Source organism: Castanea sativa, chromosome 11, assembly GCF_040712315.1.
Source record: "Castanea sativa cultivar Marrone di Chiusa Pesio chromosome 11, ASM4071231v1".
Lineage (NCBI taxonomy): Eukaryota > Viridiplantae > Streptophyta > Magnoliopsida > Fagales > Fagaceae > Castanea > Castanea sativa.
In genome coordinates this window covers 53,019,684-53,091,772 of record NC_134023.1, presented here as the reverse complement: position 1 = coordinate 53,091,772, position 72,089 = coordinate 53,019,684, and the positions used below count along the sequence as shown (strand labels likewise).

The 72,089-nt window shown below is 34.2% G+C and overlaps 1 protein-coding gene across 2 annotated transcripts; it reads right to left on the bottom strand.

Annotated features, from left to right (window-relative positions):
• Nucleotides 1–36,000: 36,000 nt before the first annotated feature.
• On the bottom strand, nucleotides 36,001–40,864 carry LOC142614853 (cytochrome c oxidase-assembly factor COX23, mitochondrial). 2 transcript variants are annotated; one of them, XM_075787498.1, is made up of 3 exons: nucleotides 40,562–40,864; nucleotides 37,574–37,650; nucleotides 36,001–36,583 (listed from the first exon to the last, which is right to left on the bottom strand). In XM_075787498.1, exons 1-3 carry the CDS (start codon nucleotides 40,650–40,652, stop codon nucleotides 36,446–36,448), a joined length of 306 nt encoding a protein of 101 aa, XP_075643613.1. In that variant the 5' UTR covers nucleotides 40,653–40,864; the 3' UTR covers nucleotides 36,001–36,445. The 2 variants fall into 2 exon arrangements, with proteins under 2 accessions (XP_075643613.1, XP_075643614.1); XM_075787499.1 differs by lacking the exon at nucleotides 36,001–36,583 and adding an exon at nucleotides 36,879–37,343 and having other exon boundaries at nucleotides 40,562–40,734.
• Between the last annotated feature and the right edge of the window lie 31,225 nt (nucleotides 40,865–72,089).

Here is a 72,089-nt window from a genome sequence, read left to right as displayed (position 1 = left end):
GAACAAAAATAAGGTAGAGAAAGACCTAAAATAAAGAAGTGGTGAAAAAAAAAAAAATCAATTAAAGAGGTAATAGAGGTATGAATTCGGATGGAATATGATATCAGAAAATTATACATGTGATTGATCCTAACTAGCTTGTAGAGGATCAATATAGCCCAATTCTATCATTCAGCCAAATAAATCTTTTTTTGATAGATACTTTAATATTTCAAACAAATGGTGTTTGCTCTATAATGATTGCTTTTTATCCTATCAATTTATTAGTGACTAATCTCACTAGGTGAGAATTCAGCCCTAAATCTCTTATCCAATAATAAAAAAACTTTACTAGTTAAGCTAATTGGAACCAATATTTAGCCAACTAATTTTTTTTTGATAGATACAATAATATTTTAAATATATGGTATTTGTTCTATGATGATTACTCTTTACCATTAAGCTAAAGTACCAATTGATTTTTGTTATAGGTAGGGATTGAACTCCAATTTCTTACTCGAAGGTAAGAGACTTTAGGAGTTGAGCTAATTAGAACCTGCATTCAACCACATATTTTTTTAATAGATAGATATAGGATTCATACCTATTTTGCCCGTTCCAAGATGATTGAATTAACTAGAACCCCGTATTAAATTAACTAGAACCCAACATTTGACAATAAGAGACTTTACCAATTGAATTAATTAGAGCCCCATATTTAGCCAAATAATTAAATATACAAATCAACATAAAAATAGTCTGTAGTATACTCAAAAACCACAAATTTTTTGAGACCTTAAGAAATCAAGAGTTTGGATCTTGGCAAGGTGAAATCAAAAATTTTTTTTCCTCAATTTTTTTTAGAATCTGTTTTATGGTTGTTTGTTTCGACATTAATGTTTTCTAGAAAGTGAGTAATTTTCTATAAAACTATTTCATTGTTTTTTATGTTTGGTAGCCAATGGCAGAGCCACATGTATGGTTGGAAGCCATGGCCCCTCCAAAATTTTTAATTTTTTAGTTTTTAAATATAGGTAAATTTTATAAATCTCTGAAGGTTATATGAAAAAAAAAAAGAAAAGGAGTTGGCTGCACCCAAAAAGAAAGCATTGATCAACTAATCTTGTAATCATTCCCCCCCCCCCCCCCCCCCCAAAAAAAAGTGTGAGTTTAGAGCTTATATACAATTGTAATATAATGAAATAATTAGATAGTAAATTTTGTGAATAAATAGTGAAACCCCTAATTTTTAGCTCAATTTCAAATCCTATTAATGCTTACAAATCTTTCAACAATGATAATATATGCAATTTGGTTGAAATTTTCTGTTCTCATGCAAAAAAAATGGGAAAAAGAATCAAATAAGTCTTCAATTGTAATATTATAATTTTGATTTGTCAAATATGGATGAAGTTTTGGAAAAAATTTATATATTAAAAAGGAAATTATGAATAATTTAGCTATAAAAATAATAGTTGATGAAGTTTATTATGTAATGTATTATTGTTGAGTATGATTTTGATGGAAGATACTATATTTGTTTTTTGTTTTTGTCCTATATATTTATATATTGTATAGCCAATTATACAACTTTTCTTTACTCATTAGAGTTTAAGAAGATTTTAAGTTTCTCTTTAAAAAAAAAAAAATCTTGTGTCTTGGTGTGTATCTATACATATTAAAGTTGATATATATATAAAACTCACATTACTATAAGAAAATTAACATTTAGATTTTCATACACATATATTATGTTGATTTTTTTTAGGTAGTGTATATATATGATTTGAGTTTATCTTGACACAATAGTTTGGCCCCCCAACTTAAATGGTAGCAACCTGAATAAGTTAGAAAATGATCTCCTAACATCTTTTAAAAACATCAATACACAAGATTTTTCACCAAAACAATTATTTCAACTTATATGGTGTCTACTCTATAATGATTGCTCTTATCATTAGGTTAAGACACCAATCAATTTTTTCTTTAGGTAGGTTTTGAACCCCTAATCTCTAATCGGAACCCACATATATACTTCTCTTCAAGTACAACAAGTTCTTTTAGTCACTTTAGCAATGACTATTACGAAGTCTACTAATTCCTTTCAACTATTTATGAAAGATGTCAATAACTATATTATCAGTCAAAAAATAAATTTAGATATTTATTTATTAAACGACAAGCAACTGTTTTGAGCCTCATTTATGCTTACTATCACACAATACTTAGTCAAGCTCGACTAACATTTCTGATATGTTTTCCAGAACCACCACAAGTGCAGTAGTGCTTTCAATCGCTGTTCTACTCAAAGTGAAATCCCAAAGTGGTTCCCCAAACTGAGTACTAGGTCGTCAATGACAATCTCTCTACCTCCAAATTTGTATAACGAACCTTACTGGATAGGATTTGCAATTTCTGCTGTTTTCTCTCACCTCACAAGAATCTGACAGCCACTCGTATGAAACAAGGTTCAGGATTTTCTCATATGGTCATTTGTCATTTGAAGACCGACTTGGGTTGCATGAATCCATTACTTTATTATGGCATTAGGGAAGAGCATGTATTTACTTCGTTACATCAACGGGAATTCCTTTGGGAATCAATCATATCACATCGGTTACTCTCTCCTGAATGGAGTCAATGCACTTGGGTTGAATTCTCATTTGTAAGTAATAGTTTGGATGTGTCGGCGGTGAAGTGTGCGGTCGATCTTGTATTCCGGGATAATTTGGAAAACTTTACACTTCCAATGGCACCATGCATCACCTCGGACAATAATCCTTTCACCTTGAATGAAAGATCGCCCTTTTATCTTCGTGATAAATCCAATGACAGTGATGGCTTGTACGAGGACCAGACTAATGGAACTTCTGGCCAATATTCTTACGGAGGTCAACACCCTCGCTATCAATTGTATCAAACTGCTGTGTCGGTAAGATTTCTATACTGTTTGAGCAAATAACATTTAACGTTTTTTTTTTTTTTTTGGAGCAACAATAACTTAAATTATTCCATTGAGATTGGGTTCCCACTTCAAAGCATTACTTGGCGATCTATATTAAATTTTTATATGACCAACTACCATATATTCCTTGAGATATGAAAAACAAAAATGGAAAGAATTGCTGTAACATCTTTATATATTACAAATTTTCTCACACAAATTTTATAGATTGATGTATCAATTTTTACCACCGCTTCCCCTTGGTGCAGTGATCACTCTACAAGTATAAATGCTTGTGGGGTGTGGGTGGCAAAGACCGGGATTTAAGCCTTCAGGAGAGAGCTTCATACACATATATACTTAGATTAGACTAGAGTAGAAATTCTATTTTGTAAATATAAAAAAAAGATGTATCAATTTTTAAAGAAAAAATGTTAAAGATTATTATAAATTTTATTACAAATAAGTTATAAATTAAAAATTTAAGTGACACAATGTGCATGATCAATGCCACCTTAATAATATAAATAATAAATTTTGAATTTCTTATTTATGATTATTATCACGTTAGTTTGAAGACTCTAGCGTTAGTCCTTCTTAAATATAACACAACAAAATAATTTTAAAAAATGTTTACTAAAATTATTGATATAACACCAATAACATTTATTATCACCATAGTTTTTAAAGATTTTGTTATACGTAAGTAATGCCTTTTTGGAATAAACAAATTTTACTATTTAAACTTTACAATCGGATGTGTTAACATTTAAATACAATACCAAAAAACTAGTTAAAAAATTTATTAATATCTTTAATTTGCTATCTGCAGTTGTATGAATTAGTTTGTACGAAACATTCCACCAAACAAAGCATTATAAAATATTATTTTCAACACTAAAGAAATTTGATCAGCTCTCTCTCTCTCTAATTGCACGCTGTATTTCTATTTTGCAGGACTTTTTTCCATCCACTCTGTATAATTGTTGTTTTCCTCCAAGTAAAATTCAAGACTGGTTCAGTAATCAGAATTATGGATGCTCAGCGACGATGGACCGCCCTCAAATTTGTACCACAATAATAATTGGAAGGGGCTCATTCTATATGCTTCTTTCTCAATTCAGGGGGATTCAAACTTCATCCTTGGCAATTTGAATTCTGGAAAATCTCACTCTCTATATTGTCATTGCCAAATGAGTATGAATAATGTTGATGATCAGACAATTGCTTTCTCCACCAGTAAAGAAGAAATCATGTGGCTACTTGAGCTAGGTGAATTCATTTGGATATCATACGTACCAGGGGAGCCATTTAAGAACATGTTGCAACACTGCAGCCGCATTGAGGCTTCATTTGTGAGTGATTGGCCAGGCGTGATAGTGCAGAAATGTGCGTTACAACTTTTGTACCAGCATGATCAAGTACAGTTTGAGCAAGAACTAAAACACTGCAACAACTTGATTTCAGAGAATCGGGAGCTTGTTCGTAAACAACAAGAGGATCAAAAGAAAAGAAATGAACAATACCATGCTGATGAAGGACTTCAAAGAAAAATCTTTTCTAATATTGACTTTGAAGTTAAATTATTTGCAAGAGTTATTGATCAATTGGAGACTGATGAAATTGAGACTAAACTTGGCCAAAGTGACTCGCTAGTAAGTCATCAACTATGATTATTTCCTTTGCCACAAAGATAATATATATATATATATATATATATATATATATCATCCCCCTTCTCTCTCACTCTCACTCATTAGACAATACATTTCACCTGATTGTTAAGGATATATGAAATTTGATGCTAACACGTGCTTCTGATTTTTTTATTATTAAATGATCAGCACATTAAGATATTTCACCCAAACAAATATTGAAAGGACCGATTTTTACCCTAAATTAATTGTTTAGCGGTTTAGTAGATTAATTACCAATTAATTCAGATATGTGATCACTATTGCTAGATTATAAACCACAAAATAGCCAGCACTAGCATTCAAACTGTTCCATCATCTTCTACCTTGAGTTCTCAACCCCATCCAGAATAAGAAGTTTTCCTCAATTTTAGAGGTGAAGATACTTGAATAATTTTACTATCTATATTATACCTTGAAAGATTACAAGATATATTATCACCTTTAAGGACAATGAAGAGGTTTAGATGGGAGAGCCCATTTCAAAGGAACTCTTGGATGCAATTGAGAAATTGAGGATGGGAGGATGGCGATCATCATTTTCTTTGAAAAATTATCCATCTTCCATGTGCTTGGGAGAACTTGCATTGAATGCATCGAGGTAGTGATTAGAGTGTTGTCCATTTTCTACCACGTGGAACCTAGTGATGTGTGACATCAAGGGAAAACTTTGAAGAGGTCTTTGCTAAACATCAAGGGGCCATTTGGTATAGGAGTTTAAACACATGTTTTCAATTTTTAAACAACATTACACGCATTTTCATACACTTTTTTACCTACACATATTTTCAAAAGATACAAATAACATTATTAAAACAATGTTACCAAATGGCCCCCAAGTGTTGGGTTGTTTGGGATTTGGTTTTGGTGCTTGATCAAAGTTGTAACTCGACTTGACTTGGAAATGTTATGATTTTAAATGAGAGATTTTGTGAGACTTAATCCATGGAGTAGAGGCTTGACCCATTTTTGGCCAATTTTGGATCCATTGTTTGGGATATACACATGGTTGCTTCAAAATTAGGGTTTGATGTTTGAAAACTGTATTGTCACCTTTGTATTTTTTTCGTGATAATAGTTGCAACTTCATAGATGTAGATATATTGGTGAACCACGTAAATCTTTGTGTCGTATGATTGTTTCTTTGCACAAATTTTATCTCTATATTCACATATCACTGATTCTACGCATTAGTTTAAATTCCTAACATTATAAACGTTTCCAGGAGAACCAAGAGAAGGTGGACAAGTGGAGAGTTACTCCAAAAGAAGTGACAAAAATCTCTGGAGAGCATTTAGAGAAAAGGTAACCGTTCTGATCTTTTAATGAGAATCTTTTTTTTTGCTTGTTCTGGCCGCAATACGTAATTTTCCTTTTCAGTTTTAATTGTACGTATTAACAATTAAAATATATACTGTTTGTGCACATCATTGTTATGATGTGTTAAATTATTTTACCCATAATAAATATGTGCAATCGAGGAGAGAGAGAGAGAGAGGAATAATGTTTGTGAAAGGAGTGGAGCCACCTAGGGCTGAGCATAGGCCTTGCCAACCTGACCTGACCCGAAGGGTCTTGGGCGGGTTGGATGAATGCTTGGGTTGGGTTTGGGTTTGATATTCGAGTCTGTCTCGGGTTTGTGTCGGTCTTGGGTCCAACCCAACCCGACTGATCTTAAATTAAAAAAAAAAAAAAAAACTCTTCCGTAACTTTCAATGCCAAATGTTGTTATTTATTGCTTCTATTTAAATAGTAATGGTCTTTTCTTGCAATATTTCCAAATATAATTTTAGCATAATTTGGTTTATTGTAGCATAATTTCCTAAATGATACTAATAGTGAAAATACTTTCCATCCAAATGAAGGTTAGAATGATGATAAAATAATTGTACTTTACAAAAAATGAATAACTCTAACAATAATATTTTCCATAGTGAAAGTCAAATTGTTGTTTAAAAAAGTTTTTATTTCGGTCCTAATTATATTAAGGATCTTATTTATTATTGGAAAGTATATTTCCAAAGTAAGATATAGTGCTGATGTAAACAAAAATGGTAAGATATATTTTCTCATTCAATGAGAATTGGGTCAAGATGTACACAAGGAAAACAAATTGTAAAAGTTTGTTGCCTAATCAAGAAATCACAACCATTAAGCCTATATGACAATAACTAAATTATTGAATTTAATTTTTCACATTAATGTCAATCACTAAATTAGTAAAATAATTTTTTTTTAAATTGCCTAAACGCAGACATGCATTAACTTGATAAAGAAAAAGACATTAATATTTATTATCATAAAAAGTGGAGATCCTTCCAATATGGAAGTTTACAAATAATAATAAAACCATGACAACTTTTAAATGACAGGTCTGAGTAATAGAGTAAGTAATTTTTTCCCCATTAATAGCTCACTAAAGTGGTGACTATTTCAATGTTTCTTTAGGCCATTAACGGATTCACCTTCACACAATTTGGAAAAAAAAAGACCTAACCCAATACCCGATCACCCGATCCGACCATAGACCTGTAATTTTCAAGTTGGGTCAGGTTTCTTCCTAATAAACCTGATAGTAACCTGATTACTATCGGGTCAGGTTTCAGGTGGCAGTGAAACTAACCAGACCTGACCCAATCTCAGTCCTAGAGCCATCAATGGTGTTCATCCCACCCAAATTATTTTTCTTAAGAAAATGATTAAAACTATTATATTATTGGCTTTTTATTTTTTATTTTTAAATAGTTTCAACTTATGGTATTTGCTCTTAATGAGCGTTCTTTATCATTAGACTAAGATACCAATTAGTTTTTTGGTGTAGGTGGGGATCGAATTTTAGGTTTCCTTAAAGTTTTATGAGCTTCTTTCAAAAGAAGAAATGTGTTAAATATTTTTAGAAACTCTCTAAAAATCTAGAGGTTCCATACTTTAAGAATGCAAATGTGATATCATAAATAAGAACAAGAATATAATTATATCATATATACAATATAAATGTATAATTTTCTTTCATTTTAAAAGTAAAAAAGTTAAGAGTTTTAAAAAATCTTAGTTTTGTATGATAATTTTCTATTGAGCTTTATACATTTTTTTTTGCTTGGACAAAAATGATATCTAATTGAAATTCAAAATTGTAAAATTTAATTTATAACATAAATTATGTTATCGTTGTTGACATTGAAGATGAGGATGGTGGTGGTGGTGGTGGTGGTGGTAGTGGAGTGGGAGGGTAGGGATGATGAAGGTGAAGGGGAAAGTTTTTTTTTTTTTTTTTTTTTAATATTTTATTTTATTTTTAAAACTGGGTTGATGCCAATGATCTTAGTCAATAAATTATCATATGGCATAATACTATAATTAGATGGGAAGACCAATAGGTATTTTTGATGAGGTCTTCCGAGAGGATTGAATGATTTCTTTATATTCTATATACTAAGGTAGTTAAGCTATAAAAGTCAATAGTAGAATTAGAATAATTTTAACTTAGATAATGTTATCAATTATGACAACTCTTTGTTGTTATAGTGGTTATCTATACTACTATTTAAGGGGCTTTTCCTGTTTGGATTCTACATTTTGGATGCCTAAAGTACCCTCATCATATCCACTTACAAGTTTTCAACTAACGAGGATAAATATGTAAATTAAAACTCCTACACTTTAAAACTCACAAACTCATGTACGCTTTGCAGTTTCTATCTTACTTTCTATCTCTCATTCTTCTTCAAATTGAAGACATTTAGTTTAGTTCTACATCCTCTTTTCTTTTTCTTCAGATTCAGATTAAATACATTTATTGTCAGAGGCTCCAATAAATTTTCAGGTTTTATTTTTTGCAAGTTCCTCTTTATTTATTTATTTATTTATTTTTGGTTTATGATTGACTTTCTTTGAGCTCTACATTTTTTTTTTAATTATTTTTTTTATGTATCACGTTAACTTTTTTTTTTTTTTTTTAAAAATGTAATTTTGAAATGAATGATTCCTTTGTATAAATGATCAATTACTATTTCCTCACTTCTTCTTCTTTTTTCCTTCTTTGAATTTTTTTGTTCTTTTTAAGAATTTGTTTTTTACTGTCATTGTATATGTTTTTGGCATTAAAGTTTTTTAGTTTTTTTTACCATCATTGTATATGTTTTCAGTGTTAAATTTTTTTTATTTTGTTATTTATTTAAATAGTTGATGATGTGGTGATCAGATTTTAAAGTCCATGATAGAGTTAAATTCTAAAAAATCTTTATTTTCTATTTCCTCACCTTTTTTTTTTTCCTTCTACATATATATTTTTTTCTTTTTAAGAATTTTTTTTTTACCATCATTGTATATGTTTCACCAACTGTTTCATGATGTTTTGGAGACTGTTCAGTGTAGTCTTGCTGATGGGGATGCCGATGCCTTGGTCTTAAAGGTTTGATTTTTACTTCGTATTTTTTTTTCTTAGCTTTTCCTGTATGGCTTTGTTATTTTATGATGAATGTGTTGCAGCTTTAATAGGAGAAGAAACAAGTTCTGATTGTTTTTTTGTTTGATCTCTCTTGGATTGTTTATAGGAATAAGAATGAGATAATAGGGAACAATGTAGATAATAGCATTGTCTTTTTTCCTTCTTCGTATTTTTTTTTCTTTTTTAGATTTTTTTTTTTACCATCATTGTATATGTTTTTGGCGTTAAATTTTTTTTTATTTAGTTATTTATTTATATCTATATCTATATTATTAAAATAGGACCACTTTGCTGTTAACTTTTAAATTACTTTTTCAAAATAAAAATTATATATATTAGTTTTTATTTATTTATTATTTGTTTTGTTTTTTTATGTGATATGCGGCAGTTTTTTTTTTTTTTTAGGAAACAGTGGGTGGGTTTTTTTTTTTTTTTAAAGAAGGTGGGGTAGTTTTATTTTTTTTTTACAGAACTTGGGATAGGTGTTTTTTAATAGAAAACTGTAGGGTAGGTTTTTTTAGAAGGTGGGATGGTATTTTTTAGGAGAAAGTGGGGATTGTGAACAATTTTTATTTTTCCACTTTTTTGTTATTAATTTTTGTTGATTTACAATTTTAACCTTATTTTTTATTTTTTAGGAATAAGAATAAGTTAATTAAATTAGGGGTATTTTTGTAAGTTGAAAACACAATAACTAACTTTTTGAATCCTCTTAATATATAGAGAAATCTTCTTAATATATAGAGAAGATAAAATTTTTTTAAAAAAAAAACACAATTTTTTCTTACAAAATAGGACCACTAACAAAAAAAAAGCCTCATCGCACACGCGAAGCGCATGTGATGAGGCTAGTAAGCTTTTAATGAATTTTTTATGACTGCTAATAAATTATGAAAGTATTGTTTCTATCATATTTTATTAGTTTTTGAGAAAGTATAATTTTTATCACATGCACCTTCCTTTCTTGCCGAACTTTGGCATTTACATTTACCGTTCCTACCCCATTAACCCATCACTATGGTCGCGATGTCTTATGCCAATAATACATCACTAAGTACACTTCCTTTCAGCACCAGAAATTGGTCATCACTTTTATGTTCACATCTTTCACGATTCTTCTATGTATCACACATTTCATCAATATAAGAATACCATTTTTTTATATATTAACAATTGAAAATTAAACAGATAAAATAATCAACAATCATATTATACGTACTAAAAAAAAATTTCTTCCTTCAAACTTCTTTTGTTTAAAATTAATAAATCTACTTTATTGCCACATTTACTCTTATGTCCAATCCTAATTAATTATTCTTTCAAACCATTCCACCACATCAGTGAACTTCATGCCAAACTCCTTCAGTGCTCTTATGTCCAATCCGCTTGCTTTTGAGTTTGGACACCTCAGTCCCGTTGTGGTAGTAACATAGTGCACGAGTAACACACTTAGACTCTTCATTGCATATCTTGCAAAGGGTGTTAAGACAAAATATGTGGTGTAAGGCCCCAAATAAAGGAAAGCGTCTTTTGCCTAAAAAGCCAATCAGGTCTTTTAGCAGGTTGCTTGTAATTAACGGGTGACTGCTATTAATCATTTGAAGAAGCAAATTGGGAAAAGAAACAGTAATTAAGGTATTCAATAGTTGAAAACATAAAATGAGACTTTGCCACGTGTCAAAAAATAAGAACATGCCTTTTAGGTTACTTAAAAAAAAACCTGTGAAAAAAAGAAAAGGAAAAAAATTGGAGTATTCAAAGGAGCTTATAGTCTTTATATTATAAGTCTTGTTAATGTGAGTAACTATTTTTGGAAAGTTTTGATACCACCACTTTAATGTAAAAAATAAAAAGCTATCATACAAGTCAATTAATTTTTTCTTTCCTATAAAAAGTTTCTAAAAACGGTTAATTAACAAATACCCTTAAGGCATCTGATAACACTTAACATTTCTCATATTATAATTATGAAATTTATAGTGCGCATTTAAAACATGAAAAAAATTACTTATTGTTGACACATGGCCAAAATATTGACATGTACTAATAATTCTCTGCCATGTGACATTATTTTTCCATAATCTATATCTATATATTACTAAAAGCAAAAGCGTGACATTTATTGCTACTGAGCTTCTATTGTGCCACCTCATCGTCATGTCATTTGCCGCATAATTATTATTTATTCCTTTTATTACAAAAAATTATATATAAATAGATTATTGACTTTACATATTCATCTTTGTTGGTTTTAACATATATATATATATATATATATGTATATATATATATATTTTTAATTTCCAATTTTCCTATAATTTTTTTTACATTCACTTATTTTTTAAATATTTACACTTTCTTCCCTTACATTTTCATCTCCCTACTACCCTCTACTTTAATATTGCTATTCATGTTTCCCTTCATCTTTATTTATTTGTCTCTTCTTTTCCATTCCCTTACTATAAATTTGTCACTCTTTTCCATTCTTTGCATAGTTTTCTCTCACAAAAAGGTTCTCTTTCTCTCTCTCTCAATGTTTTGGTGGATTTTTATTTTTTTATTGCATCTCCGCTTTAGGCTGATAAAATTGTGTTTTTAAGAACTCTAATTTAGGTTGATACGATGTAGTTGTGTTTTAAATTATTATTATTATTATTATTATTATTATTATTTTGCTATTTGATTGTAAAATCTTATCCGATTACATTATAAAAAATTAAAGATAGTAGATAAAAATAAAATAGTATTCTGTTACATAGCATAATTTGGATAATTTAGTGTCTATTGTTATATCTTTTAATTTTTCTTATTTTTTTTATTCTCTTCTATTTTACTCAATATTGAAATTCAACCACATCTTCCTTATCATTAAATTATTTATATTTTCTGTCTTTTTGTTTTAAAAAATAAAATATGTAATATTTTACTTAAATTCAAATAAAAGAAAATTGTGCTCATCAAATTGTACTCATTTTTTTTTTTTAACATTTACACTTTCTCCAACATTTTTCATTCTCTTTACCTTTTCATCTCCCCAAACATTCTACCTTGATATCATTCTTCCTCTTTCCTTTTATCTTCCTTCATTTTGTTTCTTTTTGTTATCATCTTTTTAGTATAAATTTGTCATTCACTCTTCCATTCTTTACATAATATTCTCTCACAAAAAAAGTGGTTATTTCCCATTCTTTTTCCCTCAATTTTTTGGTGGATTTTTATTTTTATTTTTCTTGCATCTCTATTTTAGCTTGATAAAGTTCTGTATTATTTAGAACTCTATTTTGGTTGATGGGATTTAGTTTTGTATTTTAAGGCTTTTTTTTTTTAATTTATTTTTTTATAACTTTGATTGTCATATTGCATTATAAATAATTAAAAATAGTATATAAGAATGTACAATTATTATATTACATAGAATTATTTGGATAAGTTAGTGTTTATTGTTATGTATTTTATTTTTATTTTTTTTCTCATATAATTTTATTTAACATTTAAATTCGGTCACATCACCCATATATCATTCAATTATTTATATTTCCACTCCTTTTTTATTTTTAGAAATTAAAAATTTAATATTTTGCCTAAATTAAATTAATAAAATTGTTCACATTAAGTGGAGTAATGCTAGGGAAACACTTATTCTCACACCCAATGCATCAAAGGAAGAATGAAATACAAAACAAATCAAGTTAGAAACACTAAATTAAAAAAAAAAAAACTAATAATGCATATTTAATGTCATAGAATCATCATCAAATTTTGGAAAATGATAGGTTGCCAATGGAGAGAGAGAGAGAGAGAGATGGTATAGAAAAAAACCAATATAAAGTAATAAAGAGTAAATAAAGAAAAAAAACCAAACGTCAATTACTAATCGTTGATTGAAAAACAAAGAGGTTGTAAGGAGAAGTAAAAAATAAAATAGAGATTACCGTGTGGAGAACATTAAAAACTTTATAGTGTAGTAAAATAAACCGTTAAATTCACTTAAAAAATTAAACCGTTAAACATAAACCGTGCTAGAGCGATCTTTAATAGGCTGATGCTCTTTGGCCAAACTTGATCTAAGTTATTGCAATGTTCAAACAATTCCTAATGCTCTTGGGTGCTTGTCATCTTTAGAACCTTTAAATCTATGGGGAAATAATTTTGTTTACCTTCCTGAAAGTATCATTCAACTACCTAATCTGAGATATCTTTATATGGGTGGTTGCAGTCATCTTCGAATGTTGCCCAAGCTTCCATTAAATATTGTGTATATTGATGCAACAAAGTGTACCTCACTGGAAACATTATCGTTAAGACCAAAATACGATTGTTGGCCGAAATTTCATCTTCTTAATTGCGACAAATTGATCAAGAATCAAGGCTATGGTGACTTAGTTTCAACAATGGTAAGAGGCGATATCATTAATACCCAGGTTGGTCTCTCTCTCTCCCTCTCTATCACATGTGAAGTTCTAAGCATCATGAATTGTATGTTTCAGGGTCAGCAAGATGGTTACCATGTCATGCTTCTTGATAGTGAAATTCCGAAATGGTTTAACCACCAAAGTGTGGGGGCTTCACTGAATCTGCTAGTGCCCCCAGATTTCTTACGTAACAAATTGATGGGAATTGTTGTGTGCGCTGTTTTTGTATTCCACAAGCATCATCCACTTCACCAATTTCATATTCAAGATTATGGACATATGATACATAGGCATCGGCTTGGGTGTTTCGTTGGTGGATTTGAAATAGTGGGCTTAATTTTATCTGAGGAATTTGGTGAGATTGAATCATATCATCTGTGGGTGAGATATTTTCCCTCTACATACTTTGGAGCGGACTGGAAAGAATATTGAATCAAGTCGACGCTAACGGATTTGGCCAAATTGAAGTTAAATTTGAAGCCCAAGGTCCAGGGTTGGAGGTTACAAAATGCGGGGCCCATCTGGTATTCGAGCGAGACATTGAAGACCTAATAAACCAAACTAAGGCTGGGCCTAGCAGCTGCCTCCTCACTCCTTACAATGAGGATGGTTTTGAGGATTCAGAAAAAGATACCAAAATTAAGCGAGGCAGTGATGACTCTGATGGGGAAGGGGCTGGACCTAGTAGAGAAGCTACCTCTAATGACGAACCACCACACCTAAATCTAATTGAAAATTGGCTTGGGAATTCTGATTGTGAGGAAGAGGAATCTCAATGAAAGTTATAGCTTTTATGGAATCTGCACTGCCGATCAACTTTTTTTCTCTCTGATTTGTTGTAAGTCACCATCTTTTCTCCCTCATACGCGAGATTATTTGTATTTCTTTTTTCTTTTTGAAAATTCATTGCCAATTCTTTTAGTTTGGTAATTTATTTTCTCATTTTTGCTAGAAACGAAGAAGTATTTGGATTTTGTTGGAAAGGAGAAACTGTCACATTGCTAGCTGACGAAAAGGCATGTGGAACTGATTGTATGGTAGTCATTTTTGTTCAATTGTGTTGGATGGTATATTTGGAACTCTCTATTATTGCTCTCTTTCTCTCTCTCTCTCTCTCTCTACCATTTGGCTGCCAGATCCTTCTATCTCAACGTTTTCAGCACTTGCATGGTGCTAGTATTGTTCCCTTTTTAGTGGCACGGAAAGTGCTTGTTGAAATGCTTCATAGCGATTCATTTTTCCAAACTTCTGGTTGTTGTGGGCTTGTGTTCTAATTATTAGGGGCTTTGGGTTTTTGTTAGTGTGGTGCTGAAATCTGATTTTCTTTTCTTCTTCTTCTTCTTCTTTTTTTTTTTTTTGGATTTGATATGGTTTTTTTTTTTTGGATTTGATATGGACAGCAGTTATAATAATATGAGGTGCTTGCACCCAATGTAACAAGTGGCCTCAGCCCTCAGGTAGATGTTGTAGTTGGCTCAACAATCGATAAGCTGACTTTATAAACATTTCTTGTTGTGCTTAGGACACATATGGGTAGCTCTGTATTTTGGTGGAACCGTGGAAGGCCTTTTATAAAGATAGAAATTAATTTATAGTTTGGCATAAGAACATCATGGCCTAGGTACTAGTTGATATTGCTTTGTTTCTAATTCTTTTTTTTTTTTTTTTGATTTTCATTACACAACGCTAGTATTTATAGAGATAGAGAGTTGATGTGCACTATAGTTTCATATTTTGTCAAGCAATTTTTGGGTTTATTTTTATGATAATTAGTCGCAAACCCGTGCTATGCATGGGAAAGTTCAGAAATATCATTTTAATATATTATACATATTTGTTTTCTTTATTAAGTACTAATAAATAAAATGTGAATTAATTTCATATTAATCTTGATATAATATTATGTATGTTATCTCTAGAGGATATATGAACAAATAAATAAATATTAATAGTAACCTGAGGTTAAATCATAGGTTCATATAGCAAATTCAACGATAAAATTGCAATAATATAACAACAGAAACTCACATATAAATAGATACAAAAATAATTTGTTTATGCTTGTATGATGTTGTACTTGTTCAATCACACACACACACAAAAAACCACTACATAGTTGAACTTGATTTACTTGTCAAAAGAATAGGGCATGTAAAACTAAATTAATTAATTAAATTTTTTATTTTGGAAAACCACGAGAAAATCTTAAATGTCATGTTATAAAGTATACAATCCGTACCTGTTAATGAACAAAAATCATCTTGATTTCAAGATCCTAAGCAGAAGACGGCAAGAAATATTAAAACCTAGCTTTGAATGTATGCCCAAAGTACACATGAGGTAGCAGCACATATTGGGCCACAACTTATTTATGCTAGCCGCAAATCTAGGCAATATGTGGGAATATAAAAATATTATGTAATGGGTGTAAGATATAAAAAGTAACAATTACTTCTGATGATGCAAAGAAAATCAGTAGGCTGGATGCTCCGGACTTAAAAGGACTACTGGTTCTTTCTGCGGCCTGAAAAAAGAAAGAAAAGAGAATCAAAGGCGGCCGGGGCTGCCGGCTGAAAACCCTCCGATGGCAAAGTTAGTTTTTCTCTCCATATTATGAGTTCCAACTTTCTTGGTGTAAAAATGAACGTACCTTGGCCTTGTCCGAAATGTACCCTTTTATAGTGTTCTTACAAGCGGTTATTAAGATTGGAACCTCTCCTAGATTCGAGGAGAGGTAGGAATCAAGTGTAACTTGCATAACCGTTTGGGAGTTATGCTTCTGTTCCACAACGGATACCTGGCGGTTATGCGTGGGATAAGGGATTGTCATGTCATGCTCGGAGATTTTCCTAAGTGTAATAACCTCGTCCTGGGGTTCCTTGGATATGTACTGGTATGCGCAGGGGTTGTTTCGTCTAACAGACGAATTCTTTCAGGACGAGGTTATTAGCGTTCTGGACGAGAGCATCATTCTGGTGATGCTTACCTCGTCCAGAACTCTTCTTCCTTCGACGAGGTAATTCTGGGTAAGTTCCTGAGGGTGTTTACGATGGTGGCCGGGTTATGGACGACTTGGAGATAGGCTAAATCAGCACCCTATCAGTTGCCCCCTGTTCAAAGGTCGTCCAAAACGCTTTGGTTTCTGGACTCACTTCAATATATTATTCCACGTGTCTCAAGGTAAAGGGTACCCCAAATTATGCCACGCGTCATTATTTACTCGGATCAACTGCTGTGTCGATTTACGTTTTTGAGGAGGCTGCCACGTGGTTCTTCTTGATTGGACACTTCGTTTCAGGTTTTACTTTTCAACGCCTATAAATAGTGGTTTTCCTCTCATACCCTCTCCATTTCTCAAATTCTCTCGTTTGACATCTCTCGTCCATCACCTCGTCTAGGAGTATTCCAGCGTCTCTAGTTTCCTTCGTCTAGAACCAGGTATTTTCTCTACGCTCGTCTTTAGGCTTCCCTTATATTTCCACAATGTCCGAGATTTTTTCTTCGTCTAGCAATAGCGTTGATAGGGAGATAGACGAGTATCGCAATACAACCAGCTATAGCGGCTCTAGTAGTGATAGCAGTAGTAGCGATGGCCATACCACAGACGAGTATGTTTCTGGGGTTCCTGGGGTTCCCTTAGAAGTCCTCCAGGAGGAGTTTAGGACGAGAGTGTTGTCAGGGTCTAAGGCTGGCCCCTCTAGTGCCTCTTCGCCCATTAAGGGGGACGAGGTTGTTGAGACTGTTTATAGCTGTGCTGTAGGGACTCCGGCCAGAACGGACGAGAGAAAATTAGCATCCCTACGAAGCTGGTACCAAATTCCAGACGAGCTAAATCCCAGATTGGCCGTCCGTAATGAATGGTGTTGCCAACCTCATTTTGGTGTTGGGGTTTACGAAGCCTACCTTCTAGGGGGTCTTAGGCTTCCTCTCAATGCTTTCGCTAGGGAGTTACTTTCTAGTTTAGGTATAGGTCTGTGTCAACTAAATCCTAATGCATGGAGGCTAGTTGTTTCTATGCAAGTTTTGTGGAGAGAGGTTTTCAAAGGGGATCGTCCTCTTACCGTGGACGAGTTCCTTTTTTGCTATAAACCCTCTGAAATTAGTCAATCTCGTGGCTTTTATCAGTTCACGGCCAGGAGAAAAGACTGTAGGATAATAAAATCTTTGGTTACCTCAAATAGGAGTTGGAAGACGGAGTTCTTCTTCGTCTCAGGTCCTTGGGCAGAACGTCCTGCTGAGGTGGGCAGGGATTCATTTCCCCCATATACAGGAGAATTAGGGAACCTTCGTCCTGAAGGTATGCTCACCACTACTGTAGCATTACCTTTATTGTATATCTTTCTGAGCTAATATCCTCGTCCTTATTGCAGGTGTTAGAAGGCCTTCCTTGAGCAAATTCTATCTAGGACGCGTCTAGAAAGCTCGTCTTCATCCAGAGAGGGACTTCCACTCTTTGGTCACTTTGCATCGTCTTGCAACTTGGGGACTTGGCCCCGAGCCCTCTCCTGAAGCCTTAGCCCACGAAATTACAGTCCGTCGACGTGAGTTCTCGTCTTGCACTTCTTTTCCCTTTTTTTTTTGTTTTGTTTTGTTTTTACACTTATTATTATTATTATTTATTTTAGGGATGGCTACAATGAAGGAAAATAAAGGCAAGGGAGTCGCAGACGAGCGTCCTAAGCAAGACACCGAGACTAGGGCTCGTCCTGCTGCTGGCGACAAGAGGAGCCTGTCAAAGGCTATCAATCTTGAAAACCTCCCCAGTTAGAGGGTCAAGCACAGGAAGTCGTCTAAGTCTGGGGTCGTCTCTCCTGCTGTCCCCGTTCCTCCTCCTCAACCACCGTCCGTCCAGATCTTCGACGTGGAGTCGTCTGAGCCTGCTCCCACTCCACCGTCCAAGACCAGCGTTCCTGCCTCGTCCCAACCTCCCGTTGACGTTGTGCCCAACCTCCTCGAGAGTGAAGGTTTGGCTTGGGAGAGGTTCCAACAAGCAGTGTCTGACGAGGACGTGGCTGCATGCTACAACATGTCCTTAAAAGATTTTGAGCACTCGGGTGTCCACGATCTTTTCAAGGTAACTGATACAAATTTGTTCCCGTCATTAGCTTTTTATGCTTGTTACTTTGCTTGATACAAAAATTCTTATTTGTTTGTGCAGGCCATGTCCAAGTTTATAGCTGCGTCCAGGCAGGCTACTGAGCTGGACAGGATGAGGCTGCTGTTGGAGAGGAGGATCAAAGAGGTCAAGGATGAGTGCAAGAGCTGGGCTGAGACGGCTGCTGAGGCTAAGGACGCGGCCAAGGATTTGCTAAACCTCGTCGAGGAATTAAAGGCTGATGTAGTGGAAAAGGACTCTCGTCTTGACCACTTTCAGAAGAAGATCGACGAGCTAAGCAATTCCCTTGTGAGGGCTAAGGACGAGGCCGTGGAGGAATTTAGGGCTTTGAAGCAGTTTACGGACCTTCTGGACGCCAACTATGCGGCTGGATTTGAAGACTTTCGCATGGAGGCAAAATAAAGGTTTCCAGAAGTTGATTTCAGCCCCATCGTCCTTCAACTGGGAGGTGCTACCAGTTCTTTTCTTCAGACTAGCTCTGAAGATGTTAATGTTGAAGACGATGCCTCTACCAAGCCTGCTGAAGACGACCCTAATGCCTGATGCCTGTTGTTTGAAAATTTTCATCATTTGTTCAAGTGTTTTTTTTTCTCTCTTTTTTTTTTTTTAAATGTATAAAGAGTACATTTGTCTCGTCCTGAGTACTTTTGACGGCTTTATAAACAATGCCTTTCAAGGCTTAATTCTCAAGGGTTTTTGGACGGTGGTCGTTCACCCATTATTGTTTAATGAATGTTTATTTTCAGTTATCATTATTGTTGTTCCATGGACGAGTATGCGTATTATTTTCTTATTCAATTGCCTTTTAAGCAATGTTCCCAAGTGTTGGGTGATTGTTTACACGATGCCCTTATGGACGATTAGCTTAGGACGATCATGATCGTCTCGACCATATGCTCGTCGTTAGAACGCAGGTGTTAATGCCTACTTCCCTTCTTAGACGAGTAAGCCCTGGCTAAGGAAAACTTGGACAAGCATGCCTTAGCATTGTTGCTTTATCCTCATTCTTTTTTAAGGAAAGCTTGGACGAGCATGCCTTAGCATTTTTGCTTTATCCTCATTCTTTTTTAAGGAAAGTTTGGACGAGCATGCCTCAGCATTGTTGCTTTATCCTCATTCTTTTTTTAAGGAAAGTTGGGACGAGCATGCCTTAGCATTTTTGCTTTATCCTCATTCTTTTTTTTAAGGAAAGCTCGGACGAGCATGCCTTAGCATTTTTGCTTTATCCTCATTCTTTTTTTTTTAAGGAAAGCTCGGACGAGCATGCCTTAGCATTTTTGCTTTATCCTCGTCCGTAGGTATTATCAGGGAAACTGGCATTCAAGTATATAAGAAATCCAAACCATATTATTACATGAACATTGTTCACAAACTTGGCACATGCTTATAAGCTGGTGCCTTATTTAAGATACTTAGGTACATAGCATCGTCTTTCATAAGCTAGTCTGTAAGTAGTACAAAAGTTCGAGAACTAGTGCACTTTTATTCATAACACACCATAACAGTAGTAAAAGCAAAAGTAGATATAAACAAACGCGCAAATCACAACTGTAATTTTGCCAGACTTCCCCTCGTCCTTGCTTATCACTGATAGTACCTTCGCAGATGTTCCACGTTCCAAGGATGCTCTAACTTCCGCCCGTCCAGGGCTTCCAGGTAGTAGGACCCCTGCCTTTTGCAATTGATTACCCTGTAGGGTCCTTCCCAATTAGGTCCCAGTTTTCCATGAGCTGGGTTCCTGGTTGCCAAGGAGACCCTTTTGAGGACAAGGTCTCCCACACCGAACCGTCTGGGTTTTACCATGGCATCATGCTGTCTAGCCATGAGATTTTTGTACCTTGCCGTCCTTTGCTCCGCATCCATTCTTACCTCATCAATAAGATCGAGGTCAAGGCGAAGTTGTTCCCCGTTGTCTTTCTCCTGGTACTCCATCACTCGGTGACTTGCCATATGGACCTCCGCTGGTATGACGGCTTCACTCCCATAGGCTAGTTTAAAAGGGGTCTCTCCTGTCGGAGTTCGTGCAGTCGTCCTATAGGCCCAGAGAACACCTGGTAGCTCGTCTGGCCATATCCCTTTTGCCCCTTCAAGCCGAGTCTTGATGATTTTCAGCAGGGATTGGTTTGCTACTTCTGCTTGCCCATTTGCCTGTGGATGGGAGGGTGAAGAATAGTGATTCTTGATTCCAAAATGATTGCAGAAGTCCCTGAAGGATGCGTTGTCAAATTGACGTCCGTTGTCAGATACTAATACCCTGGGTACTCCGAACCTGCATAGGATATTCTTCCATACAAAATTCTTCACGTTCTACTGAGTGATTGCTGCAAGAGGCTCGGCTTCTACCCACTTGGTAAAGTAATCTATCCCTACCACCAAAAACTTCATTTGCCGGACTCCTATGGAAAAAGGGCCCAGGATATCCAGTCCCCACTGTGCGAAGGGCCATGGGGCTGTCATTGGGGTCTGATACTCTGACGGCTGTCTGGGCACATTGCTATAACGCTGACATTGGTCACATACCTTGACATAGGCTTTAGCGTCTGCCTGCATTGTTGGCCAATAGTAGCCGGCACGGACGATCTTATGGACAAGGGACCTTGCCCCTGAATGATTTCCACACGATCCTTCATGAACTTCCCTCAGAACATAGTTTGACTCGTCAGGAGCCAGGCATCTTAAGTAGGGTTGAGAAAAGCCTCGCTTGTACAACACCTCATTTATGATGACATACTTGGCCGACCTGACTCTTAACTTTCTCGCTTCATCCATGTCTTCTGGAAGCCTCCCATCTTTGAGATAGATTATTATCGGACTCATCCAATTTTCTCCTCCTCCTATCTGCTGTATGTCAGGGATGTCTATGCTCGGCATGTACTGGATGTCGTCGAACTCTTCTATGACTCCTGCCGAGGCGGCTTTTGCCAAGGCGTCTGCTTCAGCGTTCTCCTCCCTGGGAAGTTGAATAAAACTTATGGCTGAAAATTTCCGGGCAAGGCGTTTCACTTTGTTAAGGTACTTCTTCATTCGATCTTCTTTGACATCACACATCCCATTCACTTGGTTAATGACCAGTTGTGAGTCTCCTCTAATTGTTAACGACTCCGCCCCTAAGGACTTGGCCAATTCCAACCCCTTGAGTAGAGCCTCGTACTCAGCCTCGTTGTTGGTAGTTGGATACTGCAGACGGCCCGCATACTCCAGCTTGTCACCCTCAGGGGACTTCAGTACAATTCCAATCCCTCCTGCATACAGTGTGGACGATCCGTCTACATTAACCACCCACATTTCATTTCCTTCATCCTTGTTCAGGTCGTCCCGACTGGGGGTGAATTCCGCAATGAAATCTACCAATGCCTGCGCTTTTATCGCGCTCCTTGGAAGGTACCTGACATCAAACTCGCTGAGCTCAACAGCCCACTGTACCAGCCGTCCAACAGCTTCCAACTTGCTCATCGCCTTTTTTATGGGATGGTTTGTCAGGACGTTGATGAAATGTGCCTGAAAATAATGTCTTAGCTTCCTGGAAGCCGTGATTAGTGCGAAGGCTAGTTTCTCCATCATCGGGTATCGTCCTTCTGCCCCTCTCATCGCGTGGCTTGTGTAATAGACCGGCTTCTGGACTCTCCCCTCTTCTCTGACTAACGCTGAGATTACTGCGTGTGGGGACACCGCCAAGTACAAATACAACTCTTCCCCAGGTACAGACGGACTCAACAGTGGTGCCGTCATTAGATGCGTCTTCAAGTCTTGGAAGGCCTTCTGACACTCGTCCGTCCATTCAAAAGCCTTCCTAAGGACTTTAAAGAAAGGTAAACATTTGTCAGTAGCTTTCGATACAAACCTGTTGAGGGCGGCGACCCGTCTAGTAAGAGACTGGACTTCCTTGATATTTTTTGGTGGCTCCATGTTCAGTATCGCCTGGATTTTATCTGGATTCGCCTCAATTCCTCTGTGCGACACCATAAACCCCAAGAATTTACCCGATGAAACCCTGAAAGCACACTTGCTCGGATTTAATTTCATGTGGTACCGTCGCAATGTATCAAAAGTCTCTTGAAGGTTGTCCTGGCTTTTCACCAGCATGTCGTCCACATAAACCTCCACATTTCGCTCGATTTGAGGACGGAACATATGGTTAACCAGCCTTTGGTAGGTCGCCCCCGCATTCTTCAAACCGAAGGGCATAACCTTGTAGCAATACAACCCTTGGCTCGTGATGAATGAGGTTTTCTCCTGATCCGCTTCATTCATCTGAATCTGGTTATACCCTGAGAAAGCGTCCATGAAGCTAAGTATCCTGTGACCTGCCGTCGAGTCCACCAACTGGTCAATGCGCGGCAATGGATAGCTATCCTTGGGGCAAGCTTTGTTTAGATCAGTGAAGTCCACGCACATTCGCCATTTGCCATTGGCTTTCTTGACCATGACTACGTTCGCCAACCAGTCTGGGTAATGAACTTCTCGGATAAACTTCGCGGCGACCAACTTTTGTACCTCTTCCTTAATGGCATTGTCTCGCTTGGGAGCAAAAACTTTTCTCTTCTGACGCACTGGTTTCGAATAGGGACACACGTTCAGGCTATGGGTAATGACGCTCGGATCGATGCCAGGCATGTCCTCATGACTCCATGCAAAGACATCGAGGTTTTTCTTCAGAAACCGAATCAAAGCGTGCTTTGCCCCCTCTTCCATGCTCGCCCCAACTCTGGTAGACTTCTCGGGCTGGTTATCATCCAAAGGGACGTCCTCTAACGCTTCAGTGGGCTCAGCCACAACCTTCCTTCCGTCTATACTCATCGCCTGCATATGCTCGTCCATGGCCAGCATAGCTAAGTAGCATTCTCTGGCAGCCAGCTGGTCTCCTTGTACCTGGCCTACTCCGTGCTCGGTCGGGAATTTGATGGACAGGTGGTAGGTAGAGGTCACCGCTTTCCAGCTGTTCAATGTTGGCCTTCCAATAATCGCATTGTATGACGATGCACAATCAACAACAAGGAAATTCACCTTCTTGGTTATCTGCTGCGGGTATGTTCCGACGACCACTGGCAACGTGATGGTGCCCACAGGTTGCACCTTCATTCCTCCGAACCCTACCAACGGCGAGTTCACTGGTCGAAGCTGATCTCGTCCTAGTCTCATTTGCTGGAATGCGGGGTAGTAGAGAATGTCTGCAGAGCTACCATTGTCTATCAGTACCCTCCTGGTCGTGTAATCAGAGATGAGTAGGGTGATGACTATCGCGTCATCGTGTGGGTGGTGAATTCGTCCTGCCTCCTCGTCCGTGAAAGTAACAGCCTGTTGGTCTTCCTCCCTCGTCCTGGGAGGTCGTCCAGACTGTTGGATGTTCTGCACCACCTTCAGGTATGTCTTCCTTGACTTGGACGACTGCGCCGTCGAGCTTCCTCCTATAATTACCCTTATTTCTCCTAGTGGGGGGCGTGATGATTCTTCCACCTTGGCCTTCATTTTCTCATCTCTCTGGTCTCGTCCAAGGAAGTTCCTCAATTTTCCCTGTCTAATGAGATTTTCTATCTGCTGCTTCAAGTCAAAGCACTCGTCCGTATCATGCCCATGGTCCCTGTGAAAACGGCAGTACTTACTCCTATTACGCTTGTTGGGGTCTCCCTTCATTTTGTCCGGCCACTTCAAGGACGGATCATCCTTGATCTGCATAAGAACTTGCTCTAATGGCATAGTCAAGGGCGTGTATTGCTGATTCCTCGCGGAGGAACTGGCCTTCTTACCATCCTTATCTTTTCTCTCGTCTGCTCGAACTTTCTTTGGACGAGGTCCCTATTCCGGATAGCGATGGTGGCCCATTTTCGAGTGCTCTGCCCTCTTTCTTTTCTTGGCTATGATAGCGTCTTCAGCATTCATAAAATTCTGGGCTGAATGGACAAGCTCAGCCATAGTCTGTGGTTCCTGCTCGTAGAGCTTATGAATGAACAAGTCAGAATTGACCCCATTGTGGAAAGCGGCCAGCAATAGTTTGTCATCCATCTCGTCCACCGTTAAGGCTTCTCTGTTAAACCGGGTGATAAAAGACCGCAAACTCTCATTGTCCCCTTGCTTTATGGTCAGCAGGCTAGAGGAGGAACGCTTGTGACGCTGTCCTCCAATGAAGTTGTTGACAAACAGCTTACTCAGTTCTTCAAATGATCCCATTGAGTTTGGGGGAATCTTGCTGAACCACACTCGCGCTGGTCCCTTGAGTGTGGTGGGAAAAGCTCTGCACATGATCTCATTTGGGACCCCCTACAGGTGCATGGTCGTCTTGAAAGTTGCAATGTGATCGCAAGGATCGCGATTTCCATCGTACGAGTCTAGAGAAGGCATTTTGAACTTCGGGGGTAGAGGGTGACTGTTGATGGAAGCTGTGAAAGGGGAGTCCGTTCGGTGGACCATATCATCTACTGGGTTTGCTCGCCTCATATTTTCCCTCATTTCCTCCATGGCTTTTCTCATCTGGTCCATTTCTTTTTCCAAGTGCGGCACCCTTCTTGAAGCGGTACCCCTTGTTTGATCTTCGGACTCTACATTTTCCCCTCCTCCTTCCTGACTTGGGGCCCTTCCCTCCGTGTGTCCCTGGCGCTGCCTCCTGAGGTTGATCTCCTTATTCAACTCCTGGTTCTGATGTGTCAGTTCTGCCATAGCGGCAGCCATGGATTGTATGTGCTGAATAGAAGGCGGTTGCATTACAGGCACTGATCTGCGATCGCGAAGGGGATTGCTAGAGGCATCCCTACTCTCCTGATGGCCTGGGCTAGTAGCCCTTGATCTTGTTCGAACCATTCAGCCTTTTGTCTGGGATAGAATAACAGTTTCCCCACAGACGGCGCCAACTGATGATGCAAAGAAAATCAGTAGGCTGGATGCTCCGGACTTGAAAGGACTACTGGTTCTTTCTGCGGCCTGAAAAAAGAAAGAAAAGAGAATCAAAGGCGGCCGGGGCTGCCGGCCGAAAACCCTCCGATGGCAAAGTTAGTTTTTCTCTCCATATTATGAGTTCCAACTTTCTTGGTGTAAAAATGAACGTACCTTGGCCTTGTCTGAAACAGCCCTTTTATAGTGTTCTTACAAGCGGTTATTAAGATTGGAACCTCTCCTAGATTCGAGGAGAGGTAGGAATCAAGTGTAACTTGCATAACCGTTTGGGAGTTATGCTTCTGTTCCACAACGGATACCTGGCGGTTATGCGTGGGATAAGGGATTGTCATGTCATGCTCGGAGATTTTCCTAAGTGTAATAACCTCGTCCTGGGGGTCCTTGGATATGTACTGGTATGCGCAGGGGTTGTTTCGTCTAACAGACGAATTCTTTCAGGACGAGGTTATTAGCGTTCTGGACGAGAGCATCATTCTGGTGATGCTTACCTCGTCCAGAACTCTTCTTCCTTCGACGAGGTAATTCTGGGTAAGTTCCTGAGGGTGTTTACGATGGTGGTCAGGTTATGGACGACCTTTATGGACGACTTGGAGATAGGCTAAATCAGCACCCTATCAACTTCAAGTATTTTTTATTTTTTATTTCTACAAGTATTTTTTCATCTTTTTGATCTCCAAATATATCATTATATTATTTTTGTATTTGATTAATATTTTTTTAGGATGAATCATATTCTTCTAACTTTTGTTGTAATGTGTTATATTTGCCTAATATATTACTAAATTTTATAGGTTTCAAATTTATTATTCAAATTTCTCATGTTTTAATAGATAATGAGATTTTATCATAATAATTAAAACTCATCACAAAATTACAATGTTATCTTAACCAAAATTAAAATGAAAACAAAGGAATAAAAGATAGACTTTATAGTAATTTATTACTCAAACAATTGGTAGACATATTTAAATTCATAGCCATATAGATTGTGTTTTGATATAAACTCAAATTCTTATTTCCAAAAAAGAAATCTAAGGTTATGTTTAATAATAGTTTTTGTTTTCTATTTTTAAAAACTTGATTTTGGGAATATAAAGAAAAAACAATTTTCTTGTATTTTTGAAATCATAAACATGTTTGGTTAGTTGAAATTAAAAAAATAATTTTTTGAAGAAAAAAATAAAAAATACTAAAATATGTTGTTATTAGGATTTAAACTCTAATGCTAACTCATTAAATGTGACAAATTTATTAAATCAAATACATGTTTTCTTTGACTTTTGCAAACTAGAAATTGAAAATAGCATTTTGCGTGTTTTCAGTTTCCTTTACAAATTAAGTTTTGAGGATAGTTTTTGTTTTATGTCCATTTTGAGTTGCCAAACAAGTTTTTTAGTTTCTAAACTAGAAATTTATTTTTAAAAGCAGAAAATACAGGGAAAAACAGTTACCAAACATACCCTAAATACTAACCTAAAAATCAAAATTCAATCAAAGCTATAAAAGAAAAAGAAGAGACTTTGTGATGAGGAAAAAAACACAATACCAACACACATACTTAAAAAAGAAACCATCAACCTTAATTAGAGTTATAAAAAACAACAAAAACCCTATCAAAAGAGAGAGAGAGTACTCACAATTTTTGTGTGGGAAAAATATGGATTAAATGTGAGAAATGATACCAAATTTATACAAAATAAAATAGGAGAAGAAGAGTAAAAATATAAGAATGAGGAAATGATAAAAGAAGTGTAAAGGAAAAGTAGAGAGTAATGAGGAGATAAAGAGGCAAAGAGAAAGGGGAAAGATTAAAAGAAGTATAATAGTAGGTGTGGACTGAATGGGAGCAGAATAGGTTTTTTTTTTTTTGGAGAATAGGGAGAAGAAATGTTTTAAAAGAAAAAAGAAGAGGTAAAAAATAAGTGGATGATATGATCGCTGGTGTGGCTTAACAAAAACGTAGCAACGACATATGCTACTCTTCAACTTTTACATATATATAGATAGATGTGAATGAAGTAATTAAAAGGTGTGGTCTAGATGCTTAAATTTGGATTTCAATTTGGATTTAAAATCAATATATTCAAAGTGTCTTGATTTTAAATTTATAGATTTTAAATTTTTTTATTAGGATCCATTTTATGCTTAAGAGAATTTGAAATTCTAAATTTTCATATCTATTATTTGTATGCTCTATAAATTTAAATTTGAAATCTTCTCACTGTAAAACTGACCAAAACCCTCATAATCTCAAAAATGTCTAAGGTCTGTTTGGTTGAAGGGATGAAAAATTGAAAAAAATAAAAAATGAGAAGGGAATAGAAAACTGAGAAGATAGAAAAGATTTTAGTTTTTTCTTATGGTGTTTATTGGAATGATGGGAAAATAAAAGTATGGAAAACTCTATTATTTGATTGAGTAAAAAAGTGAGAAGATGAAAAAAGTTGTTTATATGTAAATTTATTCTTATGCCATTACATAATATAGTATATAAAAAAAAATTTATTTCTTCATAATCATTAAATAAAAAAATTACAATTATATAAAAAAAAAACACCTTAAATTATTAGTCTCATTTTCTTAAATTTAATCATTTATTTGTAATAGGAATGTAATTTTTGCATACTACAAGTACTTGGGCTCTTAATTAAAACAAACAAAAATAAAATAAAATAAAAACTCGTTGGGGCTCACAAAAATAGTATGCAATAAAAATAATAATAAAATAAAAAGTTGGGTGGGTCTCACAATGTCACCCATATTATTTATATATTATATATAAAACCGAAACCTCTGAAACTCTCATAATTTTCCACATCATCATTATTTTTAAAACATCAGCATTATAAAACAAAAATTCTGATTTTAATAACAATTTTTTCCCGATACTCCTTCTCCTTCCTTATAAAAACCCGATCAACTCTTTCTCCACCCATCTTCCTCTGAATCACAAGCGCAGCACAATCCAAAACCAAACCAAAACAGTAAACATGATTACAAACCCAAACCAAAAGTTTGTCCAAAAAAAAAAAAAACCAAAATAATCCCATCTCCCTCTTCGTCATCTTCCTCATTCCATAAATTTCTTCAAACACAGTAGAGGATCAATGTTTTAAATATCATTTTGTTCTAGTTGGAATTTTTTGTTCCGATATAGGTAACCCCACTATTCTATTCCGTTCTAAAATCCGGCCTGTACCGGTGTTTCGGTTGAAATTTCGTCATCCGAACAAAATATGAATTTTTGAGCTAAATGAAGAATGTGTTTTTACTAAGTAGCTTCTTTTGGATTTGATGGTGCAGACATTAGAAAAGAAAACCGATTTAAAAAAAAAAAAAAAGAAGTTGAGTGAAGAAGATGAGACAAAGGAGGAGTGTTATAGATTTGCAGATGCTTGAGTAGTCTGAGAAGAGGAATGAAAAGAGTTAAAAAAAAATGAGATCACATTTATGACACTTGGGAGGGGTAGAAAGGAAGTTTCTAGGAAGGTGCTTCCTTTACAATGCCATCACATGCCTTTTTATTCACAAAACTGTCATTGCATCATTTTATAAAAATATTTCTTTTAAATAAATAATCAGATAATCATTTTTAAAAATTTTAGCTTAACAATAACAGTAAATAAATTCCGACATAAAAAATAGTAAACAAATAACTTTATTTCAATATAGGAAAAAAAAAAAAAAACTTGATTTCAGCCCAAAAATAGTAGAAGTAATAACCATATTATTATTGTCTAAAGTCTAACTGAAATGCACAAAAAATTTGCATAGGTGATAGCTTAAACTCTTCATTCGTTGTTTTTTTTTAATAAGTAATAGCTTAAATTCTTCATTCATTATTGGAATTTTTTTTCATAATCAGTAGCTTTCCCGTGCATCGCTCGGGTTAGCGACTAGTTTTCATTATTCTCCTTCCCCCATATCCTTATAATCCCTCCCATGAAATCATTTCTCATTGAATCTTCTCTTATATAATTTTTTTTCTTCTTCGCTTTCCTCTTCTTCCTTCACTTTCACATTTCTTACCGTGGACTTGCATGTCAACCAATCTCCGATGCATTTAAAAAAATAAAAAATTCTTCTTACATGCTAACCGAAGTCCCAAGTATTTCCATTTTCTTTCTTTCTTTTTTCTTTTTTGGGTGAAAAGTTCAACCTTGATACTTCAATCAAGTTTTTTAAAATTATTTTCTATGTTGAATAATAGATGAGATGAAGTTGTTGTTAAGAGAAGAAACTGTGCAAAGCTATAGTTGAAGCACGATTATCTTTTTTTAAGTTAGATGTAGGTGATTGAGAGAAAACAAAGGGGTAGAAATAGTCATTTGCTAATTTTCTCCTGCGTTTTCTCTTCAAATCGGAGAGATTGTATTATGGTGAGCCCATGAAGAAAATACTTGTGACCACCAATTTCCCCCTTAGTTCTCTCCTCCCAACTAAATAAGGGATTTTGGTGTTTACTTTCCACTTTTCTTTCCACCATTTTCCATCTCTCACTTATCATCCCAACCAAACGTACCCTTAAAGTATAAAACCTTGAAAGTGATTAACATACTCTCAAAAACTCTATAAAACCAACTTTTTTAATTGTTGAAGAAGGGTGAAAAGTTATTCTAAAGAAAACTTTTTTTTTTTTTTTTTTTTTTTTTTTTTTTTTTTTTTTTTTTTTGCATTGTATGTGCCTTATGGTCATGGATGGAGCCACTATTGAAATTTGCCTAGCTCAACCAATCGAAGAAAAGCCTCGACCGATTGAGAAGCAATTCTGCAAAATTTTAAATAAGGCCCAACAGCCCGCAAAACGTTTAGAGTTTGAGTTCAGCACTGCTAGGTATAAAAATAAAACTCTAATACACGTTTTTCAAGTCTTGAAAGTTACTCTTATGAAATCTATGAGATTATGTACCTTCTAACTCTATCAAGTACCAACCAAAAATCAAATTCAAATTGCTAGCATCGATGGATTAAAGTTGTAGCCCATCCTTTAGCTATCGAGTGTATTGAAGATCAAGGCATGAACAGGTGGTTCATGTGAGAACAGATCCAAATCAAAGAAGTCTGTGGAGTTCAGAGCTAGATTGGATAATCTTAGTTAAGTTTACTACAAATGCTATATTCTTGACTATAAACTTCTATTTGATTAGTGGATTGTACTCTTGGGATCATTCCTCCCAGGTTTTTTACCTTTAAACGAGTTGTTTCATTGATTTTTCTGAGTCATCATAACATTGTGTTATTTACTTTTCTGTTGTGCATGATATGTTTGATATATGTTTAATCTAGATCTGATTAATTGACCTAATAACTTGGCTAATAAATTAGGTTAAACATATCGTGTTTTCTAGGAGTTTAAAACTTAACACACACACACACACACACATGGTCATTAATTTTAGCAATTTTGTTCTATGAAATTACATTTTGTCATCCCTTAAAAATATCATTGATTCTTTTAAAAGTATTGTTACAGTTACAAAATTCTTACAAATTGTTAAGGTATCAAATTTTTATTGGTTCACATTTAGGCCTGCCACTTACATTTGTTTTTTACTTTCTAATAACCACTCATTACATAAGCAATTTGTAAAAATGTTTGTAGCTCTAGCATTTTCCTCATTTTAAAGACCATAAAAAAATTTATAAATCTAAAATCTAAAATAAAATATACAAGCCCAAAATAATTAGCTCAACATTAAATATTTCCAATAATAAAACTAAAAAAAACTAAGCCTAATGAACCATATTCAAAACAAACAACCTAGTCCTTTAAAAAATTTTAACAAAATAATTTTGTTCTTACTTAGCAGAGCACACATCAAGGACCAAAAAAAAAAAAAAAACCCTCAACGCCTAATCAGTAGCAGAGTTAGAAGCCTAAGCTGCTGCACACAACTAGTAGCAAAGCCACCTTCATAACTTTAAATTATAGCTCCTTCCTTGCTTATAGTTAAAAGTTGAAAAAGTTACGTTTTTCCTTGCTCTAAAACACCCCCATATTGTTTTTTTCTTTTTCTTTTTCACTTTTTCTGTTCACAAACATTACTCGTTTCTCCCCCTTTATTTCCTTGTTTTTCTCCCTAGTGACAACATTGAAACTTGAAATAGTGTCAACCTTTCTCTTAATCTTGCAAAAATATATATTTAGTGATGTTTATCAAACTACATATAACTCATGCTTTTATGGTAATGAAGATGTGAACCTTTTAACATCCACATTTCTCAAAAACAAATATATATTGAAGTCGAATAAGAGTAAAAGATTCTCATTAATTAATTCGAAGGTCATAAGTGTTAGAGTTACCTATTATCTAAGGATTGTCCAGAGAGATTAGCCACGTATCTTAAAGCAGCTCTCCATTTCTGCAGAATCTGCTCCCTCTCTGGGTTCTCCTTGAAATCTTTTTTATGTTTAGCAAAGGCCTTTGCAAAACTCTTCTCTTCTGGTGCCGCACACGACTAGGATCCACAAGATAGAAAAAGGGCAGCACTCTCAACCCTCCCTCCATGCATTCAACAATTTCTGCAAGTTCTTGCAAGCACCATGTAGAAGATGCATAATTTTTGGACAAAATGATGACCGCTATCTACGAATTCTTGATTGAATCGAAGATTTCTGGCAAATGGGGCTCCCCCACTCAAGTTCTATATCATCCTTAAAGGTGATAATCTCTTTCTCTATCAAAGCGTGATAGAGATGGTCAGTAAAACTATTGCGGGTTTCACCTCTAAAACTCAAGAAAACTTCATATTTCTGTTGGGTAGAACAAGTAGAGGAAGAAGATGATGGGTCAGTTTGAATGCTATTGGAAACCATTGCTATATACTACGTACTAATTACTACTAAGTATTTTTGAGTTGGGATTCTAAGATAGACAATGCCATGTCTTCAAAAGGAGTTGGCAAGAAAGCAAGCAAACTAAACCAACAAGAGAAACCAAAGAGAAGATGGGGTTCAGCTTGTATAGTTGTATGTTACCATGAGATGTGGACTAGAAAAACAATGGGGATAAAACCTGTTACACATACCCTATTATATGGGTGTGTAATAGTGTGTATAATTGGGTGTATGTAACAAACATTATCCAAACAATGAAGACTTAAAAACCGTTTTCATATTCAACAATGTTATTTGTTATTAGCTATTCATAATAATCATGACTGTCCTATTATCTTTCTTGTTGGTATCTGTTTGGCCATTAGAATTGATGAAGAATTCAAAGGGTGATTTGTTTAATGGGAATAATATTTTTCTCCCAACGGTTTTGTTAATGTTTTTCCCTAGATATTGCGTTGTGGGTTTGTTAAATTCCGTATGTTGCAGAGGTTAAGTATATTGTAAGCTTTTGTGTGTGCGCGTGTATATATATGTTGTAAAGGGTATTTTGCTGTGAACATAGGTTGTTGAGCTAAACCACATTAATGTTATCTTTATTTTTGCTTTTGTCTTTTTTTTTTTTTCCTTTTTTTTAAGTTCTTTTATTTTAAAAAAGAAGAAAATGAAAATATATATTGTTTAATAGGAATATTTATTACTTCAACACCGCAACCATCATTTTGAGACAAAGACTATCATTTTGAGAAGTTAAAGCATACAATACAAGTACAACATGATGATGCGGACTAACAAAACAATGGGGATAAAACTTGTTACACATTCCCTGTTATACACAATTATAATCACTCATTTTTTAAAAACTAAAATCATGTATTCAACTCACAGTTTCAATTCAAAAAAATGAGAGTATATGTAATATGTTGTGTACAATATATAGTGTGTGTAACAAATATTATCTAATGGGTATAGTAAAGTTTCTGATGATTGAATAAGAGATCTGGAGCTTAATTCTTATCTACACCAAAAACTTATTAGTGTCTTGGTCTGATAATAAAGAATTATCATAATTAAATTGAAACTCTCTAAATTTTTTTTAATTAAATGATGTCGTATTCGTTATTTGTTTATTAGCTATTCTTAATAATCACGACTGATTTATTATCTTTCTTGTTGATTTCTGTTAGGCCACTAGAATTGATGAAGATTCCAAAGAGTGGTTTGTTTAATGGAAAGAATATTTTCCTCCTAACGGTTTTATCTAGTTTTCCCCTACGGTCAAAAAAAGCCGACTGCTAATAACATATTATTATTGGTCGAATGCATGAGATGAGAGACTATATTATATAATAAGTTAAAACATAAACATGATTCTCAAAAAAAAAAAAGTTAAAACATAAACATCAACATTGGACATAACTCCTCAAAAAAAAAAAACATTGGACATAACTAGTAATTAAAAATAGAATAATTTATTGCTGGCATAATATACATATATATATATATATATATATATATATATATATATCATAGTATTAAAATAAAATTTTTGAGATTATAAAACCTATCCAAGTAAGAATTGTGCCGATTGAGATTCTCCTGTTTGGACTCTTTTTTTTTTTTTCAATAAATAATTAAGTTGGCACAAAAATTAAAAATATTAAATTAGACATGAGGCGCAAAATTGGATCTTATATTGAAATTTAATTTAAAATCTAATTGGATTTTCTTTTAGTTTTTGCTTTTAATATATATCTAATCGGACTTAATTTGATTTTTTTTTTAAAGTTATAATTTAAACCCTATATTTTATGAAAGTAACAAATTATATAATTAAAAAAAAAACAACTTAAGTACTGAGAATTTAAAAAATTGACAAATTAAAATCTGAAATTTCAAAAAAAAAAAAAATTTAAAAGCTTGGGATTTTAACATAGGCAAGTAATGATTTAATTTAGTATATTTTGAAACCTTAAAATTAAAGTCGTTACTTTTAGTTTCTCAAAAAAAAAAAAATGTCGTTACTTTTAAAATTACAAGATTTATTACACCCTTAAAATGTAGAGTTGAAATATAATTTTTCTAATTTTAAGGGGAAAAAATGAAATAAAAGTAATTCGGGATTCGAGATTCATCAGGCTTGGCATTTGGGCTTTTACCGCTTTAAGAAACAGTCCATATAACATTCCTGATTTTGCTTGGGTTTTTACCTCTTTTGCAAACAGTCATATACATTGAAGTTTGGGATTTATTAGTGTTTCGAAAACATAATGATAAATGGCTTTTCTTATAATCAATCCATTAAATGACATGTTCTTCCTCAATAGATCTTTGTTTACTTTTTGTTCAAAAATTTCAACCATGCTCATCAAGTTATCTAATAAGAAATGGTGTCCCCTGGTGGGCCAGGGTATTTGATTATCAAGTGGCCCAATTTGGGTTCATCAAAGGAAGATTATTGCTCATGAGTTCTACATTGATAAGGTTAAGGTAAATTCTCCATTGGATACCTTTTAAGTAAATATGTTTTTTTTGTTCCCTCACATTTTACTTAAAATATAAATATTCTTCACTGCTATCTTTTAATTTTTGAGCAAGGCTTTTGTTTAGTATATTTGGCAAGATAAGAGGCGATACTTGATCATTTTTAGACATTGTGTCGGTGTCGTGCACCCTGAACACAAATCAATACTCTTACTTTGGTCCCTCATTTTCAAGAAGTGTCTAACCCTTTTAAGACATCCTTGCAACTGTTGCAAGATGAGAATTTGGTCATATTGGATCTAAATGTCTCCTATTCTTTCTATATTATGTTCGATTATAACTTTCCTGTGTCTCTATCATTATAGGGACAATCTTTATAGCGTGTTCATTCGACATATTATGTCTCGCAGTCTCACAAATCACTGTCTCTAAAATTTTAAATGATGGTAAGTGATAAAGGGAGATGATGAGGGTAGAAAGAGAACACAGTTTGCTTTATCTTGCAAAAGACAATTTATACATTCCTTCTACGGAGAAAATTGTTGTTTGCGCACTTCCAAAATCCAGTAGAACTCATATGTTGTTGTTTGCACACTTCCAAATTTTTTTTTTCCGACTCTTTTTAAAGGGCATGCAAAATCTAATGATCGAATGTATAACCTCAACGCTAAGATCTTGGGAGAGCAGAATTGAAAATGCGGGGGGAATTACAGTCATTGAAATTGACAGGGATTTGAAGAGCTTGTCTGCACATAAAATCTCAAGAGCCTGTTTTGAAAGCAATTACACTCAAGGGGAAGAAATGTTCTTGAAGCTCAGAACTCTTGAAAAAACCATGTCGAAGAGACCTCTTGGAATTCCTGGGCTTAGGTACAATTACATGAAACTCTTCACATAAATCATAATCATTTATGTGCCATATGAGTTCCAAAGTTATACTGTATAACTTAAACATAATGTGAAAACGTTGGTTGTTATACGACCATTTCTCATTGTTTATTATCTAATATTTTTATAAAAATATATATTTGGGGTTAACTAATTATCAACAATATTACATAATTTAAATATCAAGGTTATCTTATATTCGTATTAGTATGCTTATTATTTGTGAGCTTTCCCTAACTTAGATCCTATCAATTTAAATTTGAAGTTGCAAAAAATTATTTTTGCCAGACAAAACGAAAAGACAAATATGGAAGACTAGAGAAAGTGATCAACCCCATGATTGTAAAGGTAGTAAAACAACGTATGGAGACAACTTATGAGAAGGATCTTATACAAATGATACTAGAAGGAGCCAAAAATTCTGTTGATTACAATAGTCTATGGTCAGATATCTTCTGTGACAAGTTCATGACAGCATCGTGTAGCGCTTATGGACTGCTTCTTCAACCCCAACATGGAATTCCTCTCCATGTGAGGAGTGAATAAATGACTTTTGAATCAGTTTTTGATGTTCTAAATAGTTTTGAGGGGTACAGAACAAAAGACTTAAGGAGAGACACTGCCTTTGTTACACTGCTATGGTATCTTCAGAATGGGAATTTAGCATGCAAAAATTGCACAAACGTTATAATGCAATATACTGATATCATTCCAAGTCATTCACAAGTTACCACATTATAATTGCAATGTGTCATTCCACCCTACTTAAGAAACAGTGGAACATATTTCTTCCACTCACGACCATCCAGGCATCTATTTAAAGAAGCACCATCGCTAAAATGGCATCTATAAGAACAAAATAGTTTCAGTGTTACAATGCAGGAAGCCACATGTTTAATCTGCAAAGTAGGAAAATTGGTTACTCTAGTTTTTTGCATGAAATTAGAGAATAGTTACCTCAACAATTTGTATAAAATTAGACTAATCACTGTAGTAAATAGAGCTTGTCAATTACATTTTAAATCACTGATACATTAACATATGCTTTGTTTTAAGGAGCTGCATCCCAGATGATTAAAAGTTTCTTTAGAGAACACAATTCAAATGATTTTGTTTAGTAACATATTTTTTACACTAGGAAATTTTGATTCACTAAATCATTCAAATGACTGTTATTAATTGCATATTAATAGATTCAGATTCAATATATTCAGTGCCTCACTGTAAATTCCACACCTTCAAATGCAATCTTCTTCACATTTTCAAATAAAAAGCACAACAAAGATTATGCAAATAATGCAATACAGTTATGAAAGTTTAGTTCTGATGTTCTATAATAATATAGACAACCTTCAAACTTTGACCAGGATCCACCATTTTGAAATGAAAACCAGGATTTTACTTTACGCCTCATGGAAAGAATATGACAAGGATTGCAAATACAGAAATTTATTCAACTTTTCTAGATATGATATGGAGCCAGCTCTATAACTTGGTGTCAAAATTTGTGGAAGATTGAATGCTGCAACAGAAGAGGGATTGACACTTGTAGGGAGCTCAAACATAGCTTCTGCTGATTATAATTTTGAGTAGCAAATCCAAAAAGGACTTTCATGAGAAGAATGATCTATTCCTATTGCGTTCTAATCGAGCTTCCCTCTATTCAGAAAAAGAAGAAGAATCAATAACCATATAGTTCACAGCAATATTTCAAGCAATTGGAATAATTTAATTTTAGAGAGAGAGAGAGGGGATAACAGTGTCATCAAGCCAACGGCACCGCTGTCCTCATTCAAGATTTAATTCATCCAGGTACAATTTCTTCATCAATTTCAATCATATATAAGAATTAAATCTACAGAGCATTTAAACATTGAAAAATCCATTACCTCCTTTTTCTTGCATTCCTTGTAAATATCAAAATGTTCTTGACATTTACTCTTGTCTGAGCCATATTCTTCTAAACCTGCAAAACTAGCAAAGCAATCAATATATAGACAAAAAAAAAAAAGATTCAGTCAACATAAAGTTTGATTACAACCAGTTGCCTGTTTGGATCCAGATTATTAGAGCTGCAATTTGCTTTTTGCGTTTTCTCCTCTTTCTTTTTTTTTTTTTTTTCTTTTTTTTTTTCCCTGCTGCGGGGGACAAAACACGCAGTGCGCGCATAGTACCCGCACACTGTTTACACACTTTTTTCAGCAATTTTTTTATTAAAAATGGGTCTCGCAGTACTATTTACACATTTAAAAATTATTTTGCTACAGTATTTTCAGTTTTCAATTTTCAGTAATAAGTTCTATCCAAACAGACCTTAGGTGTGCTACTACATGCTTTTAAGATCACATAATCACTTCCTCAGTTAAGATCATGCAATGTAGTGTGCACTGGCACAATCAATTATTCACACAGGAAATCATGCATGGAATGTGCCTGTGAAAGTTAAATCAGTAGCATGCTTTTATGTGGTTAATAAAGGGTTAATACATGAAAGACTAGCCAGTGGCACATATGCATTCAATACATTCTACCTGGTTTGAACTAAACTAAGTTTCATTATAGCTCCTATCATTAACTCTTCTTTTTTGATAGGTAATAAAAGTTTTATTGATAGCAAAAGAGCAATGTGTTTACGATTGTAAACTCATAGCAATGAAAAGAATACACTCAAATCAAGTGGAAAATCTAACAGAAATAATGAAATCAGACAAGGAAATACAATGTGTGAGACCCCAAATATGAGACCACTCAAATAAAGTCCTAGCTAGTGAAGTCTTCACCAGATCAATAGATCTCTCAATGTCCTCAAATGTTCGGGCATTATGTTCCTATCATTAATTCTTAGAAAGCTTGTAAAAGTAATGTATAAATTGTCTTTTGCAAGATAAAGCATCATGTGTTCTCTTTCTACCTCATCAGCTCCCTTTATCACTAACCATCATTTAAAATTTTTGAAAGAGTGATTTAAGAGACTGCGAGACATAACATGTTGAATGACACTATAAAGAATGTCCCTATAATGATAGAGACATAGGAAAGTTGTAATTGAACATAATATAGAAAGAATAGGAGACATTCTCATGACAGCCATAAAAGCATCCCTAGTAGGCCCGTACAGACTTGAAGCACAAACTAAGCTTTTTCTTAAAGATAGTCATGGACCTCAATGACCAACAATACACCACAAGCCCATGTTGCAATTAACAAAATACATATTGGGCATCATGATGCAGACCCTAGTTATATATTTCGATCCATTATCTTTTAAACAACTTAGTTCATAAAAAACCTTATTAAAATATGATTGAATCACCCAACCACCCCCCCCCCCCCCCCGCGGCACACTCGCACGCATGCACAGGTGCTCCAAGAAACAACATTAGCAATTATTTAACTTATCCATGAGTACTTTAATTCCGGGTAATATAGAACGCTGATGTTATATACTAAAATTTGCATTAAAGAAAAAAAATCATATCAAACATAATGCCTGTTGCCTCCATTTTCTTTCTCTTTGTTCTAGATGAATAAAAAAGACATATATGGTAGAATCTATATTGGTAAGAACTAGCATTCTTATTGAGGCTAAAACTCATAGGGAAGAAAACAGACATACGATAGGAATCAAATATGCAGAGAAATATTAACAGTCAAAAGTATTCGGTTATTGGTTAAAAAAGTATATACTTCTAATGGAAAATTGGGATCAACAGGGACAAAAATAAAGCATTGATTGAAATCTTCTCTAGTGTCAAGATAAGAGCTAAGGATAATGGTGCAGGGAAGCATGTAGGCTATTCTAAATTGGGTTTAGTTAGCAATATGAGTTGCTGAGAACATTTAGTAGGTGGTTAAACACCTCTACAAGAACGCTAAGTTCCAAGAAAAGAACACAAAGGCTTCAATTTTTGTTAACTATGAAAAACTAAGTACAAAATGGAATCCACTTAGGTTCTTGCCAAGTGTCAAACTAATATTGGCTAATGCTGTTCCAAATAACAAACTAGCTAATGAGAATCTGTTAAAATAGATAAGAGTGGCTGCCACCCTTGCAACAAGCTGACTGAAGCCCGTTGTTTGGAAAAATGGATAGTGTAACTAACTAACCACTGAACAATTAATACTTCCAAGCTGCATAAATGGTTTTGTATTTCCACTAGTCTTGTCTGTAAGCTTCAAAAGGACTTTTTCAATCACTTTGCAGCAACTTGATTGACTTCTTAACATCTTGAAATTGCATATAAGATGCTCTTGCATCAAATAGTCACTAACGACAAGTGCATGATAGATAAATGGGACCTATTATGAGACATATAATGCATTATGGATTTTGATCAAAATACATTTACCCGATCACATCCAAGCAATAGAAAATCAAGCAAAATCCGATCCACAAAAAAATTTGGCACAGGCAGCATCGTTGTAGCCGAGGCTGTAAAGTCAGAGGAATCTTTATTGTAGGCCATAGAGATGGAAGTCAGTCATAATCGGGATACCATGCTCTCTATGGGAACTTATTATTCTACTACAAAGAAAAACTGCATACATGTATATACATTTCAACAAGAATTCCTAATGTTTTAAGACCCCCAATTAAAGAAAAACTACAGAACTAACAAATTAAGCATGAATTTCACAAAGCAAATACCCAAAAAAAAAGGGCTGGAAAAACAAAAACAAGGAAATTAGATGATTCAGAGAGAACCCATCAAAGGAAAAATGATATATTAAAGAAAGGATCAATGGGTTTTCAATAAAAATTGGAGCAACAGCAAAGATAAGGGTCAAACGAAAGTAAAAGACCAAAACAAATAGGTATGACGAAATCATAACTGGATAAGTCAAATAATGAAAAGGAAAACATGAAAGGAGCTTACATTTGAGAGAAGCAGAATATTGAGAATAACATAGAGAATCAGAGAGTTTCGAAGCGCTCGGATATGGCGGTGTTGAAGCTTTCGATGCCATTGCTCTGTGTCAATCTCTCTGTCTGCGTATGGCTCCGAATTTTGTTTCCACTTTATGGGTTGGACCCGGATCCGTTTGTTATATATACTAGTGTATTACCCGTGCATATGCACGGGTACAATTAAAAATAATCGCAATTACACGGTTCAAATTATTCATAGTATTAACTTACACATTTTTTAAATCATACATTTAAAAAAATATTTAATTGGATTTAAATTTTTCGGTTTTTGTATCCAATAATTCTCTTGGACATGTGACACAAATTTGGACATCAATTGGATTTGGACTTTTTGATATTTACACTCAATTATTAAGTTGACCCAAAAATTTAAAATTAGATAAGATACATTACGCAAAATCAAGAATCTAATTGAATTTTCTCTAAGCTTAATTTAGATTAAATATTTTGTTTAGCTAATGTCATAAAATTTATAAATTAAAAAAAAACACTTATTAAGAATATCATATTGAATATGTAAATAACTATCACAATCAAATTTATAAATCATTGAATTATAGTTTTTTTTTTTAATGATATTCGATAACTATTAGGCTGAAAATGTACATATATATTTTTTAAAAATTGTGGTTCTTTGGAAGAACCAACTTGAATCAAAATTTTTTTTTTTTTTTGAGATATAATTCTACTCTGGCTATTGATAAGGAGGAGATATGAAATAGAATTTTAATAACATTAATTAATTAGAGATTAATAATAAATAGTTTTAGAAGAGTCGTATAATAACACTTTTAATTTCCATCAGAATATGATTCTCACAAATAGATTTCTTTTAAGAATTTTATAAGCAAATAAAGTGAATGGTAGCTTTTTCTCAAAGAAAAAAAAAAAAAAAAAGCTATTGGTAACATCCCTTGTGATGAATAAAAAATATTTCTAGCAATTAAGGTGAAAAAAAATCCCAGCTAAAAGAGAATCTGAGAATATCCTTGGAAGCAATTGGGTAGAGAATTATGGTTGCAGTCGATTCATGTTCTTTGTCTTAATACTTCTTCATCTAAAGAATTTGATCAAATGAGGCTAAGTTAAAGCCACAAAAGAGTAAAAAAATCAAATTTAGCACCAACATTGATACGACAATAACAACTATAAAAATTGTTAATGGAAAAAAAAAAAAAAAACATAATAATTATAGCCCATCATCGAGAAAATTTCCTCAAAAGCAAAATTGTTTTAGAAACCACTTTAAAGAAACTATAGAGAGCTTTAATTTCACAATACTTTATTCAAGAAACTCACTTCCAAAGGTGATTTCTTTCCTGCTCAAATCTCCACAATTGCTTACCTAACAAAATTGGGTTAAAAGTATCCAACTTTCTTGCCCATAATCTTTCATTCCAAGCAATCTCAATGACTATAACTACAAAAAAAAAAAAAAAAATGATAAATAGCACCAACATAAAGAATAACTTAGAAATCATCAAAAATAAATAACTCAACATAGAAAGAATTTAGCCTTTTGTGAGAGAGAGTAACAATTAGACAGCAAGACCCAAGGTCATACACAAACCCAATTGGCAAACACAAATTAAATATACCAATATGAATATGTATGTTGAGCATATATAGGCCAATCCCACATACATATACCTATATAAAACCACAATATTTAAAAAGAAAACCAAATTTCCAAAGAACTAATCTATAAAAATTATTAATCTTAACGAAATATTGATATCACAATTCAAAAAAAATTTAAAAGAAATCTGTTAATAACATTGTACGTGCATAAACAATTGGGTTCCACACATCAATCCAAAGTTCAGTTTAAGCATTTCTTCAAACACTGGAGTTCCAATAATAATGCCTGCCATAATTGAAGACCCAAAAGGAAAAAAAATGAAACAACGGTGTTCCATTGCCGAAAAGAGAGGGAGAAAGATTAGGGATTGTCGTCTATGATGCACCTTTCTTCATATTCATCTGGCCAATCTGATTGCTAAAGAGCACAATGTCAACGCTGTTGAAGCTCTTTGTGATGAGCTTTTCAATTGTGTAGTCATGGCACTGCAAGGTTGAAAGATAAGTGAAATGGAAAAATTAATAACAAAACTAAAAGATACATGGAGACCATATCATTTATCTCAAAATCTTTAGTTCATACCTGGAGTTTTGTGAGTTCATTTGAACAATGGTGTAATTGTTAACATCACCGCAAAAGATTGATTCATAATCTATGTACATTGCAGCTCTGGTTGTCCCCATTTACCCAAAACTGCTATTGAACTTCTATCTTAGAAGACCCAAAATATCAAACCTTCCCCAAGCTGCCAATGACTAAGATACATCAGTAAAAACTATTTAATCTACAATATATTAAACACAAACTGATATTAATAGAAAAGGATGAAAAAGAGAGATAGAAATATGCGTTCATAACACCTAAACCAACTCTCTAAAAATTGGTCAAACACAAACCCAACGAAAAGAATGACCTAACATACAAAACCCATGACCAACATCTACATATGTAAACATATTACTTCAGAATATTTAGAATTGAAGTTTATTTGAGTTGAGGTCAAAAACAATAACAGATCTTATGAAATTCGCAGGTTTAGCTATGAACGAATTAGGTTTAGAAAATATAGAGATCAATTTTTTGAGTCCCATATTGTTATTTTTAATGATTTGTAAAATTTTGAAAAAAAAAAAAAAAAAAGCTAGTTTATCCACCATTCTAAGACTTCAATAACAATGATTTTTGTATTGGGTTTTTAAAAAAAAAAACTAATTTAACAGATTTAGGTATTTAATTGTAGTTTAGAAATAACATCAATTTTTGTTAGGTTTCTGCAACTGGATAACATAGCCCATCTTTGGTAGTAACTCAATTAAATACACTTTCCAACCTCAATCCTAAATCCAAAATAAAAGAAAGCCAACAAATACAAACTATTCTAAGTATGAATTAAAAGCAATGAGAACAGAGCTGAAGTCTGGAACCACATATTTACTCCACTCTTGACAAAGTGATCCCCCTTAGCCAAACAAAAAATCTTAAATATTTACATCTCAGCACCAACAAACCAAACAAAGAAAAATATTAAATATTTCTTATTTATATTTCTGAGATCAATGATTAAACCCATCAAATTTCCTGTCATGCATGGGCTAGAACACAATTTCAAAAAATCATACACTCGAAACTGGTCCTTGCAGTAATAAAAATCTGATAGTGGAAGAACATTAGAAAATTCTATATGGAGCTCAACCATGAAGAACATCTCCTCCAATGCCTCAAGCAATCTCTTCCCTATCTTCAACACTACCAACCACTACAACAACAACCATCAGATTGATAACCTCTAAATAATTGCTCTCTCCATGACCACCCTAAATCTCTTTCACACCATGTTGCTAGCACTGCAATGATATCCATCACCCCTAAATCTATCACCATAGCTATTATCATTAATTTAACGCTTCTCTTATTTACACATGTGCTGAAGAACTATGATTTGTTTTATGCATTGAAACAAAAGGCAAACAAATAAAAATAAAAAAAAAAAACTTTCAAAAGGGTTAACTAACCGGTGCCTTCACAGAATCTTACCTTTGTGTTGCAAAAAAAGAAAGAAAGTGCAATAGTAACACCCTGTAAAAGAGAACTGAACAAAGTAAGGCAAAATGACATATCGCACCATACAAATGACATTTTGTCATAAGAAGACTACTTTTAGCTCAGCCCATATAGGCGTCAGTACACTATTATTATTGTTATTGTTATTGTTATTATTCCTAAATAATATACGCCAGAAACATCATTAGTTCCAGCTAGAATTTCATGATCTTGGCTTTGTTTAAAAAAAAAAAAATCCAAAATCTTTATCACATAATTAGGTTTTGAATTGTGAAAGATAGAGAAAGAATACAACATCGAAAAAAGTTTCTCTTACACAATATTAGGATAACTCTGATAATCTTTTAAAACAACTTTTAAAAAAATCAAAACATAATGCAGCAAAAAAACTAATTGAAGGAATGATACATGTTTTTGATAAAGATGTTCACAAAGAACACAATTGAAGGATGATTCTTTCATATCCAAGTGGGAAGCATTTAAGAAACAGGGCACTGAATGTCCAGGACAATATTTCCTAACAACTACAGTGGAGTAATGAAACTGGTGCAATCAATCATATAATTTGTACCATGTTTCTCTGCATATTTTCAATAGATTTTAAAAAGGGACCATTCAGAAACAACAGAGACAAACTCAAAATCAAAGTGACCCAAATATGCAAAATTGATTCTAGATACCTAAAACCAATTTATGCCAAGCCAGCTAACCTAAACAAAATTTCTAACCAAAATCCCTTAATCAAAACTAAATCTAACCCATCTATTTAAACTAATTAAACAAATCCACAAATATTCACTCTGCAACAGAAACATCAAACAAAATCTGTCATAGAACTAATCTATCATAGGACTACTTTAAAATAGATAAAAATTGAATAGAAAACTGTTAACAATTAGTCATATGCAATAGAAAATTTTAAGAACTTAACAAAATTATTTTTTCCTATAATTGAAGCAGTAATTATATGAAAAATTAACAATCAAAATCAAATTTAAAAAAAAAAAAAAAAAAAAATCAAACTTCTTCAATCTCCCTCATGCTCTCGAAGATGTTTGTTTTTCTGTCCTCTAAATTGTATTTAAGAGTGTGGTTTAGACGAAAAAAAAGTAAAAAAGGAAGATAGATCTTGAGTCAAAATCAATTCAATTAAATACCCAAACCTAAGACTAAATCATCTCAAACGTTTAAAGCAATATTAAAAAAAAATACCAATAAAGGTTTCTGGCGTTCTGATAGGAAGATGTTTGATTTCTCTTTACCAATGCTCTTTCTGAATAACGAACTCACGTTCTCTCTTATTTCTCTATCTTTGCCCTCTCCAAACCTAAATCATATATAACCCCAAATTTCAAAAAATGAAATCAAAACCTAATGTAACCCAAATACCTAAATTAAAATCAATCCAACCAAATTTCTCAAAACTAATTCATATTTCATACCCATACCCAGATCTAAGAAAGAACGAAAAAGAAGAAAAACTTACCGGTGGTAGTTCTCTCTATGTCTGTATCTCAATTCCTGCATGTACCTTTCGGTTACCAGTGCCGATTCTGGTGGCATAATTTTGGCAGGGGAACGGACGGTGGCGGGTACGAACTCTGTCTCCTTCTCATCTCTGTATTGCAAGGTTTTTTTTCGTCCTCTATCTCCGTATCGCAAGCGTTAGTGTTAAGAAAATTCAAAAGGAAGCGAAAAGAGAGAGTATTCATAAGAGGAGAAACTGAAATTAGATTAAGTTTGTACTTTTGATTAGGAATACGGTGATGGCAAAAGATCTGGGTGGTGCCCTTCTCTCTATCTCTGTGTCTCTATTTCTCTCTCTTTTTCTGTCGATCTCTCTCCTTTCTGTGTGTAACCCTTCTTGGTTTTTAATTGTCAGACGTGGCAGGGTTAAAAATCCAACCATTGTACCGTACGGCTTTTTAAAAAAAATTTGTATACGTGTCTGAATTTTAAATAGGTACTTATCCTATTTGTCAACACGTCCTTAAATACAGGAATCAACTTTCTCTTAGCTTCCTCTATTATATATATATAGATTTTTTTCAGTAAGTAAATGTACGTTAGCTTAATAATATCGACTTATTGATTTCTCAAAAAAAAAAAAAAAAAAAACGTCAATACTTGTTGGGTTGTGTTGTCTCAAGTCGGTTAAATTATAAAATTCTTGAGTATTTGTTGAGTGTTAAAAGGTAAAACACAAAAACAAGTTAGTTCAATGGTTAAAATTTTAAAATTTATTTTTTAAGGATTAAATAAAGTCTTCTTAAAAAAAATTCTATTGATAATTTTTTTTAATACTAAATAGTAATTACGGGTTCTAGTTAACTTAACTGATCAATTTCATTTGTAATTATTGGTAAGTGTGTGCATATGTTGCACATTTTGATATGAAATGGTTGTTGAATTTTAGGCAAAAGTTTTAGATTCGAGAATTATGTATCAGTTCGTACTTTAGTGAGTCTCTATTGAGCAAAAACAATGTATTAAGGATTTTAAATCCATTTGAAATAGTGAATGCGTCATTGAAGTGAATATTATGTTCTTCCAGCACTTTTCTAAGAGTATAAATAATTTTTATTTTAACTTTATTACTTTTAGATGAATTGCACAAGGTTAATTAATAATCTTTCTCCAATTTTATTTCTTATACAATTATATGTGGTCAAAGTGTATTTTTTAAATGCAATTGTGGGATGAAGTTCGTACTTTTGAACTTAAATTTTTTTTATTTTTTTTCCGTTCATTTTCATGTTGATGTCTCTTCATGCAAAATAAATATTTAATTTTATTAATTTAACCTGTGCATTGCACAGGTTCGTGACTAATTTCTACCTAGAGCGACTTTGTGACTTAGATACAAAACTTAGATGCAAAATCCTCCCATCTCAATTCATGAGATTTTTGGTTTTTAATTCTGTTTTTAGTTTTTTTATTTACATAAAATTAATAAGTTTTTTTTTTTTTAATTTAGATGCTGATGTGGCATTTTTTAATGCCAAAATAAAAATTTTCATTATTATTTTAATAGTTCCATCTGCCACGTAAGACTTTGTCGTTAGGGCACTGACGGAAATAACTAAAATGAAAGGCGTTTTTCTAAATAAGGACTAAAAGCGGTGAAAATAAAAAATAAGGATCAAAGTGGGAACTATGTGAAAATATATGGACAAATATGTGGATTTTGCCAATAAAATATTTAGTTTTGAAAGTACCCCAAACCATTTACACGTCTTTGTTAGAATCGTTGAGAAGACATAAATGATATTTCAAGTAGTCTTTAGCAAAACTCTATTGAATTGCTAGCTTATTGTTCCATTGGAACCATGATATATATGTAAATTTGATCACTCTATTCTTCAAGTTGTACGTGAGCAACAGAGCTAGTACTTGCAAAAACATCGCAACAACTTCTTCGATAGTGACTTGTTTTGACTAGATCAACCCCCTCTTCTCTAGTAAAACTTTACATATATTTTAAAACGCACTCTTGTTTAATTACAACTATAAACATAGATGGAAAATGGAACCACATTATGCGACAAGGAAAATAAAACTTGATCCTTTGTCTCTCCAAAATCTTTCACTACAAAACACGTGGGTCTAAGGCCGCGTTTTTTTAAGCCGTGTTTTTAAAAACGTGGCTACAGACGAGATAAAGCCACGTTTTTAAAAAACGCGGCTTAAGTTATTCATATGAAGCCGCGTTTTATACATGCGGCTATAGCCCATGTCTAGAGCCGAGTTTTTTTTTTGTGTATAGCCGCACTTTTGGGGGTGGGGCTATTGCCGCGTTTAAAAAACGCGGCTATAGGACTTTCCTCCTTTTTTATTTATTTTTATTTTATTTATCTTAACGATGGCTTCATTTAAAAAACCCCAGCTCTAGCTTGCCTAAAGCCGCGTTTTATAGACGCGGCTTTAAATTTAGTCTGAAGCCGCGTGTTTAAAATGCGGCTTTAGTTTAGGATGGGGCCGCGTTTAAGAAACGCGGCTTTAGATTTTGCCTATAGCCGCGGGTTAAAAACGTGGCTTTAGGCTTTGTATAAATAGTATAGTAAAAAATTTCCACCCCTTCCATCACACACCATCAGCCTCCACAGATCAGTCCAAAGTCAAAATTACATCACAAATCAGTTCACATAACCATATATTGTAGCCCAAACAACCACAGCCCACATATCATTGGAGTCTTTTGGCTCAATATTGTAAAAATTAGAGTTAATTGGATTTATGTGTACTGTGAAAAGTTTTTTAGCAAAATGAGGAGAGATGCAAATTTCGGTATTGGTGTTGCTGAAATACAAGTAAAAGAAGAGAGAGAAACTGACAAATTTGACATAATTTTGGTATTTCAGTATAGATGTTGCTGAAATTCAAGAAAAATGTGGAGAGAGAAACTGACATCAATTTCGTCAATTGGATTGCCGAAATTCAATTGTCATTTTGCTTCTGTTAGATTCTTTTTTTCGTTACTTTTCTGTTTAATTAGTTTCTTCATAGTTAATTTTTATTTAAAAAAAAAAGAAAAAAGATAAGCAACCCAAGGGGATTGAACCCTTGAGCAAGGATTATTCCACATAAGAAGCAACCAATAGACTACTGGGACTTTTTTTCAAAATAACCAAATCCTTCAAAAAATTTCATTAGTTAGCAAGGTTTTGAAATTATTTAGCAATCTAACAAATCGAGTCTACTAGACTCGATTTTGCTCTTTGAAATCGAGCGAGCTGGAGTCGAGTTTCAATTGGAAATCGAGTGTGTCACACTCGAGTTTCATACTTGAGAGTGAAACACTCGAGTTCCATAGCAGAAACACCAACCCAAAGCAAGGCGGAAACAAACTTCCCAAATCTCCATGCAAGGCTACGAAATCCAAAGACCTAGACAAGACAAGAAAAACAACGAAGATCAAGCATAGAGATGGAGGGGGGGGGGGTTTGTTGCTTTTACTGAAGATCAATCGAATTAGAGGAAAAAATAGAGATGTAGGGCGTGGGTTTGTTGTTTTTGCTGAAGATCTGAGGGCGTGGGTTTGCTGCTGAAGGGAGATTTGGGTTCAAAATAGGGTGTGGGATCTGGGTTCTTGTTGCATGAGTTTCTACCATGTTCGTTTCAATATGGAACTCGAGTATTTCACACTAGATTTCCAACTGAAACTCGACTCCTCCTGGATCGATTTCAAAGAACAAAATCGAGTCTAAGGGACTTGATTTGTTAGATTGCTAAATAGTTCCCAAACCTTGCTAACTAATGATATTGTTTGAGGGATTTGGTTATTTAGAAAAAAAATCCAGACTACCGTAAAACATGTTAAATCTATATGGGAACTAAATTAATTTATTCTGAAACTAGTAGATATTTCAAGTTTTCAAAATCACAAAAAAAAACACACACACACACATTTTTTTTTATCATATACTTTCCAAAAATTGACAGTTATGATAACAAGAATGGTAAATTCATATTATAGTTCATCCATGATGATGTCAAAATTAATTAATTAATTTTAACTAAATAAAAATAACAATTTTGTAAAAACTAGTAACCTTAATTAAAAAGACAAAATTTAGTTACAAAATGGGTTGTAGCCTAAGGTTTGACAAATTCATCAATAGATTACATCTTTTTCTTATATCCTCCACATATTATTGTGTTAAATTAAAAAAAAAAAGAGCAACAACATGTGTTGAAGATAATAAACAAACTTTTATTTTAAAAAGTAATGACAAGTTGACAACACAATTTTTTTTGCAAAGATACAAGGCCCTTGCTTAGGGCATTGGTAATAAACTCCCTAAAATAGGGTAAGGGCCCAAAATGTTTAGAGAAGAAACCAAAAAAAACTTAACATTAGTTTATCTATCTCTGTTTTGATAACAGTGATAAAGAAAAGTGTGTTTTAAAAAATAATAAAAAACTAATAAAAAATTTAATATTTACATGAAATAAGTTTTAGAGTAAGGAATCCGATTAGCGTAAAATGAAAAAGTGGTTAGCATTTAAGAAAAAGAACAAAAAATCATTTGTTAAAATAGGAAAATAGGTTCTTATATTAAAATGAGAAGAAAAATTTTGGTAACATGATCCTGATACCATTGGTTTTATACACACAAGAAGTTTTTGCATTTTACACATTCCAACATTATCTTGTTTGGATAGGGTGTTTGAACATCATACAAAAAAAAATAAAATACATACATGATAGATCGATATAGCAATGGCAACCATAATTTTCACTTTTGTTTTCCTGTTAGCATCTTCATATAGCATATGTGGGGTTAAGATAAATTGACCCCAGTTAATTAATTCAATAACCTAAATTGATTAATTAGGTCAAATTACATGCAAATCATGGAGGCACCAACAAATCACTAAATAAATTAAATGCAGTGGAAATTAAATTGACACAGTGATTTATTGACAAATGGGGAAAACCTCTCATAAGACAAAAACCTCACTGGGTGAATTTAAGGTTACCACTCCCAAGAATCTATTAATCAATAATCAAACAGTTACAAGTATGAGGAATCTTATCACTACCCTAGTCTATCCCAAAATACCAACCTATAGTTGAACCTTTGCTCCAATACCCAATTGAACTTGATATTGTAGTAGCCTTCTTTCCATTGTTGCACAAATCTTTAATCTGTGACCAACTCCTTTGCACGAATCTCAATACGTGACTAACTCTAGCAACATGATTGATTGTTGTTGGTTACAAAGTTCTTCACTTCATAAACAATGAAGATCTGAAAACACTGGGTTAGACAACCCTACGACATACAAACACAGTTGCTTCACACAGAGTATATGAGTTCTTGGTCTCTGTTTTCATACTTGATGACTTTTAAAATAAGCCTTATATATGACTAGGGTTGTGAGAAAATAAACTCTAATCAAGCAAGTCATCATGGGCCAAATTTTAGATTTGGAATTTCTAAAATTGTAGATCTCGATAGATCGAGCTTGTGGCGAGTTTCTCCATTAAACTTCAATAGTAGCATCTATCGAGCTTCTGTCGAGACTTAATGAAACAACTTTTCTTCATTTGTTTCTTGGATCAACCTTCATGTCTTTAATGATACCACTTAATATGTTTAAACAACATATTTCTTGATATATTAAACCCAACTTAAATCTACCCAATTACAAATAAAGTACATTTTGTCAAAAGATTAGCCAATTACATAAAAAATAATGACCCTAACAATCTCTCCCTTTGAAAATCCATGACAAAACCATATTCATGGTTATGAGAGATGTATAAGACAACATTCTCCATAACAAATACATAAAGAGAGCATAAGTCAAACGAATAAAATGAACTCTTGAAAAACTTTACAAGAAGAGAGACCATGACATGAAAGACTTGCAACTTGTCTTAGCTGAAACACTTAGACAAGATCCATCAAGGCATCAAGTGTGAAATATAGACAACAAAACCACATTCATGGTTATGAGAGATGTATAAGACAACATACTCCATAACAAATACATAAAAAGAGCATAAGTCAAACGAATACAATGAACTCTTGAAAAACTTTACAAGAAGAGAGACCATGACATGAAAGACTTGCAACTTGTCTTAGCTAAAACACTTAGACAAGATCCATCAAGGCATCAAGTGTGAAATATAGACAAGTTATATAAACTAAGAAACAAGTATATAAAGAGAAAAAGGAAACAACACAAGTAAGATAAGTTGAAAAACATACATCATCATCATATATATATGGAAGAAGTACAATGTATCTAAAAAGGTCACAAGACCAAGGTAAATGTAATGAGACCTATACATCAAAAACTTCATTACATATCTCAAAAGCACTCTCCTCCTATCACTAGACTGGCTCTCCCCCTAAAAACATGACTACTCTTTCATAACCAAAACTACTCCCCCTTTTTGTCATGAGTGACAAAGGGTGAATCACTGAGAGACAGTCATCTCATCCTCATACTCCAAGCCAGAAACATCATCACCATCATAATTTCCACTAGCTGAAGACTCCTCGTAAAGATCATGCATGGGAGAAGGAGCAAAGCCACCAAGACGTAATTGTCAACAAGCAATATGACCAACTCTAGTGTTCATCCGACACACCTCATCAAAGAGAATGTTGAGACGACTCCCAAAGTTAGCATGCATTTGTTGAAGCTAATCCAAGATGGCAACAAGAGATGCCTCCACTCTAGAAGAAGAAGATGGAGCAGATGAGGAAGGGGGTCGAGGGGCAAAGGCAGCATTCTTAGTAACTCTGGACTTAGCCTCCTCATGCTGAATGGGAATAAACTTATGACAAGGCCGCTTGGCCGCAAGCTGTGTAGCGCTCCTCCACATAGATTCCCAACTAATAGCATCCATGATAGAGAGGAGAGGGGCATAAGGAATAGGAATGTGCCTGTGAGTGAGAATGCATGTGATAGCTGAAGAGAAGATTAGCTTATCACGTGTAGCAATGTCTTGATAGATATCTATCATAAATACTATCATGTGTGAAGGAAAGTCTATAAAGAGACCCCCAAGAGAGAGAAAAGAAAATAAGCATGAGGGTCAGGGATAGTGTTATAGTGAAACCATGGAGTGAGAACAAAGGTTATCACCATATTAAGGATTCTTGAATCCTTAGCAAAGTCTTGCGTGATGAAGTTAAGAAGTTCACCCCACACTATGGCTTTCTCACAAAATAATGAGGCCAACTCGTCTCTAGAGATGGAACGGAGACGAGGATGGCTAGGATAGTCTGAATGAGCTACCCTAGGGATGTGTAGTACCTCAGAAATGAGCTTCGGGGTAACTATGATATGTGTTCCTCAAAATACCATAGTAAACAGAGGAATAAAGGTATAGATAGCATGTATGTTGGAGTAGAACTCTTATATAAACATGCTAGGACTCCTCAAGGGTTTCTTGCAGAGAAATTCCCAACCTTGAGAGCTAAACGCATCAAGAAGAGGCGTGTCTAGAATGACTTGGTGTTCCGAGCGAATCGCCCGGTCACTAAAGTTATCATCAAAATCCTTTTGGGATTTCAAGTCATGAAACCGATCTCTAATTGGAAGAGAAAGAAGAGAAGAAGAAGATGAAGAACCACGACAAGATATTGGGTTATTTGAAGGAGCAGATTTCTTTGGTGCCATGTCAAAAATACTTAGGGAGAGAACACACAGAGACAAAGCAGAAGAGATGCTCAAGAAAGATAAAGAAGAAACAAGCAATGCATGGGAATGCATGAGCATCTAATGTGCAAAAAGAAATTGCATCGTGGGCAAAAACCCAATCCAAACTACAACACTCACAATATATAATCAATCACACAATTCTATATGCATGAACATGTGAATTGAATTCTAGATAATGCAATGCATGATCATGTGATATCATCTCAACAAAACCCAACCCAAAGGATTTATCAAAATCACAAAAACCACAAGTTTTTCCCAAAATCTAAAACCTAGGTTACAAAATGCATGAAATGCATGAAAATGAGGAAAAGAAGAGATTGAGACCACTTACCAAAGGATTTAAGCTTGGAAAAGGCTGAAATCTTGAGCTGGTTATTTATGTCTTTCTCTTAAGATTTTTTAGTCCTTCCCATCAGAAAGAGTCAAAAAGAGTGATAAAGTTATGAATGATAAAAGATTAACCAAATCATACAAATCACATAATGAGCCACAAAGCTCATATTGCATAGTTGTGCACGAAGATGCTTATCTAAGCTACAAGAGATACAAAGTTAAGAAACTTTGTTTCAATGGTCATCCAAAGGTACACAAGTACCAATATACACAAATACACAGTTTTTGTATTTTTCAAAATTTTCCCTCTTTTAATTTAAAATTTTTTTTTATTGAAAGCAAAAAACAAAACAAACAAACAACCATATTAAAAAGCAATAAAAACTAGATATACTGATGCAAATGCATAAGGGAGGGAGAAGAGGATTGTGCCAAAGAGATTACACCAATGTTTTGGCGTAAGAATTCAAACCGACAACCATCCAATGATTTTGTGAAAAGATCAGCCTTTTGATCATCAATGTTAATGAACTCAAGAGTGAGCATGCCATCTTCAACCAATTCACAAATGAAGTGATGTCAGATCTCAATATATTTAGTTCGAGAGTGTTAAAAATTAATGGCACTAGTATTGTCACAATATATGGTGAGATGTTTTTGACAAATTTCATAATCAACAAGGAGTTTTTGCATCCAAAAGAGTTGAGTACAACAACTACCAGTAGCAATGTACTTTGTTTTTGCAGTGGAGAGAAATATGGTATTTTGCTTCTTACTCATCCATGAAACAAGATTGTTTCCCAAATAGAAACACCCACCAAAAGTACTCTTACGCTCATCAGCATTGCCAGCCCAGTCAACATCAGAATATCCAGCCAATACATCATTTGTGTTATTATCATACCAAACACCAAATTTACTAGTGGATTTAACGTATTTGATGATAATCTTGACCGTAGTAACATAAGACTCTTTTGGGTTGGATTGATATCGAGCACATACTTCAACACTGTAGCTAATGTCAAGTCTACTAGCAGTAAGGTAAAAAAAACTACCTATCATGCTTCTATAGAGAATAGGATCAACACTTTTGCCTAACAAGTCTATAGTAAGTTTACCATTTAGGCTCATGAGAGTTCTAATGGAGCTAGAAAGCTCTAAACCAAATTTCTTTACAAAATTATTTGCATATTTCGATTGAGAAATTAAGATACCTAACTCATTTTGCCGAATTTGAAGACCGAGGAAGTAATTTAGCTCTCCGATCATGCTCATCTCGAATTTAGTCTGCATCATGCCAGAGAAAGAGTGTGCCAAATCGTCTTTTGTAGACCTGAAGATGATGTCGTTGAAATATACTTGAGCTACAACAAACTCTCCATCTACTTTCTTGATGAAAAGGGTTTGATCTGCTTGTCCCCTTGAGAATCCATTGTCCACCAAATACTCTGTGAGACGAGCATACCATGCCCTTGGTGCTTGCTTTAAGCCATACAATGCCTTCTTCAAATAAAGCACGTGGTTGGGATAATATGGATCAACAAATCCCTTGGGTTGTGATACATAGACTTCCTCCTTGAGAAGCCCATCAGGAAAGCACTCTTGACATCCATTTGGTACAACTTGAATTTTAGATGACAGGCCAGAGCAAGTAATATCTGTATGGATTCAATTCGAGCCACTGGTGCAAACGTCTCATCAAAATCAACCCCTTGAACTAATAATAATAATAAGCAACGAGTCTGGATTTATTTCAAATGACATTGCCTTCCTCATTAGTCGTGTTATAGAAGATCCATTTTGTGTTGATGATGTTCACACCTTCTAGTCTTGGAACAAAAGTACAAACATCATTTTTCTAAAACTAATGCAGCTCATCATGGATAGCTTCCACCCAACTTTCATCTTGAAGTTCTTCCTCTACTTTTGTGGGTTTAGCCTGATACAAATAATAAGAATAAGACACAAAATTAGTCATATACTTATCAACAGTTCACTTCCTTAAGTTTAATTCATTCATATTTCCAACAATTGCTTCTAAATGGTGATTCAATCTAATTCTAGATGAAGGTTCCCTTTCTATGTGACCAATAGGTGGAGGAGGAGTGGTAGGTTCTGGAGTATCCTCAACAAGGTTGCTATTAGATAATTGAGCAATATATGGTGTAGAAGTAGGAGAAGGATCTTCTTCAACTTTGTCGCTTATAGGAGCTGAAAGGAGAGTAGACTTTGGCAGTTGATCGACCTCCTTTTGTGTGGTAGAAGTTGAGGTTTCATCAATTACAACATTCAAAGTCTCCATGACTTTACTTGTCCTTTTGTTGAAAACTTTGTAAGTCTTACTAGAGGATGAGTACCCAAGAAAAATGCCTTCATTACTTCAAGTGTCAAACTTTCCCATATTTTCTCTATCTTTCAAGATAAAGCAGGTGCTACCAAATATTTTGAACTATTTTACATTTGGCTCTCTTCCTTTCCATAGCTCATATGGAGTTTTCATTGTTCTTGATCTGAAGTACACTTTGTTTACAATGTGACATGAAGCATTCACAGCTTGACCCCATAGATCTTTAGCAACATCTTTGTTATGCATTATAGCTCTAGTCATCTCTTGAATGACTCGATTCTTCCTCTCAACTACTCCATTTTGTTGATGAGTAATTGGAGCAAAGAATTCTTGAGCTATGTCCACTTCAGTGAGAATTGCTCCAACTGAGAATTCTCAAACTCTTTGCCATGATCACTTTGAAGGTGATTAATACTTACTCCTTTCTCATTTTGCAATCTTTTACATAGGATTTCTATTTGTTGAGGTGCTTTAGACTTGGACATTAGCAAAATTGCCCATGTAAATTTGGTAAAGTCATCTACCACAACCATGATATATTTCTTGCCTCCTAGGGATTCTGTTCTAGTAGGACCCATGAAATCAATATAGAGCAGTTCAAGAGGTCTTGTTGTAGCTGTGGTTAAGTTTGCTTGATGATGAGATCTTGTCTGTTTTTCGAGTTGACATGGTCCGCATACAGTATTAATGTCAACTTTAACTAGCTTGGGAATGCCAAACACTACCTCATTCTTAGATACAATAGACAATTGCTTGTAGCTTGCATGTCCTATCCTTTGATGCCATAAATCTTTATTGGGCATCCGAATGCTATTACAAACTATTTCAGCATCTGGAACTAGTTCATAGCAATGATCCAATGTGCAAATTCCACCAATAAGTTGTTCACCTAGTTCATTGAGTACTAGACATTTTCCTTTGGAAAACAGCACCATAAAGTCTTGATCACAAATTTGACTAATGCTTAAAAGATTTACCCTCAGCCCTTCTACATATAAATATTAGCAATGTCAGGAAATACTGGTAAGGAAATAATTCCTTTTCCTTTTTATCTGGGATTTGCTTCCATTGCAAAATGTAACATGACCACCCATTTTTGGTTCAAATGTTTTGAAGAGAGAACAGTCTCCAGTCATATGTATTGAACAACCACTATCAAGATACTATAAGCATGTATCCATTACTTTAACAGTAGTATGCATCATGAAACACACTTCATGCTTATTAGTCAAGTCATATTGCAAGGTTCTTTCTTTGCAACCTCTACTGGATAGCTTTAACTGAGCCTTCATCTTTCTTTTACCAGCAACTTGGTGTATGTATCTTTTGAAACAATCTAGTCTTCTTTTGCATTTTTCAAAAATCAATTGTTCTTTCACCTAAGCTGATTCCATCGAATCATCCATATACAAATCTTTTTCAACCAACACATATATCAATTTCAAAAAAATGTCAGACTTACATCTCTTGAGAAACTGAAGAACATCAATGTTAGAATTACAAGAGAATTTATTTGAAAAATATTTGTTCATGGAATTTGTATCCATGACAGCAGGGTCAATGGATCACACAACATAGATTAAAACCTAATAAGAGTGTGCCCGCTCTAATACCACTTTTTGGGTTAAGATAGATTGACCCCGGTTAATTAATTCAATTACCCATGTTGATTAATTAGGTTAAATTACATGCAAATCATGAGGCATTAACAAATCACCAAATAAACTAAATGTAGTGGAAATTAAATTGACATGGTAATTTGTTGACAAATGGGAAAAACCTCTCGTAAAACAAAAACCCCATCGAGTGAATTTATAGTCACCATTCCCAAAAGTCCACTAATCAATAATAAAATGGTTACAAGTATGATAAATCTTACCACTACCTTGGCCTATCCCAAAATACCAATCTATAGTTCAACCTTTGCTCCAATACCCAATTGGACTTGATATTGTACTAGACTTCTTTCTTTTATTGCACAAATCTCCAATCTATGACTAACTCCTTTACACAGATTCCAGTACGCGACTAACTCCAACAACTTGATTGATTGTTGTTGGCTACAAAGTTCTTTACTTCATAAACGATAAAGATCAAGAAACATTTGGTTATAAAATCCTACGGCGTATAAATGCAGTTGCTTCACACAGAGTATATGAGTTCTAGGTCTTTGTTTTACTTGATGACTTTTAAAATAAGCCTTATATAAGACCAAGGTTGTGAGAAAATAAACCCTAATCAAACAAGTCATCATGGGCTGAATTTTAGATTTGGAATTTCTGAAATCGTAGATCTTGATAGATTGAGCTTATGTCGAGCTTCTCCATTAAACTTTTTTTTTCTTTTTTGAGAATACTAAGTAATTTAACACACACAGACACACACATGGGGAGAGGGGAGAGGGGAGAAGGTCTTAAAGAAAATGACAGTGGTGTATATCTAAAAGGGCTTAACTCTTGGACACATAACACAGGCTTTAAACCTCTTTAACTCACATTCTTTTTTGATGTGGGATTAACCCACTATGGACAAAACAGAGAGTCGGCACTTAGTTTTTGTAATGACCTAGGAACCATATATATAGCGTCCTCTCGAGGAAGGACCTTTTGATCTTACTATTAGAGTATGGGTTTAAAGTTTATGTATAGTTTTAGGAAGGTGTTAGGCACCCAAAACCCGCCTAACCCTAGGGTTGGCTTCCTCTCATTGTGTCCTATGTCTTAACCCTATTAAAGGCATATTCAATATTGTATCTATACTCACACACACACTAGCATACATCTAAACATACAATCATGACATCAATCATCCCAAAACCTAATCATTCATCTATCATGGCATATCACAATATATCCTAACATACATCTATCATGGCATCTCATATCAACCTAGCATACATCTATCATCATGTCATCATACCACATCTAAGGCAGAAACATGTGAACATTAGATCAAGGCAGAACATAGGTAGCAAACAATCATGGTATCATCAAGGATCATTGGAAAACATTAAGAATGCAAACTTGCTTATTCAAACTACTACATCATGTTCGTCAACCCTAAACAAGATTATGTCACAAACAAATGCATGTACATGAAAATGCGTGCCTTACCTCACTTACCCTGTTGCATCTCAGCACCTATGGCATATATGCATGAACATGTGAATGCGTGTTCATGACATCTAAACAAAGAAATAAAGGATAAACCCTAATTTAAACATGTGAAAGGAAAAAAAACAATAAACATAGAACATGGACTAAAACTTATAAAAAAAAAGGAGTCAAACAAAGGCATAACATGTGAAATAAGCAAAGAAAACAAAGGAGAAATCTAGATTAGGGTTTCTAGATAGTAGTATGTGCACGCATGCAGAGGCCTATGTGCCCGGGCTAGCTGCATGCATGCACATACTTTGACTTATGCGCACATGCAAGATGCATGCGTGCTAGGTTTGTTTAGAAATCCTAGCCTAGAAATGCAGCAAGCACAAAAAACACTTAAAATAAAGAGACTAATAGCCTAACATGCTTAGAAACATAAGAAATTGTGGTTGAACTTTTAATTCTGCGAGGAAGTCTTTTAGAAGAAAAACAAAAAAATATCTCATATAGATTTCTAGAGAGAGAGAAGAAGAGAGATTTCTAGAGAGAGAGCGAGACGATGTGGATTTTTAACACATAATAACTCAAAATTTTGGCTTCATCACGGACTTTTTCAAACATACTAAATCTCTTCTCCATCATTCAAATTATTTAAGTAATTGTCTTTCTTGATCCCAATTATGTAACTTCTCAATCGCTCTTCCATCGTGCAAATGATTTAATATACATGTGGAGAAGGAAAAATGATTTAATATACATGATAGATATAGCAATGGCAACAATAATTTTCATTTTTGTTTTTTCTGTCTTCCACTTTCTATTACAATATAGAAATTGTGGCTGAAGTTTTACTTGTGCAAGAAAGTCTAATAGAAAAAAAGAAAAAAGAAAAATATCATAGAGATTTCCGCGGGGAGAGAGAGAGAGAGAGAGATAGAGAGAGAGAGAGAGAGAGTTCTCGATTTTTAACACATAATAATTAATAACTCGAAATAATGGCTTCGTCCCTGACTATTTTAAACACAATAAATCTCTCTTCCATTGTACAAATTATTTAAGTAATTGTCTTCTTGATCCCAATTATGTAGTGGTTTTTTACCATAAACTTCTCAATCGCTCTTCCATCGTACAAATGATTTGACATACATGCGGAGAAGGAAAAATGATTTTACATACATGATTGATATATCTTTGGCAACAGTAATTTTAATTTTTGTTTTCCTCTTTCTAGAACAGTATAGAAATTGTGGTTGAACTTTTAATTCTACGAGGAAGTCTTTTAGAAGAAAAACAAAAAATATCTCATATAGATTTCTAGAGAGAGAGAAGGAGAGAGATTTCCAAAGAGAGAGAGAGAGACGCTGTTGATTTTTAACACATAATAACTCAAAATTTTGGCTTCATCACGGACTTTTTCAAACATACTAAATCTCTTCTCCATCATTCAAATTATTTAAGTAATTGTCTTTCTTGATCCCAATAATGTAACTTCTCAATCGCTCATCCATCGTGCAAATGATTTAATATACATGTGGGGAAGGAAAAATGATTTAATATACATGATAGATATAGCAATGGCAACAATAATTTTCATTTTTTTTTTTCTGTCTTCCACTTTCTATTACAATATAGAAATTGTAGAGATTTCTGCAAGGAAGTCTTTTAGGAAAAAAGAAATATATCGTAGAGATTTCTGGGGGGGGGGGGAGAGTTGTTGATTTTTAACACATAATAATTAATAACTTGAAATATGGCTTCGTCCCTGACTATTTTAAACACAATAAATCTCTCTTCCGTTGTACAAATTATTTAAGTAATTGTTTTTCTTGGTCCAAATTATGTGGTGGTTCTTTCATCAAAAAATTTTCAATCTCTGTTCCATCGTACAAATGATTTAACATACCAGCAGAGAAGGACAAATGATTTAACATACGTGATAAATATAGCTATGACAACAATAATTTTCATTTTTGTTTTCCTCTTCATATATCGTACCCTTAATTCTTTAAGAGTTAAGTAAGTTTCTCATTCCACTAAATAAAGTGTAGAAAATCCAAAAGATCAATTAGGGATATTGCAAAAATTCTATGAACACATAAAAAATTACAACTTTTGCAATAACTATCCATGTAATAGACTATGAATTGTGGAAAAAAATTGTGAGCTTATATGAATGTGGCAGAGAACTAGTTACTGTCTATCTTGTAAGATAGTTGTGGTAGAACTTTTAGCTTATTATATAGTACTAGAATTACTTGGGATAAGGACATGCGCCATCTTAGAGCATTCACAGACAGATGTAAAAGAAAGAAAAAAACTTATTTTATTTACTATAACACACCATTTTACAACTCATCCAACATGTCATTTCTTATTTTTCACATCACATCCAACACCATTTAATCTATATATACTATAAAACCAAAATAAGTAACCATTTTTTTTTTATTTGACTTCGTAAGAACTTGCCACATAGAATTTGAAACTCTCAAATTTTTCTACACTAGAAAAGATTTAAAAAAAAATTAAAATCCAATTTAAAAAAAAAAAAAAAACTGATCAACTCCTTTTATCCCCAAAAATAAAAAGAAAGCCCAACTTTCCAATCGCAGACTCTATAGTCTCCTTCTTCTTTAACTCTACATTGATGCCACTTCGGTAGTGGTAAGACATTCCGTTTACACCTTACTACTCACTTAATTTTCTTTTTCTAATATTTAAGATCAACAAAATTACTAATTTTTGTTGATGAACTTGCAACTTTTATGTTCTATATTTTAGATCAAATTAGTTTGTTTTGGCCTTTTTAATTTTGTTTTAAAATGCCAAGATAAATGAATGTTCAGAAAGTGTGTAAAACACCTATGAACATTTAGACCCCCAATTTACAAATTACCAACACAAGCTTATTATCAAACAATGTATACGCGGAATATGAAAATAAGCTAAATCAGAATTGATAAAATAGTCTAAACCAAAATTAATCACAACCACAATAGTAATTAAAAGGTAACGATTAAGGGAAGAGAGATGCAAACACAAAGACAAACACAACGATGTGTTATCGAAGAGGAAACCGAAGTCCTTGGCGTAAAACCTCTCCGCCGCCCTCCAAGCGGTCAATAAGCCACTAGAGAATGAAGTTGGGATACATGAACAGCAGAAGACCCTCCAAGCCTAATCTACCCAGTGTACCTAAGCCCTTCAAGCTTCTTGCTCTAACGAGGTTACGCCGAACCTTTATCTTCTCTAACTTATCAGATTCCGCTATAGCCCATAGCATCAACCAATAACAATTGGTCCATTCCTAACTACTTCCCAAGCACCAAATAACATTCTTACAGATATGGGTATGATGAGAAAATTATTTGGCTAAATGTATTTCTCAAGGATGTAATAATGGAGAGCGTGAGAGTAGAGGAATTTGGAGAATCAAAGGATGAAAATTATGGATGAGTCAATCTTGTTTTTCTTTAGGGTTTCTCTCTCAAAATTCTCTTTGGAAGCTCTCTACAATATGTGGATATTGTTAAGGACATATTTTATGTAATTGGTCAATCCTTTGACAAAACACACTTTACTTGTATTTGAGTAGATCTAGAATGTGTTTAATACTTCAAAGAACATGTTGTTCAAGTCTAGTATTAAAGCCATGAAGATTGGATCAAGAAACAAGTGAAGAAAAGGTGTTTACTAAAGTTGGACACCTGCTGGACAACTGCTCGACAGTTGCTCGACAGATAGCTATCTATCGAGGTTTAATGAGGCTCGACACCTGCTATCTATCGAGGTATCTATCGAGGTTACGGAAATCAAAATTTTCAGATTTGATTTTTGGGCCAGGCTTTTGTATTTGTGTAGGGTCTCTTTTCTCACAACCCTAGGTATATATAAGGCTTATTTTAGAGGCCTTCACATAAGAGAATACAAGGAGAACACAAGGAGAACACATGCAAAAGGTTATCGAAACCTTATTCTCTCTAAAAGAAGCTACTGCGTCTTTGCGCCTTAGGGTTTTATAACCAAGTGCTTCTTGATCTTCATTGTTGATGAAGTGAAAAACTTTGCAGCCAACATTCTTCTTTCTCAGGTTGGTGAGTGAGTCACGTACTGGGATTCATGCATCAAAGGGTGGCGTTTATATATTAGAGAGTTCAGAGGTTCTGAAGTGGTAGAATGTTTCTGCTGTGAGTTCATCTACGGGGATTGTAGAGTCTAAGGATAAAGGCTTTGTACTAGATCTGAAACTTCTCTTTACTATAGTGAATTGATTTTCGGGAAGGTTTCCCCGTAGGTTTTTTACTGTGAAACTGGTTGGTTTCATTGGTTTTCCTGGGTCATCATATCTTGTCTTATTTATTTTTCCGCTGCACTTAGTTTTGACATGATATTGATGTTTGTTTGTTTTAACGAGCTTTGTGCATAATAAATTTAATTAACAACTTGGGTTTAAAACTTGTTAATTCTATCAACCGGAGTATAAATTTCCCAACAAGTGGTATCAGAGCGGGTACGCTCTGATTGGATTAATTTCCTGAGTGTGATCTTTGACCCCCGTTGTCATGGATTGTGGACAATCTCTTTTGATTCCTCCTTTATTTGATGGAACTAATTATGCGTACTGGAAAGTTCGTATGAAAGTTTTTTTGCAGGCTCTAGGTGAATAGGTATAGCAAGCTGTTGAAGTTGGTTGGATTAAGCCAAAGGAATTGCTGGTGGATTGGGATAATGCAACAATCATAGCGGAAAATTTCAACAGTAAGGCCTTGAATGCTTTGTTTTGTGGGGTAACCAATGAGGAATTCAAGAAAATATCATCCACAGAAGTTGCCAAGGAAGCATGGACCATTCTTGAGACCACCTATGAAGGTACCCAAACAGTAAAGACTGTGAAGCTTCAAAGACTCACTAGTAGTTTTGAAGAAAGAAGGATAGAGGAGAATGAGACCTTTGATGAGTTCTATGCTAAACTCAAGGATATTGTGAATTTTGCCTTCAACCTTGAAGGGTTTATAGTAAAATCCAAAATTGTTAGGAAAATCCTTAAGTCCTTACTTGAAAGATTCCATGCCAAGATCATTGCCATTGAAGAAGCAAAGGACATTGATCAAATTCCTTTAACTGAGCTTGCAGGGAACCTTTAAACCTATGAGATGAGATTAGGCTCAATGGGAAAAGGTGGAAAGAGTAAAAACTTGGTTCTTAAGGGATAGAGGAATATATCGAGGACTCTGAAGATGAAGATGAGGATGAGGATGAGGATGAGGATGAGGATCTAACCTTCATAACTGATGAGATTATCAAGTTTCTTTAGTTTAGGAAAAAGGATAAGAGAAAACCTCCTAAGAAATCTAAATCTTCTAGGAAGGGTAAGAATGAGAAGCCCCTTATCCAATGCCATAGAATGCCCAAACTACCTTATGAGGGAAAAAGGCCAAGAAGTCAGAAGATAAAGGGTTGGTTGCTACTTGAAGTGACATCGAGAATGACTCTACTAATGAGTATGTGGATGAATGTAGTCACGTTATAGCCGTTGCTGCCTCAACTGATAAGGTGATTGTGGAGAGTGCTAGTGACAGTGACGATTCTTCTGATGAAGAAGTACTCAAGAAGTTAACCCTTTAGGAAGCCTATGATAAGCTATGCACTGAATTCATAAAATCTGAAAAGACTTTTCATCTTTGTTAAAAGGAGCTTAATGGGGTAAAAACTGAAAAAGCTGATTTGTTAGTCAAACTAGATGAGACTACAAGGTTAGTTGAGACTCTTATTGTGGAGAACACCTCATTAGAAGAGAAGGTCAAGAATATCGAGGTTGAGCTTAGTCAAGCTAGAACTCAAATAGAGAGGATGTCTAGTGCAAAGCTTGAAGAAGTCTTGAGTGCTCAAAAGCTTAATTCTGATAAGACTTGCTTAGGATATGCTGTTTCCTCCGGCCCCTCCTCTTCCACGGCTTCTGGATCAAAGACTATCATTGTGCCTCAATTCAAGAAAGGCAATAAAGGTATGAAATCCAAAATTGTTTTGGCTAATTCTAAATCCTTTGTTACACCTCATGTTTGTCACCATTGTTGTGATTTTGGACACATTCGTCCTAATTGCTTTAAGTTGTATCCTCAAAAGCAAGTGCCCAAACAATCACAAGTTTCCTCTCAAAGACCTATACCTTTGTTTGGAGAGTTATTAAAAGCCTTGAGCTTTTTAACTCAATTTCAGGAGAATTTTAATTCTTCTATGTCCTTTAGTAGACATACTAGGACACGTGCCTTTTCATCTTCACGGCCAAAGACTCGTGCTGTGTGGATGAGAATGGAGCCTAAGACTTAATTGTCTTTCTTGTTTGTCCTCTGCTTTAATTCTTTCTATCTAAAGTGAGACTCTCTTTGCTTGATTTATTATCTGCTTTTAGAATCATGCTTTCATGCATTTGCATTTTTCTATCATGCCTTCATGCATTTGCATCTTTCTTTCATACTTTCATGTTGTTTGGTTGTTTAGTTTTTATTTTGTTTTATTTTCAAAATAAAAAAATTGAAAAATTGAAAAATACAAAAACAGTGTGTGTTTATGTACATCGGTTCCTATGAACCTTAAAATGGCATTTGAAACAGAGTTTTCTAAATTTTAGTATCTCTTGTAGCTTAGATGAGCATCTCTATGCACAATTAAGCAAGTGAGCTTTGTGGCTCTTTGTTTGTGATGAGTAAGGTTAAGTGATCCCTTGAACTTAACACTTGTATCACTCTTTTTGACGGGAATGACTAGAATATCCTAAGAGAAAGGCATAAATAACCATCTTATCACTGTTGCCCGCCAATTATGATATGATATCTGTATGCTTCGGCATAGCAAAAGTGCAATGTCAAAAGTTTAACATAATTGAGTATTTCTTTTCTCTCCTTTATGTACCCATGCATGGTTTGCTTAATAAAAAGAAAATATGCAAAGAAAATAAAAGCGAAAAGAACAAAAATGCTTTAAATATGATTGCAAGCGTGTTTTCTAGGAGATGTGGGAGTTATAAGATGTACCTTAAAGGTGATAGTCCCCATCAAACAGTTATGATTGTGTGTGAGTTAAAGTGATTTTCTTATATCTCAAATCATCATAACATAGAGACACTTATGTAATCTTGCGATGTTTTCACACACAACACGCAATATTCTTTGCTACTTTTGATACATGTGCAGGTACAATGTGATTTGACCATCACAAGGTTTACATGTATTGATGTATACTCACTAAACTGTCTTAACTTATTTTTGAAATATAAAATTGGTTAGACTTGTTTAGTGTGTGTGTGTGTTTTAGGATCCATGTGCTTAAAATTGTTGTTGAGAGATGTTTTGAGAGTTTAATATATTGATTGAATCATTGGTTGAGTTGCATGTTTGATTGCATTCATATCTGTGTTTTTCTCCTCTTTGAAAAACTGTTTTTAAGCCATCTCGACACCTCTCGATACTTGGCTTATCTGTCGAGCTCTTTAGTTACATCTTATCGTAATCTCGACACCTCTCGATAGCTAGGTGGATTGATTGAGAAAGTTCATGTCTTCTCGATAGCCTCTCGATAGCTGTTCGATCCATCGAGGTTTGCTCGATAGCTCCTCGATACCTCTCGATCGATCGAGATCCTCTGCATGCATTGTTTTTCACATATTTTGCATGTTTCTTTTGTCTTGTTATCCATAGCATCTTGTTTCGTTACATTCATGCATTTATATGGATTCTTTGTGCCCCATTGATCATTCTTGATCATTCTTGATCATCTTTATGTTTCTCGGGTAAAGCTTTACAGCTTCTTGTACCCTTTATCAATCGTGACAAAAAGGGGGAGAAATTGGAAAATTTGTGGTTTCATTCTTTAAGATTCTATAAGTTAGGGGGAGAAATACATTCCTTTGTAAGGGGGAGATGTGTTTCATCTTGTTAGGGGGAGTGTTTACCTCCTTGTTGTTGTAGGAGCTACTTTTAGCTTCTTGTTCTTGTACCTTAGGTTTTATGACCATGTTTACATACATGATGCTTATCTTTGGTATACATGTGATGATGTATGTTTTCTTCACCTACCTCTACATGTATTGTTTCTTTTCTCTCTTTATACACATGTTTCTTTATTTGTATGCAATCTATTATTTCTACTTGACACTAAGATGCCTTGATGAGTTTTGTTTAAAATGTTTCAGAAATACAGGTTGTCAAAGTCTTCCATGCCATGAACTCTCTTCTTGCAAAGTTTTTCAAGAGTTTTTGTTAGAGTAGATTTTATTGTATCCAACAAGTGAGTATGAGTTGAGTGATTTATAACTTCTCTCATATGTTCATTTGTTTGTTGTAGTTTTGTCACGGATTGTCAAAGGGGGAGATTGTTAAGGACATATTTTATGTAATTGGCTAATCTTTTGACAAAACGCACTTTATTTGTATTTGGGTAGATTTAGGATGTGTTTAATATTTCAAAGAATATGTTGTTCAAGTCTAGTAGTAAAGCCATGAAGATTGGACCAAGAAACAAGTGAAGAAAATGTGTTTACTAAAGCTGGACAACTACTGGATAGCTGCTCGACAGCTGCTCGATAGATAGCTATCTATCGAGGTTTAATGAGGATCGACACCTGCTATCTATCGAGGTATCTATCGAGGTTACGGAAATCAGAATTTTCAGATCTGATTTTTGGGCCAAGCTTTTGTATTTGTGTAGGGTTTCTTTTCTCACAACCCTAGGCATATATAAGGCTTATTTTAGAGGCCGTCACATAAGAGAATACAAGGAGAACATATGCAAAAGGTGACCAAAGTCTTATTCTCTCTGAAAGAAGCTACTGCGTCTTTGCACCTTAGGGTTTCGTAACCAAGTGCTTCTTGATCTTCATTATTGATAAAGTGAAGAACTTTGCAGTCAACATTATTCTTCCTCAAGTCGATGAGTGAGTCACATACTAGAATTCGTGCAAAGTAGTGAGTCACGTGCTGGGATTCGTGCATCAAAGGGTGATGTTCATATATTAGAGAGTTCAGAGGTTTTGAAGCAGTAGAAGGTTTCTGCTGTGAGTTCATCTACGGGGATTGTAGAGTTTAGGGACAAAGGTTTTGTACTAGATCTGAAACTTCTCTTTACTATAGTGAATTGCTTTTTGGGAAGGTTTCCCCCCAGGTTTTTTACTGTGAAACTGGTTGGTTTCATTGTTTTTCCTAGGTCATCATATCTTGTCTTATTTATTTTTCCGCTGTACTTAGTTTTGACATGATATTGATGTTTGTTTGTTTTAACAAGTTTTATGCATAATAAATTTAATTAACAACTTGGGTTCAAAACTTGTTAATTCTATCAACCAGGGTTTAAATTTCCCAACAGGTATAAGGGTATTTATAGTAGGGTGTGTATGGAATGTGAAAAGTCGATTTCAGCCAAATAGGGCATTTTGGCGACTCGAGCTCTAAACTGGAACGAGTCATGAGTTTGAGTCGTGAGCTAACTGCTTGGCCAGCTGGAGGTTTTGTCTTGTAGTGCGACAGCTAGCATGACCCTTCAGCTCCTCCTGCATGCTTCACACGTGTGCCTCTTTTGGCAACTCACCAGTCACGAGGTCCAGTCGCGAGCTCCTGCTTGAGTGCACACTCTTGAACTTTTCTGCACACTCTTTCACACAATACTCTTACATGATTCCCCATCTAAATACAGGGTTTCTAAATGCTGAATTATAAGCAAATTGACACGGAATAAAGCCAACAAAATGATTGAATAAGTTCAATCTTACAATAAAGATTGATGTTGAATTGGTTTGTTGTTAAGTTTCTTTTAAGGGGTTCAAAATTTTATTTTAGGGTGGTAAAAGAAAAAAATTACATGGAAATTTTTTTTATATGAACCCCTGGAGGCAATGTGGCGCAACCACTGTCTTATTGTCAATTTGTCATTCAAGATCTCAATTTTTAGCCAAGAAATTCTAAAATGAACACCATGACTTGTCTAATCTGTTTCCATCAAATTATGACTTTTGCTCTTATAGTACATCAAACATAGGACGCATGCTTAAAAAAAAAAAAAGGACGCATGTAAAGCATGATTTATAGTGACACTCACAAAACAGTAGAAAAAGATTGAATTGTAGAATTGCAGAATATAAAGTGAGTAGATTCAAAATTGAATTGTAGAATATAAAGTGACTAGATTCACAATTTCAAGATTATAATCAAATTGAACAGTTTTTTCTTACGTAGACAAAAGGATTGCAGATTAGGGGAGTGCTACTTCTAATTTAGTTTTACTGGAGGAAAATGCTTGGATGTCACCACCATGAGCGTTGGTCTGTTATTGACATCAAGAAAAATGTCACCACCATGAGCGTTGGTTTATTATTGACATCAAGAAATCATGCCCATAGTACAGTCTGAGCTACTCTTTCACCGACTCTTCATACCATTTAAACATGAAATAGTATTTTGATAAAATGTAATGTAAAATAAATAATCAGATGTGAGGTATTTTGAAAAGGGAATATATAAAATAAAAAAATAGATGATTATGCTAAAATAGACATGAAATTTTGCATGAGCTGATGCAAATGCTCTAATTATATAAGAAACAATGGCGTTCTATGTCTTTATCTTCATTAGTAGATGATTAAGATACAATGTATTACGAAACAATAATTTTACATATTTGTCTTTGGTGATAGTTCGCTAATAATAAATAAATGTTTATTTGAAATTTCATGATTCTTTTTTTTTTTTTTTTTACTAGTACTCTAGCCTCTTTAACTCAAATCCTGAATCCATCCATGGAGAAAAAAAAAAAAACTTCATCGAAACAGCCGAGTTTGGAGAATTCATAATTTGAAAAAAGAGGAAGACTATTTGAAAAGAGAAGAATGCTGCAAGTTTTCACGTGGATATATGTCAAATAAAGCTGTAGCCTGTATAATAAAGGATTGTAGCACCAAATTATGCGCGGTGCATGTTGTCTAAAATTTAGCGGTTTAATTCTGTGTTGAGCATATTTTCTGAAATACAGCGGTACTAGTTTCACACAGCAGAGCAGAGTAGTGCAAGAATTGCGCAAACTAGTTTCACACAGCAGAGCATAGTAGTGCAAGAATTGTGCACTACGTGATGTCAAGTAGTGTTAACAAAGCAGCAAAAATAATTGCACAGCAGGCCCACCATTAGATCATATGATGTGTTGTGTTGGGTGGAAGAAATTCCACCATGTATTTTAAATAGAGTGAAAAACATTGTAATTGTTTTTTTTTACGGGGGAGGGGGGGGGGGGGGGGGAATGAAAACTGCATTACAAAGTATATGTAAAAATGTTTCTAAAAAAAAAAAATGCAAAAATAGTATATGTAGGAAGAGACAAAGATACTATTAAATATTTTAGCAATAAAAATACTATTAAATAATTGAACAAAATAGAAAATAAACACAGAAGCGAGATAAGAGATAGAAACCCTACAAGTACACAATCATTAAAAAAAAAAATGCTACTATAAGTACACCTAGTATTCATTGGAACTATGAATACAAATCCCAAGGCCTAAGATAGGGCTTCATTATTAGTGTCCCAAAATGCTCCAACAACCCACGAAAACGTTTAGGGTTTGATTCCAACACTGTTAGGATAAAAGGAAAACCTTAATACACATTTTTTAAATTTTGAGAGTTTTTATTTTTTATTTTTTGTGAGATCTGTGAGACTTTATACCTTCTAACTCTATCAAGCACCTACAGAAGATCAAGACAATATTGCAAGTACCAGTGGATTAAAGTTGCAGCTCGCCCTTCACCACCATGAACGTTGGTCTGTTATTGACATCAAGAAAATCATGCCCACAGTATAGTCTGAGCTACTCTTTCACCGACTCTCCATACCATTTAAACATGAAATAGTATTCTAATAAAATGTAATGTAAAATAAATAATCAGATGTGAGATATTTTGAAAAGTGAATATATAAAATAAAAAAATAGATGATTATGCTAAAATAGACATGAATTTTTGCATGAGCTGATGCAAATGCTCTAATGTTATAAGAAACAATGGTGTTCTATGTCATTATCTTCATTAGTAGATGATTAAGATACAATGTATTACGAAACAATAATTTTACATATTTGTCTTTGGTGATAGTTCGCTAATAATAAATAAATGTTTATTTGAAATTTCATGATTTTTTTTTTAATTTTTTTTTTTTACTAGTACTCTAGCCTCTTTAACTCAAATCCTGAATCCATCCATGGAGAAAAAAAAAACTTCATCGAAACAGCCGAGTTTGGAGAATTCATAATTTGAAAAAAGAGGAAGACTATTTGAAAAGAGAAGAATGCTGCAAGTTTTCACGTGGATATATGTCAAATAAAGCTGTAGCCTGTATAATAAAGGATTGTAGCACCAAATTATGTGCGGTGCATGTTGTCTAAAATTTAGCGGTTTAATTCTGTGTTGAGCATATTTTCTGAAATACAGCGGTACTATTTTCACACAGCAGAGCAGAGTAGTGCAAAAATTGCGCAAACTAGTTTCACACAGCAGAGCATAGTAGTGCAAGAATTGTGCACTACGTGATGTAAAGTAGTGTTAACAAATTAAGCAGCAAAAATAATTGCACAGCAGGCCCACCATTAGATCATATAATGTGTTGTGTTGGGTGGAAGAAATTCCACCATGTATTTTAAATAGAGTGAAAAACATTGTAATTGTTTTTTTTTAGGGGGGGGGGGGGGAAATGAAAACTGCATTACAAAGTATATGTAAAAATGTTTCTAAAAAAAAAAAAAAAGCAAAATAGTATATGTAGGAAGAGACAAAGATACTATTAAATATTTTACCAATAAAAATACTATTAAATAATTGAACAA

Bases quoted from the DNA above. Each gene is read 5' to 3' on its own strand.
- LOC142614853 (XM_075787498.1), bottom strand. From the start codon at position 40,652: ATGGCATCGAAAGCTTCAACACCGCCATATCCGAGCGCTTCGAAACTC. The intron at 37,651-40,561 runs GTAAGCTCCTTT...CTAGTTTTGCAG, and splicing joins ATATTCTGCTTCTCTCAAAT to GTTTAGAAGAATATGGCTCA. The intron at 36,584-37,573 runs GTAATGGATTTT...CCTACTTTGCAG, and splicing joins AGGAATGCAAGAAAAAGGAG to ATTAAACATGTGGCTTCCTG.